The sequence below is a fragment of the Malania oleifera genome, chromosome 8 (assembly GCF_029873635.1).
Source record: "Malania oleifera isolate guangnan ecotype guangnan chromosome 8, ASM2987363v1, whole genome shotgun sequence".
In the NCBI taxonomy this organism is placed as follows: Eukaryota; Viridiplantae; Streptophyta; class Magnoliopsida; order Santalales; family Ximeniaceae; genus Malania; species Malania oleifera.
The window spans coordinates 59,412,356-59,484,444 of NC_080424.1; the positions used below are offsets into that span (position 1 = coordinate 59,412,356).

General features: G+C 39.7%; 2 protein-coding genes across 7 annotated transcripts; one reads left to right on the forward strand and one right to left on the reverse strand.

Annotated features, from left to right (window-relative positions):
- Nucleotides 1–9,710: 9,710 nt before the first annotated feature.
- LOC131162455 (beta carbonic anhydrase 5, chloroplastic-like) lies at nt 9,711–41,574 on the reverse strand. Of its 6 annotated transcripts, none has more exons than XM_058118951.1 (10): nt 41,500–41,574; nt 41,208–41,350; nt 41,024–41,094; nt 21,197–21,358; nt 21,057–21,100; nt 20,806–20,897; nt 20,662–20,715; nt 19,203–19,285; nt 18,985–19,087; nt 9,711–10,135 (listed from the first exon to the last, which is right to left on the reverse strand). In XM_058118951.1, the coding sequence occupies exons 1-10, from the start codon at nt 41,513–41,515 to the stop codon at nt 9,932–9,934; spliced, it is 972 nt and encodes a 323-aa protein (XP_057974934.1). In that variant the 5' UTR covers nt 41,516–41,574; the 3' UTR covers nt 9,711–9,931. The 6 variants fall into 6 exon arrangements, with proteins under 6 accessions (XP_057974934.1, XP_057974933.1, XP_057974932.1 ...); XM_058118950.1 differs by having other exon boundaries at nt 18,985–19,090; XM_058118949.1 differs by having other exon boundaries at nt 20,806–20,919; nt 21,057–21,105.
- Nucleotides 41,575–43,834: 2,260 nt separating this feature from the next.
- On the forward strand, nt 43,835–44,428 carry LOC131162693 (uncharacterized). Its single transcript, XM_058119300.1, has one exon. It carries the CDS (start codon nt 43,835–43,837, stop codon nt 44,426–44,428), a length of 594 nt encoding a protein of 197 aa, XP_057975283.1.
- The last annotated feature ends 27,661 nt before the right edge of the window (nt 44,429–72,089 follow it).

Genomic DNA, 72,089 nt, shown 5'->3' on the forward strand with positions numbered 1-72,089 from the left:
ATCCCTTATGAATTGTGGAACAACCATAGACCTAATATCTCCTATTTTCATGTTGTTGGTTGTAAATGCTTTGTGCTTAGGGATAATGAACATCTAGGTAAATTTGATTCTAAATCTGATGAAGGTATTTTCTTAAGCTATGCTAAAGCATATAGAGTTTTCAACAAAAGAACTTTAACTATTATTGAATCTATTCATGTTGTATTTGATGAATCTAATACATTTTCTAAGAAAGACAATAAAGATGATATTGACATTAGAAAATACTTGGACAAGTTATCTATTGAAAACAATGCAAGTGAAAATTCAGAAATAAATGATAAATCATTTGAAGATAATGACAATGAAAATGAAATTCAGGAATTGCCTAGAGATTGGAAATTCATTAGGAATCATCCTATAGATCAAATCATAGGTGAACCATCCCGTGGTGTAGCCACAAGATCTTCCTTAAACAACCTAATGAGTCATTCTGCTTTCTTGTCCCAAAAAAGAACCTAAAAATATTAAAAAAGCAATAGAGGATGAGTCTTGGGTGATGTCCAACTTAATCAATTTGAAAGAAACAAAGTGTGGTCCCTATTTCCTAGGCCAATTGATCATACAATTATTGGAACCAAATGGGTGTATAGAAATAAGAAAGATGAGAATGGGGTAGTAACTAGGAATAAGGCTAAACTAGTTGCCCAAGGTTATAATCAGGAAGAAGGAATTGATTTTGATGAAACCTATGCTCCTGTTGCTAGGATGGAAGCCATTCATACACTACTTGCTTATGCCACTTTCAAAAATTTTAAATTGTTTCAAATGGATGTTAAAAGCGTTTTTCTTAATGACTATATTAATGAAGAAGTGTATGTAGAACAACCACCCGATTTTGAAAATCATAAATATACAGATCATGTATACCAATTGTTCAAAGCCTTGTATGGATTGAAGCAAAGTCCTAGAGCTTGATATGAGAGGCTTAGTGGGTTTCTACTAGAATTTCTACTAGAAAATGAGTTTACCAGTGACAAGATTGACACTACACTTTTCATCAAATCCAAAAATGACGATATACTTATCATTCAAATTTATGTTGATGATATCATTTTTAGAGCCACAAATGATGAATTCTGTAATGAGTTTGCCAAATGCATACAAAGCGAATTTGAAATGAGCATGATGAGTGAATTTAGTTTCTTTTTAGGGCTACAAATTGAACAAGCTAAATATGGAATTTTCAAATGTCAATCTAAATATGTCAGACACTCTCTAAAGAAATTTAATATAAAAGATAGTAAAATTCTTGGTACTCCTATGAGTTCTTCCATCAAACTTGATAAAGATGAGTAAGGAATCCATGTTATTGTGAAATTGTATCATGGCATGATTGGAAGTTTTCTATATCTCACTGCTAGTTGGCCTGATATTATGTTTAATGTGTGCAAGTGTGCTAGGTTTCAGGCCGCTCCTAAGGAATCTCATCTATTAGCAATTAAATGAACCTTAGGTATCTAACTAGAACCATAAAGTTAGGCTTATGGTACCCTAAGCATACTACCTTTGAAATTGTGAGTTATACTGATGCTGACTTTGCTAGTAGTAAGGTTGATAGGAAAAGTACTAGCGGCACTTGTCACTATTTAGGACAATCTCCCGTTTCTTAGTTCTCCAAGAAACAAAACTCAGTTACCCTATCTACAGCCAATGCAGTATATATCGCCACTAGAAGTTGTTGTGCTCAAACTCTTTATATGAAACAACAACTTATGGATTTTGGGTTGGACTACGATATAGTATCAATTAAATGTGAGAATACTAGTACAATCAACATTTCAAAAAAACCTATCTCACATTCACGAACAAAACACATTGAAATTAGACATCACTACCTTCGTGATCATGTGTATAAAGGGGATGTGGCACTTAAGTTTGTATGCACAGATGAACAATGGACTGACATTTTCACTAAACCACTTCCAGAAGATAGGTTCATACAAATTAGACGTGAACTAGGTCTCATGCATAGTAGAGATGCTTCCTAGATATTTAATAGTTTGCATAAACTTAAAGTGAGCTTTCTCATAATTTCAAGGTCTAAAAATTAATATAATAATTTACTGGTATCTTTCATTAGCTTGGACTTTATGGAATTGGTTATGATTTATCTACTAGATGATGATGATTGTATTTGTGTTTATGTATTGATCATGCTGGAACTGTTTGAGTTGAGTAGTTGTGGATAAACTGCTAGATCTTAAAAACTCAAAAGAGGTCATTTTTATACAGGATTGTTTTGGAAAATGTCCTATTTTCAAATGGCATGCTGCCGAAATTTTTTTAAAAAAAAAAGCCGCAAACTTATCTTGTATACTGATGATTTATACCCATTGCCTAAGGCTATTAATTTCATAGCTCTTTTTGCTGTTGCCAAAAGGGGGAGATGGATAAGAGGCAAAAATTGGGTTGACTTGAAAATTGGGTTGAATTGAACTTAAATGGAAAATTATTTAAAGTTTTACATTATGCATATTATTAGGGGGAGCCTTCTAAGGCTATACACATTTTTTGCACGATGTATTTTTCATCATCAAAAAAGAGGAGAACGTTGACCTTATAAATCACACCCGGTTTTTGATAATGACAAATACTCAGGTATCTTATGGCTTTCAAGTGTATGTGCAGGTTCATTTTAGCAGATCAAGTAATGGCACATGAAAGCATGAAGACATGAAGATTAGTTTCATGTTGTAAATTCATTTTATGTAATATGGGTCTATAATAGTAAGTAGGATATAAGGTTTGTAATAATTACCAGCATGTCATGCATATAGGTTATACTGTAAGCTCAATAAGACCCTAGTAAGACCTTAGGACCCAACACTCATGCACAAATATCATTCATAATCAGGTGTGTAAAAAGGAATTGAATTGAACATGATAAGCATAAAATAAGTGAGGTCGGGCGACTGAACCCCTGGAGTTCAAAACCCCTCGGGCGCCCGAACTGCTGGAAAGTCAGCAGTTTGACTTGGGTTCGGGCTACCGAACCAAGAATGAATGCATTGTCCTCGGGCGACCGAACCCTTAGAAATGGCGGGCTGCTGATCCTCATAGTTCAAATTAGGTCTCGGGCGACCAAACTTAGCACCGGGCACCCGAATTGCGTGCCAATGTTTCTGACTTTGGTTTAGCCAATCGAATCCAAACTCGGGCACCCGAACTATTTAAAATAATCTTTTTAGCTGAGTCTGTTTGAGCAACCAAACTTACGTTCAACCACCCGAATCTTCTGGGGTTACTTAAGTTTTACCGAGGTTAAAAAGCCTAAAGCCAGGTTAATTTTTCTAAAACATTTTTAACCTTTTCTAATAATACCCTATAAGTCCTAAATGGTTATATTTTTACCTTGGTCTATAAATATGAGTTCATTTGTGTGGATTAAGTGTAATTAGCAAAAATCATTAAAGTGAAAAATCCTCTCTACTTCCAAAAGCTCATATTGCCCAAATACTCTCAAAATTCATTCCCTTGATACATCGTGATATTGTGAAAGCTTATTGAGTGTGCTTGTGATTACTAGATATTACTAATACTCCCACTATTCTTGTTTGATTGTTTAAGTTATTCTTGGGGAGTTTTAGATAAGTTTATCCCACTGATTTCACTATTATAAATCTTGTGTTGGGATAAACTAACAAGCTTTAGGATATTTGCATTGTTATTGCAAGTGTCATATAGCTTTATTTTTATTGTGCAAAAATATTTCCTACAAGCTGAAATATTTTCAAACTACTCTTGTGCATATTTCATTGAACTAAATCCTTTGAGTTAGTTTGAGTATTTGATTTGCATCTTTGAAACCTTGATTTGTTATTGAGATTTAATATAACTTGTTTCAAAGATATAGGTTGTTTAGAACACTCTTGAACATTTTAGTGATAATATCTTGTTGAGTGTTGTTTGCACAAATATTCACATCACTGAGCTTACATATTCTATATTGTTGATGTACTTGTGATTGATTACGTTTGGTACACTAGATGCTTTACTGAGAAGCACAATCATTGTACCTTGTCATATTGTGAAAATACTATTGTATTCCAGGCATGGCCTGAGGGAGCAGTAATCCATCCCGATAAGAATTTTCTATAAAGGTTAAAGTCAGTCCTGTGCTAATTGACTTGATATTTTAGGTGTCGCTCCACCCGTTAAGTGAGCCTTATAGTGGTAATCCTTTTACTTATTAGCCAAGGCGGGAACGTAGGCAGTTTGCCGAACCTCGATAACATTTCTAGGTGTCATCTCTTATTTACCGCTTTCTAGTGCATACTTGGTTAAATTTATTGTGCAATTTAATTTCCTTGGCATATTTATATTGATTTAATTTATCTGCATTAGATTGACCATAAGGTTGTATAATACTGGTGTTAGGAAATTAACCTAGGGCATTAATTTTTGAAAATACCAATTCACCCCCCCCCCTCTTGGGTTCACGGTAAAGCTAACACAGTCTGCTTTCATGCAAATTAGACACTAGACAATTAAATTAAAGCTAAAACTTACCTCTGACCTTCAAACTCCTCCACCTTTGATATGGATTCTGATGCCCTCTGTTTGGTTTTCTACTTTTCTAATGTTCGTTTCTATGTGTGTAAATTGCTCACCATGAGTGACCCGCTGTCTAAACGCTTTGCGTGTTTGTCTCTGTGGATTGTTCGTTTTGAATGTCTACCACCCTTGTATGAATACACGTAATTCACACGCTATTTGTATGTGTATCTCTCTCACTAAGTCACTCTCCTTTTGCTGTATCAACCGTACCCTGAATTTCTCTCATAGCACCTCTCGATTCTCTTTTTTTTTTTCTTTTATCTTTCTCCTCTTTGTCTCCCTTCTGTGATAGCCCCCTCCCCCCCCCCCCCCCCTTTTTTTTTTCTATTTAAAGGATTGGGTTTTAGCTAGACTTGCAATCTCGCAGATTTTGTTAATTAGTCCATGGAATCACTCAGATATCAATCTTGTAGATTTTTTTCCCATTAATTCACAAAATAATTCATATATCAATCTTGCATATTTTTTTCAATTAATTCATAGAATTAATCCCGCAGATATTGCAGATTTTGCAAATTCTTCCATTAATTCTCACACATCATTCAAATTTTCTTCCTTTTATTGTCTTATTTCCCTTTGATTTTGGAAGTAGGTAGCCATGGAGATGCTGTGGGATATTCTCTTGTGCGCGGGCATGCTTATTCGATTCCCCTATATTTTTGTATTTTTGTTACCCTGAGGTGTCTCTATGTATTTGTATTTTCCTATAAATTCTGATGTATTACCATGTATTTGAATTTCCCTGTATGTATATTCTATTGTATTTGTATTCCCTTGTATCTGTATTTCAGTCTATTGACGCAATAAATAGGACTTGATTTTTCAATAGTCGCCTTAGGGGACCTAATTGCAAAGGGATGATCAAAAATGCTCAACTAAAGGAATTTTTAAAAAAAAAATTCAATTAAAGGAATTTAAAACAAACGGACTCAATTAAAGGAATATAAAGCAAAGGGACTAAATAAAAGGAACCCAGAACAAAAGGACTTAAAAAAAATTCCTAGTTAAAATGCTACTTAATAGGGATTCAAAAATGAAATAGAAATGTTTTCCAATGGGCCCTTAAAAATGTTACAAAAAATGACTTCATATTGCAAAAAGGTTACACTGGACTCCATGGGTTTACTTCATGAGATGAGAAAATAAATATAGGGATCCTAGTTGAAAAAAATCAGGTTAAAATTGGGGTGTCTATAGTGATAATGACATAAGATTTGTAAATCTTAAGGTAAAAAAATTTATCTTCATTCAAATTAGATTTAGCATTCTTATCTTATGATGGTATGGGAGAAAAAGAAAAAAAGAATATTACCTTTGCCTAAATCAAGATTTTTTTTTTTCTATCAATTTTTTAGATAGTAAAATTGAATAAGCATTTAACTTGAAGGGTTTGTAAATGGAGTATTAGTAATGAAATAATAACTATTTTTTTTAGGTTGAAAAAAAAATAATTTAAATTACAAGTGCTCTATGATAGACATCTCATTTTGGTACCCTCTTGCAAATTCATTATTTTTTTTTGGGTCTCAAGGCAATTTGCCTTTGCATTAAGATCCTAGCTCCCAACAAATGGAATAATGAGAATTGTTAGAAGCTAGAAGGTTCATTTGAAGGCTGAAGAGGAGGTCCCCCTATGCAAATTATGCATAATTAAAGTATAAAACATTCGTATTATAATTTCAAATTGTATGAGAGGTAAGAGCGACATTGAACGGTAGATAGATTCGGTGTGGGAGTAGCTCAATGGACCAAGGATGAGAATGCACCCACTTTTCAAGACTGAAAAGACATGTATCTATTTCAAGATTTTAAAAATTTTACAAACTTCTTTTGAATTTCAGTTTCAAAATTTTCACTTATCTTCTTTAGGCCTGCTCTAGATCAATAATTTTTTTTTATATAAAAGGAAACCAAAAAAAAAAAATTTAGAAGGTAATTAATTTTTCATTGTATTTTTTCTTTGTTAAAAAAATGTTCTAATATGGTTAAAAAGGAAGAAAAATAAAATGTTAATAGTGTGCAAAATTAATTTTTTGTTAATTAATTTGGTATATTTTTTTTATTTTCTTTCTAACTTTCCTTCGTATCCAGACATGGAAAAGTGAAATTCTTTATATTTTTCATTTCTTATCCTAGGTTTTTTTTTTAAGCCTAAATGCACCTTTAAAGTTCAATAAAAAGACATAAACCTTCCTTAATATTTAGCAAAATGACAAATCAAGACATGATTATAAGTGTCCCAAAAGTCAAAAATGAAATTTTTTACTAGAAGAATGTTCATATAATTTTTTTCAAATCTCAAGAAAAAGTTTGTAATTTTTGAATGTTTAAGTGAAGTTTACATCTCTTCTTACAAACTCGAGAAAGATCAATTCGTCCCCAAAGAATAGTTGGAACACCAATCAACTAAGTAAAAGTAGCTACTATGTCGAATGCAATTTTGATAATTCCCATCCGCACCTAAGGGGAGGGTGACCGCATCCCGAACATCCAGTCCGAGTGTGTATAAGCTGTTACCACACTTGGATTTACCTGGGTGGCAAGACTAGGGGGAGGACGCTGCCCTAAGGATTTGGTGCAGCACCGGGGGGTCCAAAGAGCTCGTCAGTGGCTGGAGTGCCCACGTTATCAAACTATATATATATATATCTTTAAATTCAATGATTAAAAATGCATGACTTTGTCTCTTAAGAGACATTTGAGTAATTAAAATTTTAAGATTTTTATGTTGAAAGATTCAAATTTAAATCTTAAGAGGAATAGAAAAGATATTGATCGTAGACTAGATACCTTCTGGATGTCTTATGCATGCTAACTCAATATAATAATACACTATCAATCGTACCATGTAAAAGTTTTGAAGTGTACACATCCTATTGGGCAAGAGTTATTATCTCCATTTCTTGAAATCCTTTGCATCTTAGTTCTTTATGAGTACCACATCAACACCATAAACAACGTAGCCTTACAAACGGCTATAGCATTGAACATATCATCCCATCATTTGACATGCAATAACAATACTAATATAAACGAAAAATGTCTCAATATCAGTATCAAAATAAATAAAAGCAAATCTACATTAATAAGAAGGGGAAACATATCTATATTGATACCAAAATCATTTCACAAGAAATAAAGATCATCATCCCAGTTCAAGTAAAGATTTAAAGAGTATCATCTCAAGTACATGAAATCGGAATGTTAGACAATGAAAAAACATAATATCCAACAAGTAAAAGTTATCGAGATGAGAATGCTTAAATTGATGAGTGGTATAAGATTGAAAAATAAATTAAGAAATAAATATATTCCTGGTAAGTTAAGTGTAGCTACTATAGAAGATAAGATAAGGGAGGGACGACTCAGATGGTATAAACACTTGCAACGTAAGTCACATAGTGCACCTGTGAGGAAGAGTGATTTAGTTACTATGAGAGGTAGTAGAAAGGGTAAAGATAGACTTAAAATAACTTGAGAAGAGTAAGGACTTAATATCTTTGAATATATCAAAAGAAATGGTCCATGATCGCATAAATTAGCGAAAAAAAATTTCATATAACCGACCCCACCTAATGAGACTAAGGCTTGGTTTTGTTGTTGTTGTTATTGTTGTTGTTGTTGTTGTATCTCAAGTACATGAAATAAAGGTGTCATATGTTCTATAATTTTTGTTAAAATATGCATTCGATTTAAGAAATCTCTGTACCTCAAAAGTTATGGGAGCATTTCATAAAAGGAAGCATTAAGCACGGAATACTAAATATTAAATAAATATGTTTTTTAAAAAAAACTTTTAAAAAAAATTACATACAGAAAAATTAAATCATACAAAATTAGTTTCTTAACAACCATATAAATCATTACACAAAATAATAATAATAATAATAATAATAATAATAATAATAATAATAATAATCTAAAAAAAAACATCAATCTCTTTTTTTTATTAATCCACAAAAGGAAAGAACATGGCGCACCCAAATCATGTGATCCGTGGCTTCTTCTGTTTTTCAATTAACATCAACAATCCAAGCACGCATTAGCAACCATCACAGCAAAAGCTCAATCCGAAAGGGAAAAAACAAAAAGCCCAAATCATCACAACTTTGCTTCTTCTATTTTTTTTATTAACCCCAACAATCTAAACACAAATAGACAAGCCACCTACAAAAACTAGCGTCCAGTGTTCTGTGTGTGTGTGTGTGAGAGAGAGAGAGAGAGAGAGAGAGCTTGCTTCTAGATTGTGGCTTCTGCACCGATCTACTGTGTCACCAAAAAGAAAAAAGTGATGGCATCCTAGTCTGTTGGGAGAGGGGAAAAGAGAGGAGGAAAACAGTACAAGTTGTTGAATGGAATTCACCATTAATCAATGCGCCCAAACAAGACCTCTCTTAATTAAAGCCTATTTAAGAATGGACGGTTAGGACACAATTCAATACAAACAAACAACCCTTATATCAAGAATGGGAATTCAAACCCCCAGGGTGTGGTTCAGGTGATAGTGCGGGCTGCAGGAGTGTCTCTCATGAGGTCAAGTGTTCAAACTCTCCCGGACTCGTTTCCGCCCCTGAACTCCTAAATTCACCCTCCCTTTGGAGTTGTGGGATCAACTTCATGGGACGCAAAATTAGTCACGTGGACCGTAAAACGGACACGTGAATACCCGGTGCTTAATCCAAAAAAAAAAATAGGGATTCAAAAAAACCAAGAACTAATAGATCTAACATTCCTCATTTTTTGAGAATATTAGTCTATTTGATAAATTTTATTTTCTGTTTTTAAATTGTTCAAATATTTACAAAAATACCACCATAATGTCCAATTTTACAAGATTGTATAAAACATTTAGAAAACAATTAAAAAAAAAAAAAAACATATTCTCCAACTTTCTTATATAAATTTGGAAAACTAAAACCAAGAAACATTTTATAATTATTTGAAGAATTAAAAAAAAAAAAATTTATTTTCCACATGCAAACAAAGCCTAGACTCTCAAGAATTCTAAATAGCCATTACATAAGATTTTCAGGATCAAACAGAAGTGGCATATGGGATTCCCAAACTCCCATCCCTACAAATTTTTCAATATTTTTTTGCTAACCAATGACTAGCTAAAATTGTCTTAATTAATTGTAAAACATCCTCTATACATCTTTGTATTTAATGATGGATAAACAAGCAAACAAATAATGATGACTATAGCAACAAATATTTTACATTCCAGACGATTTCCATCTACACAGGAAAAGATTTTCCTACACACTTTTCTGATGTTCACATGCTGTTGTAATAGTTACATTCACATTTTGGCGAAGAAAGGGTAACAAACTCAGCACCAAAGTGCTTGATCTTTAACAATGCATCTCTCAAGTCCTTTTTCATAGCAGCTTCCCTTGAAATCAAGTGTCCACTTCTCAAATGTGCAGTTCAGGAAATCATAATATCCCCCATGAACTGATAGCATCTCTTTCCTTGCCCTGTCTTCTATCCATGGGTAGGTTAGCAGGTGCAGTAAAGAACGGTTGATTGACTCCTGTAATAGACAGAAAAATCCCACACCAACAGCCACAATGTGAAAACTATTAACAACCACTTTGATTATTGTTCCAAGGCAAACCTCCAAACATTTTGTTGCATTTGAGGTTACTGATATGTGGATTGCATCTGAAATCAAACACTACTCAAAGAAGGAACTTCGTTTTCTTGATTTCCCTTCTTTTCCATTGCATATAAAAAATCCCGGTTATTACCCATGCAATAAGAGTTTGACAGGGCAGATGGACCCTTCACTAGAGAATACTCGTTCAGGATCCTTGGTGTCACGGGTTGACACCTTTGTGAATGGACCGTACGGCACTTGCTAAAGCCCTCTTATTTAACTAGCCAGCCTAGCGTTTACCACAATTCACTAACAAAACACTTTGTCATTCAAGCAAATATAAACGGGAAAAATAAACATCTTATGAAAGCAATGGCACTTAAACAGTAAACATTGAAGCAGCGTAATTCATTATCAACACCTCCGTTAACAACGTGTGTCTAGCGAGGGAGGTAAGTAGACTAAACAAATTGACAATAGCTAGTGAGTTTTACAAGTTGATGAACACCCACTCTCCCCTAAAAAGCTTTCTATGCTATTCTCACTCTAGCACTAGGAAACATCAATATGATCGATGAGTCATACTCCCCTTTTTAGCCTAGGGAAAAACTATCTATGAAAAACAACCCTACACTAGTATTCACATGATGAAAACTCATCCCAAACGCACGAGACAAGCGGTCACAGGCAAGTATAATGCCCTGAACAAGCTCAGCTGGTGACGCTCCCCCACTTATGCGATCGACATCCTCGTAGACTTTGACACTAGGTACACTTCAACTTTGCCCATGAACGGTTGCATATCTTTCGCAAAAACCCAATTGATTTCTTCATCGCCAAGGCCTTTCCACTTCACTAAGAACTCCCGCCGCTTCTTCCTTGAGGATATGAACTCTCTGTCTACAAGGATGTCTTCAACTTCTCATCTGTCAAGTTGCACTGTCTTCAATTCTGCTCAGGTCGATTGACTTCTACTTAGATCTTCAATGTCGGCTTTGAATGGCTTGGGGCAGCTAACTTGAAACACAAAAATGCACTTTCATCCAAGTAGGAGGGTCAATTTTGTAAAAGGCCTTCCCAACTTTGACCAAGATGAGGAGTGGTCTTTCATATTTACGAGTGAGGAGTGGTCTTTCATATTTACAAAGTAGTCTCCTATCTCGTCCCCATAGTGACCTGTTCAGTTCAGGATTAAGCTTAACGAGCACCAAGTCATCTACGTTGAAGTGTTGTCGCCATCTCCCTTGATATGCGTGGTTCTTCAACCATTTGAAGCTTTCTCCAGGTAGGCTCGAGCAATCTCTCCATTTTGTATCCATTCTAGTGAAGATGTACGCTTTGGGACTCTTTCCTCTATACGGCTCGTCCACTGTGTGAGGTAATAGCAGCTTCTGGCCTATAACAAACTCAAAAAGGCTCTTGTTGGTTGCTGAGCTTTTTTAGGCAATGAAACAAAACTAAGCCACATTAAGTAGTTGCACCCAATTCTTCTAGTTGGCGTTGATGAAATGGCGCAAGTACTCTTCTAGTAGCCCATTGAATCTCTCCGTATGTCCGTCTGTTTGTGGATGGCAACTTGAAGTCAAGATGTGAACCGAGGATTCTGAAAAGTTATGTCCAAAAGCTACTGGTCAATCTTGAATCTCAGTCACTGACAATATCTTGGGGAATGCCTCAATACTTCACAATATTTTTAAAGAATAGTTGTATCATCTCCTCTGCCGAACAATAATTTGGTGCTACCGTACTTCAAAAACCTGTCTATAACCACGAGTATAGACCCTGCATCTCCCACTCTGGGCAGGTTGGTAATGAAGTCCAGTGAGACACTTTCCCACGATCTGGATGGTACTGGTAGGGACTCTAGCAGCCCTGCAATCTTCTTCCGCTCCATCTTATCTTATTGGCAGGTGAGACAAGTCTGAACATAATCGACCACATCATCACGCATGTGCGACAAACAATACCTCTGCTTCAGTAATGCCAAAGTGTGCTACCATCCTAGATGTCCGGCCCACATGGTATCATGACACTCTCTCAATAGTGTCTTCCTCAGATCTCCAACTCATGGCACAAAGAGTCGAGTACCATGGGTCATTAGCAATTCGTCTTCCATCCAGAACTGATGTGTTTTCACCTCTTCGGTCAGCTTCATGAGGTCCTGCACAGCTAGATCTTTCACTAAATTATCTTTGATGCGCTCCCACATCGTCATGGTAATGGTACTTACAGTCAAGTGTGTTACCATCTGCAAGGCTGCCAACTCGGCCTTCCTACTCAGTGCATTAGCAACTTAGTTCAGGTGCCTCACCTTGTGCTCAAATAAGAAATCAAATTATGCCAAGAATTCTTGCCACCGGCCTTGCTTGGGTGTCAACTTTGGCTATGTGAAGAAGTGGCTAACACCCAAGTAATCCATTTTCACCACAAACCTTGACCCAAGTAATGACGCCACACACGGAGACAATGTATCACCGCTAACATCTCCTTCTTTTGAGTTGTGTACTTTCGTTCCGCTTCACTAAGCTTACGGCTCTCGTACGCAACAGGATGTCCCTCCTATAACAAGACTCCTCCAAAGGCGTAGTCTGATGCATTTGTTTGCACCTTGAAGGGTTTCATGATGTCTAAAAGAGCAAGTACCAGATCTCTCATTATGGCATCCTTCAAGTCATCAAAGGCTCCTTGGCACTTCTCTGTCCAGTTCCACCCCGACCCTTCTTTAGTAGTTTTATCACAGGGGCAGTTGTCCTTAAGTACCCCTCTACGAACTTCCTGTAATAATTGGAAAGACCAAGAAAGGAACGCAGCTCCTTCACTATCGTTGGGATCTTCCTATCTTGAATCGCTCTCACCTTCTCCATATTCATGCTGATATGACCTTGCTCAATCACATGACCAAGGAATTTGATGTTCCGTTGAGCGAAAGAGCACTTCTCTTTCTTCATATACAGACTGTTCTCCTTCATCCTATAGAACACCTTCCGTCGATGCTCTTTATGTTCCTCCAGAGTAAAACTGTAGACAACAATATTATTCAGGTGCACCACGACAAACTTGTCAAGGTACTCACGAAATACCTGGTTCATCAAGGTACAGAATGTCGCAGGCGCATTCGTCAACCCAAATAGCATCACCAAGAATTCATATGCCCCATACCGCGTCACACAAGTTGTTTTCGGCTCATCCCCATCAGCAGTTCTCACCTGATCGTAGCCCGACCTCAAGTCGAGTTTAGTGAAGTACTTGGCATGACTCAGTTAATCAAACAGATCGGCAATCAACAAAATAGGATACTTGTTGCGCACTATCACCTTTTTGAGTGCACGTGATGTGAATGGTGTGATCCCAAGAGGAGGGGGTGAATTGGAAATTAAAAATTTCTCCTAAGTTCAATCCAGATCGCAGCCTAGGGTCTGTCTAAGCATTCACAATTTCCACAATAAGTCAAGTATGCTAATATTTAAAATCAATATGATATTCACGGTAGATTGAATATTAGCATACTGAAACCACATCATATCTCATTTTAATTTAAAGAAAGTATGCAAAGTGATTAAGCCATGAGTCTATACATACATATGCAACAAATCTCATTTAATTCAAATGTGTGCATGCAAATAATTATAACTGTAAATGAACAGACATATACATATGAAAATTTAAGTGCAAAAAGAAAATGACATAAGAAGAGAGAGAGACACACGTTATTTGTTATCGAGATTCGGCCAAACCAGCCTACGTCCTCGCCTTGCGCATACCCCCCAAGGATTCCACTAAGTGCTCACTTTAACTGGGTGGAGCAACGCCACTTACAATCCTCTCCTTACTAGGCGAGGAATACCCTAGGTTACATTACAGGACTGACCCCAACCTACACACCTCTCCTTACAGGACGAGGAAAGCCCCAACTCAATTATCAAGCTGAGCCAAACTGGTCTCCCTTACGGGGCGGAGACTTCCTAGTTCAATTACGGGCTAAACCCAATTGATCTCCCTTATGGGGTAGAGACTCCCCAGTTCAATTAACAGACTGAACCCAACCATTACATAAATAAAATATTTTGTACAAAATAAATGCTTCTAAATACAAGTAGAGATGTACAACGATGAAACTCTAAAACATGCACTCTATTATGATATGAATTTTAGTGCTCAGTAGAGTATGGGTGTTTTTCTCAAAATGATATTTCAACCTTTGAAAATTATGTGTATGATAAACTCAAAGGTTTTGATCCTAATAAAAATTTCTCCAAAAAAATTTTCAATGAGAAGTAGGAGAACCTAGGGTTTTGATTTTTCAAATGATTCTTGCAAGATAAAATTTTATCTATGAAAGCATAAATGCAAGAAGACTTTTCCAAGCACAAGAAAATATGAATGTAAAAATGTGTGCTTAAGTCTTTCAAAAAAAATTTCGAAGAATATTCATCAATAAAATAAACGGGAGAAATTCAAAGCTCACTCTCAAAATGATTTTTAAATATATATGAGCAAATGAGAGTAAGTGCAATGAAAGTAAAAATAAATGCTCAAACAAAAATACTCTCTTAAAAAAAAAAAATTCAAGGAATGATTAAGAGAATGAAGGAGAGTAAAAGATTTGCTCCAATAAAAGGATTTTTACAAAATAAGATGTATGGGGGGAACTTTGATTTAAAAAAAATTTGGGAGGATTTTCAAATTAATCAAAGTTGGTAATCTAACTTATGAGAGGGGTATATATAGAGTTTGGAAAAATTATGACCGTTAGGGACACGATTGATATTTTTAGATTTGTTTAATCAAAAAATAATTATGTTTACGCGCTAAAAACTGACCAACCCGAGAGGTTCGGTCGGCTGACCTTCAGCATTGGTCAACTGGCCGAAAAGCAATTCTGAGCCTTCGTAGGTTCAGTCAACCTAGGCCTAAGGTCGGTCTGCATGTTCTTGAGGGCCAGTCGACTGAGAGCATTTTGAGCTAAGGTGGCCAGTCAGCCGAGGAAAGTGGAAAAGTCAAATTCATAGTTTGGTCAACCGTGGAAACTGAGTTCAAAATTGGTTGGTCGACCGAACCAAGTCAAATATTTGACTCCTGACCTAATATGTGGTCGGTCGACTAAGAGATATAAAACATGAATTGGTCGGTCGACCTAGGCTTTTTAATTAAGCCAAAAAATCCAACGTTTTGTAAAATTAATTTAAGTCATGTTTTTGCCCCAATTTTGACCCTATAGTTATTTTAATAACCTTGTTTGATTTTAACTTTTATGAATAGGATTTTTTATGAAAAAATCAGTGCCCAAAGGTCTGCCTACGGCCTTTGATTCCCTACGGTTAGTTTATGGTGCTATCTGAGCATTCAAATCATATCATGCAAGATGTATACATTATTACAGAACAGATATGAAAACTAAAATACATATACAAATTAAATCAAATGTCTTCTTTTCCTTTGCTCTTCAAGTCTTCATGGAACATGTCAGGATGATGTGAGCTTTGAGTCCTTTCTGGCTTCCATCTTCCTCTTCTGTGTGTACATTCTGAATTGTAAACCTATTCAAAACACTAGGCACACACATTAGATCCAAGTGTTTTGTCAGCATCAAAACAGGAATCAGACTCAAAAAGTCAACAGCACGGTAGTCTACACACATCACATGCACCCATCAAGTTTCCTTTGAAACAAAACCAGTGCTCCAAACAGTGCTTTGGAAGGACAAATATATTCCGGTTCCAACAAATCATCAAGTTGTTTTCTCAACTCTGCTAGCTCTGGAGGCGCCATCTGATATGGCGCCTTAGCAAATGGTTTCACTCTTGGCAACAACTTGATCTCATGCTCCACACCCCATCGTGGAGGCAAGTTGTGAGGCAACTTATCCGGCATCATCTCCTTATACTAATCCAACACAACTTGGATGGTCATAGGCACCAACTCTTGGCCTACTTCCTCTACTACCACTGTGACAAGATGTTTGTTCACTCCTCAATCCCTTGTTAAGTTGCATGGCTGAAAGGAACTTCTCGTCTCCTTTCTTTGCAATGACTTGTACCATGTAAGGGTGATCTCCCATCAGACATAGGGAACTAGAAAAAGGCATAAACACTGCCTTAGTCTCCCTCAGGAATTTCATTCCCAAAATGACTTGGAAGTCATCTAAAGGCACTATTGTGAAATTCGCATTACCTGCCCACTACGCAAACTTCACAGTCACTTGCTTGGCTACTCCCAGAGAGTAGGTTGGGCTACAGAATTCACCGCTTTCATGCGTCATGAATCCTTCTCCAAGGATAAGTAGAGTCTCCCTACTTCTGCCTATGAAACAAAATTATGGGTAGCCCCGATATCCACCATAGCACGGGTGCTCCTCCAATTGATCCTCAAATTCACAAACATCAATCATTTCACTTGTGTTAACTTTCAGTGCTTTCACCTGCTTTTCCAATGCGTTCACTAGCCGCATTGCACCCATCCTTGGGGTATCCTCCTCTTCCTCATCACTTTCCAATGCCCGCTCTGCGGTGGAAGTTTGCAAGGCATTAAGTGATGCCTTATCAGGGCACTCAACAACTCTGTGAGGGTCTCAGCATAAATAGCATGAAATTTTATCCTTTCTAGTGGGTGTGTTGAACCCTTGAGACGATGAAACTTCTTTTGAAGTTGATGTCTTATAAATGACTCCCCCACTTTTGGGTTGGCCCTTCTTGAAAGACTTTCCGCTGTTTTCCCCTAAACCACTCTCTTCGAACGAAGCAATATTATATCACCAGCGTAGTCAGTCAAGCGTTCTGTAGCATCTTGTGATGTAGACAAGTCTTGAACTCTTTGTCTATGAAGTTTTGTTCTTACCCATGATTTCAATCCCTCAAGAAAATAGAACAGTTTGTCCTTTTCCGGCATGTCCCTAATATCCAACATCAAAGTAGAAAATTGTTTCACGTATTCCCTGATTGACCCAGTATGCTTGAGATCTCTTAGCTTCTTCCTAGCATTTAGGAAAGAATTGGGTCTTGAGCTCTCTCTTCAAGTCTGCCCAACAATCCACTACACAACGTCCATTGTCAATTTCACTGTACTTAGTATACCACCACAGTTTGGCGTCACCAATCAAGTACATAGTCGTAGTATCCACTTTCACCTACTCTAAGTCCATCCTCAAAGCGCGAAAGTACTGCTCCATATCAAACAAGAAGCTCTCCAACTCCTTGGCATCACAGGCACCCCCATATGTCCTAATTCTAGTACCTTGGTCTTGTTAAACCCTAGAGTGTTAAAGTTTCCCATAGCAAGAAACATCACATTCATATATGCAGTCAGATCAGCTACCTGAACTTGCAAGGTCTCCACAGTGTGGTGAAAGTCCTCTGAAATTTCCACCATCTAACTTTGTTGATGCTTTTGTGATCCCTCCAATTCATCAAAACATTCCATCAGTTAGGCCATCTCTACGGCCACATTGGGCATTGGTCGGCATGGTCATTTACCAAAGCTTTACAATCCCACAACGAAGGCAAGTAGCAACTAAAACCAAGCTTTAATACCAGGTGTCATGGGCTGAATATTTCACACAATGGATCGTGCAGCGCTAGCTAAAACCCTCTTGTTTAACTAGTCAGCCTAGCGTTTACCATAATTCACCAACAAAACACTTTTATTATCATTCAAGCAAATATAAGCGAAAGTAATAAGCAACCTATGAAAGCAATGGCACTTAAAGAGTAAACATTCAAGCAACGTAATTCATTTTCAACACCTCCGTTAAGAATTTGTGTCTAGTGAGGGGGGCAAGTAGGCTAAACACGTTGACGATAGCTAGTGAGTTTTACAAGTTGATGAACACTCACGCTCCCCTAAAGAGCTCTCTATGCTATTCTCACTCTAACACTAAGAAACATAAATATGACCGAGTCATAGTCCCCTTTTTAGCCTAGGAAAAAACTATCTCTGAAAAATAACCCTACAGTAGTATTTACATGATAGAAACTCATCCTGAATGAACGAAACAAGCGGTCACAGGCAAGCATAATGCCCTGAACAAGCTCAGGTTCTGACGCCTGGCATGGTCCCAAAAGTGGGATCTCGACTAGTGTAATGGCCAGATCCAAGCCATAAGCCCAACCACCAAATGGGTGTATGGCCAGCGGCAGGGATGCTAGCCAGGATTCAGCTTTCAGAATCCCTAGCAATGAGATTTCAAATCAATCGATGAAAATGTCCCACAACAATAAATCCCAGTTCGAGAAGACGTAAACATAGAATATTTCAAAGTGTTGAAACAAGACCATTTTCTCAACCTTTGCCTTATTTTTTTTCCATATAATTTTCCAAAGAAATCTTTCTTCAAATGACAAGGTCAATCAAGAAAAAAAAAATTGCAATTTACAAAAGTGAAGTTGTTTACTAGGCTATCTAAGCTATGATGTTCAAAGACTTAAAAATGGATAGTTACAAACACCAATCTTTCTATGAAATGCAGTTGAGTGAATGACTCAAATACCAACCCTGATAAAGTTTTAGCCAAGTTGGCTCAACATTTAAGCAAGCTGATTTAACTTGACCAAGTCTTGAGTAACATGACATTTGTAAAACAGTGGGAACCTGTTACTTTCAGTCCACAAAACAGAATGGAGTTGAAATGAAATAGAATAAAAAATTTAACAAAGAACATATAGAAATAGAGTGACAAATCCCATTCCATAGAACTCGACCCCATTCCATCCCTCAATACCAAATGCATGCTTAACAATTATCATGCTATGGCTTGGATATAGAATGAGAATGGAAGAAGTCAATGGTACCTTCTCGCAATGTCTGCATTGCTGGTCAAAGCTAAGATGAGCCACAGCAGCTTTTGTTCTTAACATTGCAACTTTCCCATTGGCAATCCAATTTTTCATAAAGCTACTAAGAATACAGGCCAAAGAATTGCAATGAGAAACTTGCACAAAAACCATTGAAAAACATTAAATAAGAAATAGTAACATGAGATGAAAGGAAAGGAGTCATAAAACCAAACCTAGAGTTTACGTCATCTCGAATGCTCATAAGGGTCTCAATTCCTGCACAACTGCTGTGACCAATAACTAGTATATTTTCAACCTATAGAAAGCAAAGCCAATCTCAATTTTCAACTAGAAACAAATAGGGGTGTTCAAAAACCTGCTCAATCCATCCAGCCTAAGTCAGATTGACCCAAAAAATCGGTTTCGAATGGTTTATGGGTCGGTTGGCAATTTCCTATTTTGCATAAGCCAACTCCCAACTATATGGGTCGATTGCAGGTTTAGTGTCTAAACCACCCAATTCAACCCAACTAATACATATATATAATATTATTATTTATAATAATAATGACCTACAACCACCTAGGACCTATAAAAGAGTGCATAGGATGGAACAGGGGATTGGCACATTTTGGAGTGTCTTAATTTTAAAGTTTCCAAATTTATTTTGATGTAATAATGTTTATTGATATGATATTTTTTGTCCTCTTGGAAGACAATGGACATATTTTGCATTTTATAATTTAATGTGGCTGACAGTATGCATATTAAAAAATAGACATAATATTATTTTCTTTTATTACTTTTAAAACCTTCTTCATATTGTGTTATAAATGCAAAATTGAAAATTGTCAAGTACTTATTATGTTACATCGTATCATTATATCGACAATATTTTTTGTTTTTAATGAGAAATATACTAATCTGATATATTTAACTTGAACAACACTAGTGTAAGTAGTGTTTTCAATGTAAAAAAAAATGTTATTGTTTGGCGAAACTCTCACACAAATTCCTTTATGTTTCCTTTATTTTCTACTTCACCTTTAAACAAGCTAAACCGCCAACACAATCCAACCCACCCGATAATCAAACCAACCCAAACCGCATCCTTAATGGTTTAGCTTAGGATTGGCCTTTAGCCAAACCAATAAGATCAAATCAGTTGGAATTTTGGGCCCAACCCAACTCATGAACACCCCTAGAAACAAATAGAGTCTTGTAAGATGTGAGATCAAAGCAGTTTAATAAGGATGCAGAAACAAAAGAAGAAAGAAACACCAATCCATACACAACATTCTTATTTCATGTATCCAGTCCAATTTAAAAGCATATAATCAAAATCAAATGTTTACAAGGAAAAATTCTCACACCAAAAAAAAAGAAGAAAAAAGACACAAAAACCCTATTTTCAAAACTTTCCAGCGCGTTTTAAACATCTTGTGAAATCTCTCCATTACCAACAGCTTCCCTAGGTTTCAACATTTTCCATCCTATTGGTGCTGAACTCCCCAACTTCAAATTTTCCAATTGACAGAAATTTTCCTCAGTGCAATTTTTTTAGACCACCTATTTGGAATTTCTAATGACCATGTAGAACAGGCAAAATATATAGACCCAAAGGATGTGCAAGTCTTTGCCCATTTTAGTCGAGCACAGAGAAGTATAGAGAAATGTTGAACACACACTTACTTCGAGAGTATTTACAGCAAATTCAAGGGCAGCATTTGTTTCTGACGGTCCATACTGCAGCAAGATAAACTCAACTAGTAAATTGTCAATTCAGCCATTTGCATTGTAATTTGAAATAAGGAGGATATATACAATTGTCACTACCTCAAAAGGGGGCACAAGATTCGCCACATTTCGAATCATGAAGGCTTCTCCTGGTTGGAATCCTAGGATGTTAGAGGGGCATACCCTGGAATCTGCACAAGCAATTACCATAAACTGTTTTTGAACAAATCAGATTAAACAGAATGGCCCAAATATTATTTACATGTGCAGCAGCAGAAGTCACAAAAAAACATGACAATAAACAGGCTTAGTATTGAGAGCCATTGGCAAAAATGTTGTTTGCTCATCACCTTTGGTGATTGTGCTTTGGCAAGAGTTTGATAATGCTCTGATTCTTTCCTGTTCAAAGCACTTGTTATCAAGGGGCAAGAAAAAGTAAAATTGTTCCAAAGCTAAGAAGCCTATTATTTTATTGCTAATTGGTACTTACAAGTATTTGTGCTTCTTAAAACTCAAAAATCTGTGCTCCATCTCACGAAACAAATCCAGACCATGATCATTTTTGGGCATATTCTCAAATTGAGAGCTTGTTAGTTCTTGATTGGGTCCTGGGGGATTGCTTGGGGCTACCAATCTCTTAATTGTATTTCTCCTACATATAAAGGAACCAAAAGATTTACATTATTCGGGCACTGTGAATCAAATACAATAATGTATAGTTACAAATTAGATTAAATAGTCTCAATGCCCTTCCCCTTGTGTTGAGTTGTGACTGACTCATATATGACTCATATTCAAAGAGGCGGTCCACTTGAAGTCTGTAAATAAGGAAGCATCAGAGGCTATTTACATATACTTGTAGCCAAGGGTTGAAACCCTAAGGCAGTTCTGATTGACAGTGTAGCGAAGATTTTAACTAGGGCTTCATGGACAAAAGAAACTGCCAAACGAAGTAAATTGTTGTTTTATTGTTTTCTTCTGTTTTCATTTCGATTCCTGCGTGCTTTGCATAAAAAGTCTTGAAGCGCATGTACAAATTGCATACAAGTCGTTAGAATCTAATAACAATTTCATTTCATAGTAGGTAACAAGGTAGTTTTAAATGGTAAGAACTCAGAGCTGGTTCTTTGCACAATTCAAATGACAACAATAACAAACAACAAACCAAACCTTAAGTCCCACTAGGTGAGGACGGCTGCATGAATCCTTTGCTGCCAATTTGCACAATCGTTGTCAATTTCCTCCGAAAACTTAGGGGTTATTGAATCCTTACACAGTATCTCATTCAAAGTTATTTTAGATCTACCCTATCCCTTCTACTGCCAATAACAATAACTAGTTCACTCTTCACTGGTGCACTATTTGGCCTATGTTGCAGGTGCCCAAACCATCTAAGTCGTCCTTCCTTTATCTTATCTTATACAGGTATGCCTAACCTACCACAAATATGTTTATTCCTTAATGATCTTCTAATGTTATACTAGCACCCATCTTGGCATTCTCATTTTAGGAATTTTTACTTTTTGGATATGTTGTTTCTTAGTTACCCTACATTTTGTTCCATATAGCATAGCTGGTCTTCTAACCATCCCCTATAAAACTTTCATTTTAATTTTAAGGCTATTCAACAATCGCACAACGTGCTCAAAGCACCTTTCCATTTTATCCACCCTACATTAACTCTATGTATAACATCTTCTATGTACACAAAATTCATATTAACAAAAAACACAAACTTAGCCATAAAATTCAATCTGGCTGCCATCCACTTAGCACAATAGCATGCCCCACATACAACATGATAAAACCATTGGGACAAACATCTAAATGAGTGCGTTGAATTGTGGAATGGTTAAGATTCATATTATCATCTTTTTTTTCATTTAAATGATGAAATGATTGGACCAATGAGAAAGTAGGGCACAATATTTTTCCCATACAGACATGGGGCATAGAAAGCAAGCCTTATAATGCAACCACTTTTGACAGAAGTAGCAATGTTGTTTTCCAAGAAGCTTATTAGGGGGGAAAAAGAAAGAAAATAAAACTTCAAAGGTACAATGCTGGAAAGCTGGAAGTTACAAGAGAGAGAGAGAGAGAGAGAGAGAGAGAGAGAAGGAACTAAAGAGGAGAGGTAGAAGAATCTAATCATCCATTCCTTCACTCTTTTATTCTTACTGCTTTTATATTTATAGCATTGTGTAGTACTGCAACTGTTATGGAAAAACTACAATCCCTATAAACTCTTAACTAATTACTTTAGGCTACCAACAGGAACCTAGCATCTGTCAACCAATTGCAGCAGTTGGCAACTACCCAACTAACTTCCCAAACAACTACTTTAATAAATTAAGTCCCTCTCTGTTAAAGACCCTTCTCCTCGAGGGTGAAATTCAGAAAACTGTCACTGTATGTCAGACAAATTCCCAAGTAGCTTCCTCTAATATTAATATATAAGAGGGCAGACCATGAGCTGTACATAGGTTCTGGGAACCGCCAACTGGGCTCTCCCTCCATCTTCTCTTCTTTTCACTTCTCCAACTCTAACCCTATCTGCTGTGTTTAATTCATTGAATCTTCAATTTTTTTTATAATTACAACATGGTATTGGAGCCATAAAATTATCTAAACCTGATCAATCTGAAGTAGCTACAGCCCTTCTGTTCCTATCCTTTTCTCTCCCTTGTCAACTCTTAAGGCAGGGTTTCTTATCCTTCTCAGCCATGAGCCACTCGAGTGTGTTGTGTGGCTCATAGTAGTTTGCTCATTTAAAGACAGAACCCTACTCTTCTGACATACAGCTGTTGCTTTTCTGATGCTTCCTCTGACTGCTGATCGAGTGATGATACTGTTCTGATGCTGAAATTGCTGTTTTCATGCCTACTGTGCTGCTAGCTTCCATCAGGTTGGTTATTGAGCGCCTGTTGCTGTTTCAGGTGCCTGCAGAGCCTCGTTGCAGTCTGCCCTGTTCTGTGTGCTCAAAGTATGGTTTGCTTGTTCTATGTGGTCCAAGAGTGGTCCGCACTGTTCTGTGGGGTCAAAGCCAACTTTGACAGTATGTGTAAGAGACTATACGTCTGATTCATCCTAGGCATAACTTCAGCTCTGTGAACATAGCTGCCTCTTGAAATTCTGGATAGCAGTTGTGTGTTTGTTGCCTGATTCTGCTTTGTTGCTGCGTGTTCATTCCTGATATTGGTGCGCTGATTGTAGTGTATTGTGTGTCATTCTAAGTGACTCCCTGTCTCCAGCCTACTAACATATATCACGGCTGGAAGAATCTTACTTGATGGTGCTTTCTTTCATCCTTCCTAAGCAAAGTGGGAGTTTCTCTTCCTTAAGCCCAGATGCTCGAGGGAAGTAGATGCTCCTATCAACAGAGTTAGGTCATGAGAAATACTATGTTGAAACTTTTTCTGATTGTGTTGAGAATTGTAATGCAATGGAACCCTAGCCTCCATCAACTCTAGCCGCCATCAACCCTAGCCGCCGTCAACCCCGATCTAGTCACCCCTCCCTCGCTTGGCCTCATCTTCGTCGTCAACCCTCACCTGCTGCCATCGATTTTCCCTCACCGTCGCCGTCTGCCAATCACCGTCGCCGTCGTCAAAATAGACGCCGTTAGTCCTCTCTGCTGTCAGCCCAGTCTAGTCGTCCCTCCCTAGCTTGGCCTCACCACTGCCCTCACCATTCGTCAGAGGGCGGTGTTTTGTTCGGAGTTCTAAGCTTTTTTAAAGTGTTGTTGTTACTTTCCTAGGTTGCCCATGGCGGCACCCATTCCACCGGTGACTCCCTCACCAGTGGGGACTTTTGAACCTGGAGATACCGGTAAATATACATATTCTCAAATGGTAACAAACACGTTGGTGCCTACGTTCAAAATCCCAATGCATTATCCTGTGGATATTAATGGAGAGAAGGGCTTCATTTTTACAGAGACGGAGATGACAAAGGCGGCTAAGGAATTCTGATTTGCTTTGGTCCTAAAATTTACACGCTCAAGACCCTCAATAGATGTCATCAGAATTGCAGTGGTTAAACCCTGGGGGTTATTGGAAATTCCAACGGTTAGTTTCATGGACAGTCACCATGTTCTTGTACAATTGAGATCTGAGAGGGACTTTGTGCATGCATGGGCCCGTGAAGGAAGAATAATAGATGGGTGTTCGTTTCGGTTGTTTCACTGGACGAAAGAATTTGATCTGGCAAAGGAGTCTCCTTTGACACCCCAATGGATATTCCTACCTGGCTTACCGATCCATATGTATCGCCCGGATTGTCTTCAAATACTAGCATCCAGATTTGGTCGATTTTTAGGAGTTGATAATGCGACATTGAACAGGAATAAAATGTCCGGTGCACGGATATGTGTAGAGATTGACCTTCAAAAGGAACCGGTACAGGGATTTCCCATTGTTGTTTCAAATAATAAAGTGATTTGGCAGGAGGTACGGTATGAGAAGCATGGTTTCTATTGTTCCAAATTCTGCTGTCAAGGATACAGAGGTAGTTTGCAGAGCTGGAGAAAATAAGGGCAGGAGGGATAAAGAAATTACTTGTGTGCCTAATAAAATGTGGAGAGAAAAGGAGAAATAGGAAGCAGAAGGACACACAGGCCTCCCGACGCCCATTAATGCAAATCCGAAGGCTGTGGAGTCTTGTGTGAAGAAACTAGAGCAGTCAAGGGGTGTGGAAAAGTTGCTAGTGATAATTGAAGTGCGGGAGGAAGGTGAAGTGAAAAAGGACAGTATCGTTAACGTAGAGAATGTTACACAGCAGAAGGATGGCCATACTGAGGAAGCAGGATCAAGGCATGAGAATTTTGTTCCTGATGCAAAAGATAAAAGGACCAATGAGACATAGGTGGAGGCAGCTACTTTGGTGAATGAAGAGAATTACAGGGATTTAGATGAGGACTAAGCCTTGATTTGTGCACGTGTGGAGGAGGAGATGTTGGGAGTGGATGAGAACCTAGTGGGGCAAGGTGGTGTCGGGGGGAACATGGAGGTAGTATCTGAAGTTTTAGAATTAGAGTGTGTTCAACCCCCAAAGTTAGATGGGACATCTTCGCCTACTTATGCTTCAGACCATGATACTGATAGACCTATACAACTGTTGAGTAAGAACAAACATTATGATTTTGATTCAGATTTACAGGTTTCTTGGGCAACATTGAAGGACCAGCTAGGACAAGGTGTGCGTCATTCCTCAAAATTTAATCTATGATTGACACAATGCTAGTGTGGAATGTAAGAGGTTTGGGAAATCGAGGAGGAAATTGAAAATTTTAGTTAGACATCACCGAGTTGCTATTGTAGCTATTGCTAAGCCATTCTTGGAGGATAACCAGATGTCCCAGCTAGCTAACCGGATACGGCTTCTTAACTGCTGCAGTAATGGTGATGTGGGAGGTAAGTTGTGGGTATTTTGGAAAGAAGACTTAAATTTTGAGACAGTTTGTATGAATAATCAAATGATTTCTGGCTAGCTACTTTTAGATAACAGAAAATTTTTTATTTCTTTCATTTATGCGAAGTGTACTCAAAATGAACGCAAGGAATTGTGGCAAGCTTTGGAGGATTTACAACCTGAATATCACCCTTAGATTGTGGTGGGGGATTTTAAAGTGATTAAAGAGGATGGGGAGAGGATTAAAGGTAATCCACAACCACTTGGAGCCATGGATGAGTTCAATTCTTGCTTGGATAACTGTGGACTCATGGAAATGTCTTTTAGTGGGAGGAGGTTCTCATGGTGTAATGGTCATGAAGGTCACTCTCGTAGCTGGAAAAGGCTTAATAGAGTGGTCATGAATATGAGTTTCTTTAATACTTTCCCTAATGCTCATTTGGAGTATCTAATGAGGAAGTCGTCGGATCATAGTCCTATGGTTATCAATTTTGAGAAATTGGAGATGAGGTACGGCCCATCACCTTTTCGTTTTCAAAATATGTGGTGTTCACATGATTCTTTTATTGACTGTGTGACTAAGGCGTGGGTTGAGTCGGTATATGCCCAGTGTCTTTTGAAGCTTGCAGCCAAATTGAAAAAAACAAAGATAGCTCTTAGAGCATGGAATATAAAGGTTTTTGGGCGTGTAGATCAGAATATTAAGGAACTTGAGGAACGTTTGGAGGTACTAGAAAATCAAATGCTATGTGATTCTGACCCGAGCATTGAAACGGAATTTCTTCTCACCAAGCTAGAACTGGAAATATGGGAACAAAGGGAGGAGACTAGATTCGCACAACAAGCAAAATATTCTTCGCTTAAAGAAGGGGACCAAAGTTCAAATTTTTTCATGCGGTGGTAAAGCAAAGAAGAAGAATTCTGTGATTTCTTACATGAATCTTGCGGATGGGAGTGTGTTAAACTCACCAGAGAGCATTCATCTAGCGGCAACTTCTTACTTTCAGGATTTTTTAATAGAAACAAGAACTCATGAAGTGGCCAACTTATCAACCATTCTAGAGAAGGTTATTACTAAAGAGGAAAATGAGCTTCTTTGTCAAGATCCTTCAAAGGAAGAGGTTAAAGCTGCACCTTTTTCCATTCCTAAAAAGAGTAGCCCAAGTCCTGATGGTTTCGGCTCAACTTTTTATATTTCGTGTTGGGATGTGATTAAAGAAGACTTATTAGAAGCTGCCAAGGATTTCTTTAATGGCACTAATCTACCAAGGTTTTATTCTTCTTCGGATATAGTGCTTAGTCCGAAGGTGCAAGATCCAAAAAGTTTTGATAAGTTCCGCCCCATTAGCCTTTGTTCTGTTGCTTACAAGATTTTTTCTAAGATTATTGTACAGTGCATGACTGGTTTACTTACCCGAATAATATCGCCAGTGCAAGGGGCGTTCATTCCAAGCCGAAGTATATTTGAAAATATTACTCTTGCTCAGGAGATGGTGCACTCCTTGAACAAAAATAATGTAAGTGGTAATATTATGGTGAAAATTGATATGGCAAAGGCATATGACTGGGTCGACTGGGATTTTGTGCTTCGGGTGTTAGAGGGATTTGGTTTCTCTTCAAATTTTTGTAAGTTGGTGGCTGAATGTATTCGGGCTCCTTGGTTTTCCATTATAATGAATGGCTCCTACAAAGGATTTTTCAAGCCTACCAGAGGTTTAAGGCAGGGAGACCCATTATCGTCTTATCGATTTATTGTCATGGAGGAGGTTTTATTTCGATTGCTGCAGAATAACTTTGAGGAGGGGCGTATTAGCTGTTTTTCTCACCCTTTGGGGGCTACTTTGATTTCGCATTTACTCTATGTGGATGACATTTTGATTTTTCTTAATGGGGAGAAAAGATCCATGCGGCATCTTATTAAAGTTATGGGTATCTATGAGCAGTGGTCTGGTCAAATGATTAGCAAAGAAAAATCAGCTATCTTCTTTTCAAAGAAAATTCCAATGTGACGGAGGCAGAGTCTGATAAGATTAATGAGATTTGTGGAGGGTGTTTTCCCGGTCACTTACTTAGGTGTCCCGCTTGTTTCTGGGCGTTTTACGATTAGATCCTTGGAGCCATTGGTTCAAAAAATAAAAAGTAGGTGGCAGGGTGGAAGCTAAAGCTGTTATCGAAAGGTGGTCATCTAATTCTTTTAAAGCATGATATCACTTGTATGACGACTCATTTGTTGACGGTTTTAGACATTCCGAAGGCAATCCACAAGAAGATGAATTCTATCCTCTCAACTTTCTTTTGGGGTGAGATAAATGGAAAGCCAAAATTGAAGTGGTGCTCATGGTCTAAATTGTGGAAGCCCACTAGTGAGGGTGGATTAGGTGTTCGTGATTTTGGTGAAGTTCAAAAATCTATACATATAAAATTAGCATCAAGGCTCATGACTTTAGCTAATCTTTGGACAAAATTCTTCCGTGCTAAATATGTGAAACAAGGACATATCTCCATGGTGGTTCCTAAAGACTTGAGTTCTTAGTTTGGGAAAAGGGTTCGTTTTGGTTTGATAATTGGTTGGCTAGTGGCCCGCTTTGTTTGCACTTTAACAATATTCAAAACCCTCTACTTAATATTAAAATGTGTGGGTGGATGGTGCCTGGGATAGGCAGCACTTAGTGGAGTTGGTTGGTAATGACAAAGCCGAAAAAGTCATACAGAATATTGCTTGTGGGACACCAGGTGAGCATATTCTAATTTGGAAACTCAATGATAAAGGAAGCTTCACGCCGTCAAGTGCATGGGATTTAATTAGAATCAAAGGGCCACATGTAAGGGATATGGATTGGTTGTGGCACAATCTTTTGCCGAAGAAGGTCAGCATATGTGCTTGGAAAGCTCGTTTTGACAACTTGCCGTTGGATGAGAAAGTTCAATCCTTGGGAATTGCTCTTGCTTCTCGGTATAACTGTTGCGAGCTGGAGCAAACAGAAACCTTGAATCATGTGCTTTGTTCGAGCGAGATTGCTGTGAAGGTTTGGGATTTTGCAGCTACAACCTTGGGGGTTCTTTGTACGACTGCAGTTTCTTAGATTTGTTGTGTACAACAATGGTTTACTTATGCTAAGAAATCGACTCAGAAGGGTGTAATCATTGGTATCTTGCCGAGTTTAATAACTTGGAGACTTTGGGTGCGTCGATGTACAGTCCGAATGGAAGGTGCTAAGGAATCGGCTGAAGAAGTTTGGTTGGCAATCAACGTATGGCTTAGGAGGATTTCGGAGAATATGAGATCAAGCAGATCCCTTTCCACTCAAGATAGCAAAGTTCTAAGTGCTCTTGAGATTCCAATTATCACTTCGAAGGCACTGACTCCTTGTGTTGTTAGGTGGGGGAACCCTCGGGTTGGGTCCATAAAGTTAAACAAAGATGGTAGTTGCCGTGGGAACCCAGGGACATGTGGAGGGGGTGGTGTGATTCAAGATTGCAGCGGGGCTTTCCTAGGTGCTTATTCTTCCTTCTTTGGCTATGGCACTAATAATAAAGCCGAACTTAGGGCCCTGACGGAGGGAGTGCGGAGGTGCAAAGAGATGGGTTATATGAATGTGGAGATTGAATGTGACTCTAATCTAGTGGTCGATTGGTTTAGTTCTTGGAGATGCATGATATGGTATTTGTGGGATTTTTTAGAAGAGCTTCTTGAGGCTCTTTCCATGATTAATTTCACCATTGCTCACCAATTCAGAGAAGGAAATAAGGTTGCGGACTTTTTAGCAAGTCAGGGAGAGGAAGGCGTCACAATGAGATATCTAGAGTTTGTTTCTTTACCTCGCCTAATTAGAGGCATGCTACGTCTTGACAAAATTGGTCTTCCTAATTTAAGAGTCTAATGTGTCGTTTTGTCTTCATTTCGTTTTCGTTACATTTTGTTTTTATCTGTTTGTAGCTTGATTTGTTGGAACCACGGTATTCCTCCACCATAAGTGAGGGGTTTTCTAATAAAAAAAGAAGGTGCCGCCCCCTTTTAAAAAAAAAAAACAAGAGTTAGGTCATGAGAAGCAAATATGAAAGCCCCTCTCATTTTCTCAAACTTGTTTTCAATAAAACATTCAAAGAAAATGTTTTCAAGCTTTCTTGTGATAGGCTAGTGATGAAATCCTATGTTTTCATTCAAAACGTTGTTTCTTCCAAACACATTTTCATTCAAATCAATATGCAAACATGATACAAACTCATTCTTTTCAATCATAGTCTTCTTCATTCTTCACTTTTCAAGATTTCAAAAAATTAGAATCATTGAGGCTGCCCCTTTGATAAAGAGTAAATCAAGTGCTTTAGATTTTAAAAGGCATACTTTTGTACTCTTTGACGGTGATTACCTCATTGGATGACCGAAGAGGTTTTAATTTGATTCTTTTTTTTATCTTGATCAAAGCACACATGCACACATAATAGCAGCAGATGACAATAAGGTGGTCGGTTGAGTAGTGATCCTTAAGATGGTTAGTCAACCACAATGTACTCTGAACTGATTTTTTGTTTCTCAAACTTTCGGATTTTTTCTTCGTCTTCTTAACTCCATTTCTCCAACTTTCATTCATTAATGCACCCATTGTTAAGAAAAGATATGCCTATCTCTTCTTTGTCTTCTTAACTTTCGGATTTTTTGTTTCTCAAACTTTAGGATTTTTTTCTGTCTCCTTAACTCCATTTCTCAAGCTTTCATTCATTAATTCACCCATTGTTAAGAATAGATACGCCTATCTCTATCTCATATCAAATCAAGATCAAGAAAATAAAATTGTGGCAACTCCACTTCTTGTTTTGTTTTTGTTTTTATTTTGTCTTGTTCTTTCCTTTAATTCTTCTTGTTTGTGTTGTTCACCACACCAACAATCACCCAGGTCAGATACCAATTGTTGTTCTCAACAATCAGCCCTCAGAAACCAATTGCCAATGTCAAATGTGCACAGCGGAAGACTCACACAAACTCTCACGAACAATCAATGGTACAAGCAAACACTCGATAATAAACTAAACGAACCCAGCAATCACTCAACAATGAGAGTCAATGAAAGCAACAATCAAAACACAAGACTTCACGTAGTTCGGCAATTTGCCTACGTCCACGGGAGCAACGGCTGTTTTCACTATCTCAATGAAGCTTACAAAGCCCTTGAAGCTTACACCAAGCTTAAATCAATCCAGGGTTACATAATAATGATCATATACTAATCTAATGCGTACAGAAGACCTCTAGTATATCTAAAACACTTCTATAGCGATCCCCCGGAGGAAATCCTTCCAAAAACTCTCAATCTACTGATCTTGGATTTGAAAATCCATGATGTCTACGAGTGAAACCGTCGATGGTTTAGGCCAAACCATCGACGGTTTGTAGCCGAGAAGATTGCCCTTGCAGCACTGCCTAAAACCGTCAACAGTTACACCCCAAACCATTGACGGTTTGCCCTCAAGGTTGCACCCTGCATCTCTCTCTTGGTCCCTCGCTTCACGATGCTTTCTCCCGGTACATGCGTTCCACTCAGAATATGAGCCACATGCCCAACAATCTCCACCTTGGCGAATATTCACCACCTAGGTGAAACCCAAAAGCATAATCCTGCTACTCCTCCCGAGCCAGTAGATTAGGACCCGCCTCCTATCTAACACCTAGAGACATAAATCAAAAGCATAATCCCGCTGCTCCTCCTAAGCCAATAGATTGGGACCCACCTCCCGTCCAACACCTAGAGACGTAAATCAAGTCCAAGCAATGCTTGAACTTATCTGTGGTAATAGGAACTCCACCTAACTGAACACTCAACTCCTTGAACGATCCTCTAAACCACAATGTTACCCTGGCAACCTCACTCACTGCCAAGAACACTAATCCAGTTTAACCAGCGCACCCTAAGACTGTACCCTGGACTTCCAACAATTAGGCCTTCCCACAACATACCCCGTTGCAGGCCTTCTGTCATCCAAGTCCCCTGTGTAGCCTCCATCTGCGAACCTCACAACTGATGGATCCCTATGTTGCCAACCAAAGTACCCCACTGCACTGGCGTGTTGACACGACCCGAACATCACCGTCCGTCCTTGAGTACTGAGCGATAGACTGTTTACTTAGATTCGCCAACAGTGTACCGGTGACTGATTTAGCATTAACCATGCTAAACCTCTCCAACACTTGATCCAAAAAACCACCCTGAGATAACCACAATCTCCATGTAGTTTTGTCCACACAGCCACCCTGAGATAACCCCAATCTCCCTGCAGTTATGACCACAAAGTCACCCTGAAACAATCCCAATCTCCTTGTAACTTTATCCTTGTGAATCTCCAACCCAAGAATCCTCTTGGCAGCACCCAAAACCTTCATGTCAATTTCCTTTCACAACAAAGTCCCCAACTAATCTACCTCAGTCAAAACCTTCCCAGCAAACGACATGTCACTCACATACCCACTTGCAGCCTATCTCCCACTCCCCCTCTAGGAGCACCACCAATCCCCCCGTCTGATTCTTATACAATAACTCTATCTTCTCCACCATTACACCTACCCACATTACCCTTCCCCTGGCCGTGCACTGCCTCCACTAATTGCCACCCTATTTGCCATTAGATCACCCAGCTTGAACCCATCTTTCTTATATACCAGAAAGATGCACTATCTAAACATCACACCAAGCCTAGATCCCACCTAACTAGAATTGTACATGGCTAGACCTCTAAACTCTCTCAAACTAGAGAAGTCTACCGCATAGCATATCCAAGTCTCTCCTACAACTCTCCCATCTAGTGATACCTTTGGCGATAGATTAACCGAGAAACACGTCATACTCACTAACTTCACCAAGAAGTCCCTTGCAAGCCCGGCATATCTCATGCTCTGCTCACAAAACTCCTTGAACATTAGCGTACTCAACACCCATATCTGACCAGAGGAACTCTCTCCCGGTCTAGTACTCCACCTCATCCACAAGTTACACCTGGCAAACAACTCCAACTTGTGCCGCATGAGATACCCCCAGAGCTTTCGTGATAACGTCACAAAATACCCCTGTCCAACCCATGATGTTGCCTTTACCGGTCCCCAAACATCCATAACAATGTAGTTAAGAATACCCTCTGTTTTGTGTGTGGTTGGTTTACACAAAATGGTATTATCTGACTCAGAACTCTCAGCTGCAGCTCGACCAACAATTGTGTTACCCAACAGTTCATAGACATTCCCTGCTATCCTCTATCCCTTCATCACCATCAAAGCGCCTTCACACCATCATCACCTTCAGGCTTGTAACTATACCCATTACAATCCAAAGTGCCCAATGATATCACATTCTTCCGTAGATCATGTACATGTCTTACCCCATATAACGTCCTTACCACACCATCATACATCTTAATCCTAATATCTCCCATTCCAACAACTTTACAGACCGCATCGTTTCTCATCAAAACGGAATCAGAATTCACCAATCTGTAAGTGGTGAACCAAGCCTTGTTGGACGTCAAGTGAAAAGAACATCCCAAGTCTAGGATTCAGAAACCCGTGAAGCGTTCTGAACCCAATGAAACAGAAAGCATCTCACCATCACTACTCCCTGAGTCCCCTTCTTCCACTACATTAGCAAATTTTGACAAACACTCTTGAGCTTTTGCCTCCCGCTTCTCCCACTCCGGACATTCCGATTTTATGTGCTCTAGTTTCCCGCACTTAAAACAGCGAATATCCTTCCTCCTCCTGGACTGCGATTGAGTTTTATTACCACTCAATCCGCTCCAAGACTTGCCTCTCCCACGATCCTGATTACCCTTCACCACGAGCCCTTCACCATGTGAACCCTCATCGCTGGCCTTCTTCCTCTGATGAAACCCCAGCAATGCACTCGTGATGTCCTCCAACTCCAAGGTTTCTTTCCCCCAAGTCAGTGTCGTAACCAGATTCTCGTACGTAGGCAACATAGGTAGGGAATTCAGTAGCATCAACACTTTGTCCTCCTCCTCGAACTTCACATCAACTCACCCCAAATCACTAGTGATCTGATTAAATGTGTTGATGTGTTGAGTCAATTCTGAACCCTCTGCTATCTTAAGCCAATATAATTTTTGCTTAAGTTACAGCTTGTTCATCCATAACTTGGACATGTACCAACACTTCAGCTTCAGCCAAATCGTTGCCGGCGAGTCCTCATCCATGACGTGATACAACACGTCATCGAACAGACATAACCTGATAGTGGACACAGTTTCACTTCCAGCTCCTTCCAGCTTGAGTCGTCCATGCTTTCTGGCTTCTTTCCGTATAGACCCTTCATCATCCCTTGCTGCACCAGCAAGTCCTTCACCCTCCTCTGCCACAGCCCGAAGTTCCCCATTCCATCAAAATTATCAACCTCGAACCTCGCAGAAGAGATCACAGTCATTGAGAACCAATAGCTCTTATACCACTTGTTCACCACACCAACAATCACACGATTCTAATACCAATTGTTGTTCTCAACAATCAGCCCTCAGAAACCAATTGTCAGTGTCAAATGTGCACAGCAGAAGACTCACACAAACTCTCACGAACAATCAATGGAACAAGCAAGAAAGCACTCGATGATGAACTATACGAACATAGCAATCATCAACAATGAGAATCAATGAAAGCAACAATCAAAATACAAGAATTTACATGGTTCGGCAATTTGCCTACGTCCACGGGAGCAACGACTGTTTTCACTTTCTCAATTAAGCTTACAAAGCCCTTGAAATTTACACCAAGCTTAAATCAATCTAGGGTTACATAATAATGATTATATACTAATCTAATGCGTACAGAAGAACTCCAGTATATCTAAAACACTTTTGTAGCTATCCCCCGGAGGGAATCCCTCCAAAAACTCCCAATCTACTGATCTCAAATTCAAAAATCCGTGACCTCCGCGAGCGAAACCGTCGACGGTTTGTAGCTGAGAAGATTGCCCATGCAGCACTACCTAAAACCGTCGATGGTTACACTCCAAACCGTCAATGGTTTGCCCTCAAGGCTGCACCCTGCATCTCTCTCTTGGTCCCTCGCTTCACGATGCTTTCTCCTGGTACATGCGCTCCACTCAAAATCAAGATGTATAATGGTGTAGTGAAGGCGTTATGTGATGTAAGGCACATACCGGAGTTGAGGAAGAATCTGATTTTGTTAGGCACCTTAGAGTGTAACGGGTTTCGTTACAAGTATGAAGGTGGAGTAATGAAGGTGAGCAAGGGTGTTCTTCCTGTGATAAAGAGGCTGAGAGTACCACTGTTGGGTACTATGGTTATAGGTGGAGCTTCAGCCATAAAGTCTAAGTATGACAATACCGTTTTGTGGCATATACGGTTAAGGCATATAGATGAGCGTGAAATGAAGGAACTTCGCAAGAGAAATCTTTTGAAGGGGCTCAAATCATGTAAGCTGAAATAGAGTTCAGTTCATGGAAGCCACGCACAAGACGGAGGGAATACTTGACTACATTCACTCGGATGTTTGGGGGCTGGTGAAAGTGGCATCACAAGGGAGGAATGTGTAGTTCGTGCGTTTCATTAATGATTACTCACGAAAGGTCTGGGTGTACTTCATGCGGCACAAGTCAGAGACGTTTGCCAAGTTTAAATTGTGGAAATTTGAAGTGGAAAATCACACCGGGAGAAAATTAAGTGCCTCAGGTCAAACAATGGCACTGAGTACACAAACTCGAGTTTCTAAGATTTTTGCAAGCAGCATGGCATAAGGAAACATTTTACAGTACGCAAGACACTACAACAAAATGGCGTGGCGGAAAGGATGAATAAAACCCTAGCTAAAAGGGCTCGGTGTCTTAGGTTGAATGTTGGACTCACTAAGAATTTCTAGGTCAAGGCAGTGAGTATGGGTTGTTTCTTGGTTAACAGATCACCAAGGGCATCACAAGATGGGAAAGTTGCTAAGGAGGTTTGGACAAGTAACAAGGTAAACTACTCCAACTTGAAAGTATTTGGGTGTCTAGCCTATGTGCACATTCTTGGTGAGGAGAGATCAAAGTTTGAGGCGAAGTCTAGACGGTGCATTTTTTCTGGGATATCAGAAAAGTGCGAAAGGGTTCAAGCTATGAGATCCGGCGGCAAACAAGGTGGTGATCAGTAGAGACGTGGTTTTCGATGAGAAAGTCATGTTGCGGCGTACTCAAGAAGAAAAAGAAAAATAGATACCAGAAAACTGCAGCAAAAACGAGCACATTGTGCATGTGAAGTTGGAGACTCAGGGCAGAAATGCAAAGAGTTCTCGAGAGATCAGCACGCGGTGCAGGTGGAACTGGAGACTCAGGGCAACGTAGGGAGCTCTAGCTCGGGAGACTAGCAGCATCGAAGTATAGTTATAGATAGACCCAGATGCATCGTCAGACCACCGCCCAGGTACGGTTTTGATGATCTAGTGTCTTATGCACTTATCACTCGTGGTGGGAATCCTACTATATTTCCGGAGGTTGTGCACAGTTAGGAGAAAAATAGTTGGATGGGTGCTATGATGGAGGAGATGAAACCACTGCATAAGAACCATACGTGGGATTTGGTAGAGCTTCTAGCTGGGAAGAGGACGATTGGATGCAAGTGGTGTGCAGAAAGAAAGAAACAATTTCAGAAAAAGAAAAAGAGAAGTTCAAGACTCGCTTGGTAGCAGCAAAGGGATACTCGCAGAGGAAGGGAGTTGATTATAATGAAATATTCTCCCCTGTGGTCAGACACACTTCCATTAGGGTAGTGTTAGGACTGGTGGCGCAATATGACATGCATTTGAGACAACGTTCCTCCATGGTGATTTAGAGGAGCTGATTTACATGACACAACCAAAAGGGTTTTGCCAACCTGTACAGGAGCACTTGGTTTGTAAACTAAAAAAATCACTTTATGGGCTGAAGCAATCTCCGAGGCAGTGGTACAAACGGTTTGACGCCTATATGATCCGTATCGGCTACAGGAGGTGTGACTACGATTGCTGCATCTATGCAAGGAGTCTTGGGGACGGTTCTCTCATATTTTTGTTGTTTTATGTCAACGACATGCTGATTGCTACGAGAGACATGACTGAGGTGAATCAGTTGAAGACTCTGCTGAGTAAAGAGTTCAACATGAAAGACTTGGGTGCAGCCAAGAGATTCTTGGCATGGAGATTCACAAGGACAGAGTTGCAAGGAGATTGTGGTTATCTCAGGGTGACTATGTGTAGAAGGTGTTAGAGAGGATTAGCATGTCTAATGCTAAACCGGTGAGTACACCGTTAGCGAGTCATTTAAGGCTATCTATCACCCAGTGCCCAAAGACGAACAATGAGATTCGTGACATGTCGAAGGTCCTCTATGCTAGTGCAGTGGGGTGTATGATGTATGTCATGGTGTGTATAAGGCCGGACCTGGCACATGCTATCAGTGTGATGAGTAAGAGTAAGTTCTTTTCGAATCCGGGTCAACAGCGTTCGGATGCAGTCAAGTGGATTCTTAGGTACTTTAGGAGTACAACCGAATATGGCATTATGATCAGCAAACAACAGAGTGATCCATCAATGGTAGGGTACGTGGATGCTAACTATGCAAGAGACTTGGATGACAAGAGGTCTACCACAGGATACGTATTCACCCTTGTGGGAGAACCTATTTGTTGGAAGTCTATGGTGCAGTCGCTTGTTGCCTTATCTACTACTGAGACGTAGTACATGGCACTGGCTGAGGCTACCAAGGAAGAATTGTGGCTCACAGGATTGGTCAGAGAGCTGGGTGTCCAGCAAGGTGGAGTTCGAATGCAGTGTGGTAGTCAAAGTGTCATCTACTTGGCGAAGAACCAGGTGTATCATGCAAGGACAAAGCATATTGACATGCGGTTTCAAAAAATTAGGGAACTAGTTGCTTTAGGTGAACTTCTACTTGAGAAGGTTCACACGTCTGATAATGCAGCTGATATGTTGACAAATCCTGTCACAACGAACAAGTTCAAGCATTGCTTGGACTTGATCGACGTCTCCAGGTGCTAGACGGGAAATGATCCCAATCTACTATCCCAGGTGGAGCAGCGGGTTATACTTTCATATTTCTCCCAAGTGGTGAATATTTGCCAAGATAAAGATTGTTGGAGATGTGGCTCATATTGAGTGGAACGCATGCTCCAGGAAAACATGGTGAAGCAAAGAACAAGGAAGCTGGTTGCAGGAAGAAACTGTTGATTGTTTGGTCGACGGTGATTGACAGTTTTGGCCTCGGGAGAAAATCGTCGACGGTTTTAGTCTACAGAAGGAATAGCTCTCCAGGTGCTAGACGGGAGGCGGTCCCAATCAACTATCCTAGGTGGAGCAACGGGTTATGCTTTCATATTTCTCCTAAGTGATGAATATTCGCCAAGGTGGAGATTGTTAGAGATGTGGCTCATATTGAGTGGAACGCATGCGCCAGGAAAGCATGGTGAAGCAAAGAACAAGGAAACTAGTTGCAGGTAGAAACTGTCGATTGTTTGGTCAACAGTGATCGACGGTTTTGGCCTTGGGGGAAAACCGTTGAAGGTTTCAGTCTACAGAAGGATCAGCTTTCGATAGATAACTGAAACCATCAACGGTTTCAGTCCATACCAACCGTCAACGATTTTTGCTAAAATTGTCGACGATTTTGTTCGGCGCAAATCACGGATTTTAAATCAGGAGATTAGTAGATTGGGAGATTTGGAGGATTTTCCTCCGAGATTTGCTACAGAAGTGTTTTAGTTGTATTCTAAGTCTTCTATACGCATAGGGTTAAAATATAACCATATTTTGTAACCCTTGATGTATGCTTGACAATTTGATAATGAAAATCAGCTGCTTGCTCCCGTGGACATAGGCACATTGTCGAACCACGTAAATTCTTGTGTCTTTGATTTTATTGCTTTCCATTATTCTCATTGTGATTGATTGTTCCATATATTCATCGTTGGTTGCTTGCACTGCTTGTTCCGATTCGATTTGTTGGTTTCTGCTACACATTGGCATTGGCATTCAGGCCACTTTGCACAACAAATCGTATGACCTCGTCCAAAGTGGCTGCACTTGCGAAGGAGGTCTCTATCTCATCCATCTCTTCTACCACAGCCACTTGAACCACCTCGAGAACTTCTGAGACTGCTTGGTTGAAAACCAAAATCACTCTATGAATCGAAAGCAATCCTCTCAGAGCAATGGGTTGAAGCTCTATATGCAAATGCAAGAAAAAGCACACTAAAAGAAGCCAAAGGACCCAAGAACAAACATCGGCAAAGGATGGCAATTCTGCACTAACAAGTTTCTAGGACCAGATTGCCTCAAACTCAAGTTTAAAACACACTAGAACCTGAAGAACTATCATCTGCTCCCCCTACTACGACATCTCACAAACAACGGCAACTATGGGTTGCACTATGTTAAGTTCCCCATGAATGCGCTTCATCCACGCAAAGTACTCTATAACACTCCTCTCTCTCAGTTGTAACTAAAAGTACTCTGAGGATAGATTGTACATACATGTAAGGTTACTGGAATACACAAACTCGACATAATCTCAAATCTCCTTGCAAACATCCAAATGCATGCACAATATGTGCAATTTGGGTTCCATAGAGTTCCACAAGAGGGAAACAATCTGCACCTCTCCTGAATCCATACTTCTTTCCTTTTCTCATCAAAGTACCGGCCAAGATTTGAACAAGTATTCAAACGTACCTAATCTTGTCAAATAGACATTAATAGCCATAGACCACTTGACATAATTCTTTCCCTCTAACTTTTCGGTTGTTATCTATAGCAATGATGAAGGACTCGTACTTTTGGGATTATGGACCATACTTTTGAACAAGTGTTCAGATTTACCTAATCTTGTCAGCTAGACATTAAAAGCCTTAGACCACTGAACAAATTATTTCCCTCTAACTTTTAGGATGTTATTTGTGGGATGAAGGACACATACTTTTAGGATTCATGGACTCCATCCAACACTCACAAACTAGACTAATGACAAACAAGGTGAGCGATCAAAATGACCAAAACAACCACAAGCGAGGTGAACCAATGAAACAACGATGAACAAGTCACCAACATATTGACATAACGCTAGCGCAACTCCACACAACCAACATATGAACATTGTCACTACTCCAAGAGACTCACTGCTGACCTTTAAAAATAGCGAACAACCACTAACAGATTGCCATGAGTGCATGCTCATAAAAGGTTGGATAGAACCAAAAAAAACATTACCAACAACTTGTTATTATGGTCTACAAAAGAAATCAAAGCATTCTAGAAAAAGTTGTGGTAAAACCTAGTCCAGAAATCATGCGCCAACAAGTGGGGTCGGAGCTGCCAGCAAATGGCCAGCACTTTGGGTGCGTGGAGGGGTGAAATTTGGAAGGATACTTATGATTTTGAGAAGGCCAGCCGTAGCCTGGGTGTTTTTCAATGACTGCTAAGTTTTCCGACAATCTCGTCACTGGTTTTTTCTGGCTATAGAAGTGCAGTTGATCCTCCTATACTAGCTGATTTACATATGTTGATCAGATTTAGAACTTGGTTTGGTGGTAGGGTTTAAGTTGTATTTGATCTGATACCATGTTAAGATACTACGTAAAAGGAAGACCGAATCTCTCCCTCTATTTATAATACATGGCAAGTACATTCCAATGATCATAATACCCTTACTAACTTACACTTATTAATATAACACTAACACACCAATAATGCTAAATGACCACCATTAACAGTCACAATATAGAAATGAAGAAGATAGAGAAAGGGACCAAAAAAATAAAAAATAAAAATAAAAAAGAGGGGGGAGAGGGGGGGGGGGGGAAGAGAAGAAAAGAGATGCTTTTATATGTAGAGCATTGTACAATTCAACAAATTACTAAAACACCAACTTACTTGATTGAAGGCAGCAATCCCAAATGAGTAGTCTCGTCCACTTTTGTCAAATTCTTCTGGGTATCAGATATCTGACAAAGAAGCAGCCAGACATTAATAGGAACGACGACCCACCATGAATTTGATACAATCATTGAAACGGGAAATAAAATTTTTACTAAAAGAAAAAATTGTAGAAACATACTCTGTTCAAACCTAATGAATTTCTGGGGAAACAAGCGAACGTATTATTGAGCCCCGAAAAAAGTGAGCCTGTAAAGAAGTCGCAGGAAGCAAAGGAAAGCCGAAAAGCGGCCATTGCGGACCCAAGACAACGAATCTTCAAGTCTGTAATGAAGGGAAGAGACTAGAGTTTTTCAGTCACGAAAACGGAGAGCCATTTTTAGAGGATCAATTCGCTTGTGCTAATGGAACAAAAACATTGTAAGATTATTTTGGAAAAAAAAAAACAGAGGAAAAATTGTAAGAGCGGTTACTGTTCCGAGAGATCATCGCTCCTTCCACCTTTTATTTCAGCCTTTTTGGTATGCACAAGATCCATCCTCTCCTATATCATGTCCCCTATGGATAATAATAATAATAATAATAATAATAATAATAATTTTCTTACCAAAAAAAAAATTACTCGCAAAGGTGTTAAATAAATAAACAATATTATTCCGGAATTAATAAAAGAAGATCTCTTTACAATGGTATTTATACTAGTATTTATGCTAGTACATAAAATGAAAAATACAACTGAATTAACAACTAACAAATTAACAACTAAACTAACAATCAACAAACTAACAACTCTAATACGCCCCCACAAGATAGAGATGGGGAATAAAGATTTAACATCTCCATCTTGCAGTAAAAAAAACAAACATAATGCATCAAAATCTAATTGCATTGCCAAATACAACTACAAAAATCAGCAAATTTACAGATTTTTTTTTTTTATAAGATTTCACAATCTTGGGCTTCGCGCTCTTTGAAGAAGTTGTCTTAGCCAGTGCTTTCTTTGCAACAGGCTTCGAAGCTGCAACTTTCTGTCCCGGCGAAGTCTTGGTTGAGATTCTTAATGCTTTAATTGGCTTGTCCTTTGGCTTCGTCTTTGGCTTTGCCACGACTTTTGACTTTACTGCAGGTTTTGGTTTTCAGCAGCTTTGGCCTTCTTTGTTTTGGCTGGAGCTTTCGCTTTTGTCTCTTTCGATGCCTTTGCAGATTTTGCTTTTGTGGCTACTGCCGGCTTCTTCTTTGCCACATCAATAACTACTGGCTTCACCGCCGGTGACTGAGACCAGATCGGTGGTGGCTTCACCGCCACAAGCAGCTCCTTTGTGTCATTCTTTCGAATACTTGGAGCACAATCAGCAATTTTCATAGAAGCAAAATGCCATAGAAAACTCAGGTTCCACCGTGAATCACCAACTCCTTTGTGTCATTTTTTCAAACACTTGGAGCACACACAGGTAAATCCTTTGAAATGAAACCATACTAAACAAAATTCCCAAAATTTCATAGCAGAATATGGGAGAAAGAAAAAAAATATATGTGGAAGCAAGAATCAGAAAAACAAAAAATCCGAGGAGTGATCCTAATCCTGATCCTGATCTTGATCCTGATCCTGAACGAACCCATGAATCTTGATTGCAAGAACAGTTTACTTGTTCTTTGATCGCTGGAAAAACGGATGAGATTTGCGGACTCAGCTCCAACAAACATCGTCATCCTTGGTGAGTAATGATTTTTTTTTTTTTACTCTGATATGCCCATAATAATCTAGCTAGTGAAGGCAGGTCAACACCAATCTCGCACTTTCTTCGGGTTTGACATTCTAACAAGTAATCAGCTCCGATCCAATAAAGAGGAGAAGAGATCCACGCCAACGCCCTTAATAACCGAGTAATAGGTGCACACATTTATTGCTGGAGAGCGATTCACGCCTCCGTACAATAAATGCGAGCCAACTGGCGGTCAACTCGAGCCCCTATAAGAAGGGATTTGGAGAAAAGGCAAAGGTAAGTCATTAAACACAATCATACTGTTGCATTCAGCCTCTCTAAAAGTATTCCTCTTACTTAGGCATCGAAGTGACCCCTCGGAGTACACCCCGGGTCCTCCAAGCCTTTATTTTCTTCCTCTTTCAAGTCAACGAGAGTCGAAGGAGCATCCCAACTATTTTTACCTCGCAACAGTTGGCGCCGTCTGTGGGAACTGCTTTTAGGAGGCAATATTATCTTGCTCTCAACTTTCAACATTCCAGCAATGCCGACCTCACTCAATTCTACTTCCCTCCCTACTACAAAAGAACCATCCCAATCCATCAAATCCACGCCTGCAGAATCATCCGGTGTCAGTACGGAGGAGTTCCTTGCTTTCCAGAAGGAAATGAAGGACATGCTCAACCAACTCTTATAACAAAAGGGTCAAGAAGGGCACGTCCTCCCCCAACCGCAAGAGAATCCCAGCGCAAACAGGCAAGCTAACAAACCAGTGGAGAAAGAGGATAAAACTCAACTCAACAAGAAGGTAGAAGATGCAAATAGCGTGTATGTCAACCAACAAAGATCCATGGAGCTTGAAGAAAGAATCAAGAAGATAGATCATATAGAGAAGATGATGAAAGAGGGCAGAACCAAACCCTACCACGGGGAAGCATCCCTGAGGTCTTCGAAGCCGCCATTCAATAAAGAAATCATGGAGGCTCCATTGCCAAGTAGATTCAAGATGCCCACTTTTGACAGGTACGAGGGTTTATCTAACCCAATTGATCACCTAGATAATTTTAAAATGTTGATGTAGTTGCAAGGAGCTCCAGACGCAATTATGTGTCGAGCTTTTGCGACTACCCTTAAGGGTACTGCCAAAGATTGGTACCGCACATTGCGATCCGGATCCATCGGCTCCTTCTCAGACATGGAACAACTCTTCACCGACCACTTCCTTAGCAGTAGGAGAGTTGCTAAAACAATTGGCCATCTCATGAGCATAGCGCAAGGAGAGCAGGAGACTCTTAAAGATTTTATGCATTGCTTCAACATGGCAACCCTAGAGATTCGCAACTTAGACATGGGGGTGGCATTAGCAGCCCTGACAACGGCTCTCCAGCCTAAAAGCTTCTTATACTCGCTGAGGAAAAAGTCACCGATAAACATGGGGGAACTGATGGTCCGAGCACAGAAGTACATCAATCTGGAGGAGATGATGGATACAAGAGGAAGTTGCCTAGAGCGGAAAAGGAAAAACAGTAGCAGAGAAACAGGGGATCCCTTTAGATCCACAAAAAGACACGAGGCTAGTGCGTTGCACCCGGGTCAAAAGATGAGAGGACAGCACAACAAGTTCTCCACCTACACACCCCTGAATGTACCGCTCTTAGAGTTACTGATGCAGATCAAAAAGAAGGACTACATCTCGTAGCCTGAACCTATGCGAACGCCTCTACATAAGCGAAACATGTCCAAGTTCTGCGCATTCCATAAGGATCACGGCCACGACACAGAAGAATGCATTCAGTTAAGAAAGAAATCAAAGTCCTAATAAGAAGGGGACATCTGTCAAAGTTTATCAAGAAAGAAAATCCACAAAAGGAACCACTCGAGCAGAGAAGGCATGGCCCAAAAGAGAAGGAAGAGCAGGTCATTGGGGAAATTGCGGTGATCTTCGAGGGATCCGCCAGTGGAGAAGATAGCGGGAGTGCACGCAAAAGATATGCTAAACAGGTGCTGACGATGGAGAAGGGAGAAACGAGTAGCAAACAAAACAGAAGAGATGACATCATAACCTTTGACAGCGGAGACGAAGAAGGGGTGCAGCAACCACATGATGACGCACTAGTGCTCTCCCTACTCGTGGCCAATTACATGGTCAGACGCATACTAATAGACAATGGGAGCTCGGCCAACATCATGTTCTGGTCGGTCCTGGTTGGAAAGAAGATCGGCAAGGAACGATTGAAGACCATCTCGACCCCCTTGGTAGGATTTGGGGAGACACTGTTCACCCTTTGGGTACAATCACGTTACCGGTGACAATAGGGACGACCCCGCAGCAGGTAATGACGTTGACAGAATTCCTGGTGGTCGATCGACCTTCGGTATACAATGTCATCTTGGGTCGCCCTTTCCTTAACGTAGTTCAGGCGGTGACGTCAACGTACCACCTCAAAGTCAAATTCCCTACACCACAAGGATAGGATTTGCCAAGGGAGATTGATTACGCGTCAAAACTGCGTAATTGGGCATTGTTATCTGGGCTTTACGGTTTATATTTTTAATTAAATGTCCAAAATTATTCAATATTTTAATAATGTGCCAAAATCATCATTATTGAACTTTATTGCACTATTTATGAAGTTTTGGTATTTTTTTATCGCAGGAAAATTCCAAGGAACCAAAACCGACACCTGTTCATATTTCATGCATAACTTTTCCATCCAAGCTCCGATCGATACGATTCAAATTTCTAGAGAAAGAGGAAAGGATTATCTACATCTTTAGTGTTTTGAGTTTTGTGAGATACTAATTCTAGAAGAGTCAGATTTGCAATGAACAGAGAATGAAAAAATGAAAAAAAAAAAATATATATATATATATATATATAACAATCCGGGTCGGGTCTCCCATCCGGGTCAATCCTCTCCATCTAGGTCTAGGGCAGCCCCTCCTATTTAAGCTCCCTTCTTCTCCTGTGCAGGGTGTGCCTCCGGCACCCTTCTCTCTCCCTCAAACTCTCCTCTCTTCTTCTCCTTTTCTTCTTCTTCTTCTCTTCTCTTTACTTTGATTTATTCTCGTCTTCTCGCTCTTTCTCTATTTCTATTTGTTTTCTTTTTCTTCCCCCAAGCTCTGCAAACCCGAGACTCAGTCCTCCCTTCTCTTTCAGTCCTCTTCTTCTTCCTTTAGTTAACAATTCCAGCCGTGGCAGCCCCTGTTCCAGCACCTACGACTCCATCACAGCAGCCACGGTCGAACACAGCACCAGCAGTTCCTCTGCTCAGCCTGTAGCAGACCACCACAACCCCCTGCTGCTGCCATCAACAGCAACACCACAGCAGCAGCTTCTCCCCTTCTCCTCCTCGTCCAGCTCTCCACGCACCAGTCACAGCCGCAGTAGCTTCACGGCACAGCAGAACTCCAATCACAGCCGCAGCAGCTTCACGGCACAGCAGAACACCAGCAGCTTGCAGCAGACCTCTCCATACCAGCAGCAATATCAGCAGCAGCTGCCCTCAAAAACCCCAGCAGCAGTTCCATCTCACAGGCCCCTGCTTTACTCTCTCTCTCTCTCTAGACACACTTGTTTAATTTAGTAGTGCTGTTTTTGTGTAACCATTATACTATTTAAATTTCTTTTTCCTTTTTTGGCTATTATTATTAAAGTAGTTTTTTTTTTATTGAAAGTTATTGTTGGAATTCTTGATTGGGTTATTTTTAGTTGTTTTCTTTTTATGTTACTTAAAATCTTTAGTTGAGTTTAAATATTTGTGGTTGCGTTTAACATTGTGATTTTGTTTTAAGTTTTAATTTCATTAAACAACCGGTTTTTTATTGCGCGCGTGTGTGTTTGATTGAGTTTCCATCATTGTGTTTTAATTCCATGCTCAAAGTTGCCATTTTTAATTAATGCATGTTCCGGTGTTTCCTTAAGTAGATTAGGGTTTCCGTTATTATTATTTAATTTAGTGCGTTCTAGTTTTAGGACTTTAATTTGCGTGTGTATTTAATTTGTTAAATTAGGTCTCCACAATTTTGAAAATCCCGAATCTGAACTGAGTTCAGTACATTTTTATTTTCGATTGGTCGAACGTAAATTTTGAGATTAAACACATTCCCTGAGGAGACGATCTAGCCCTTGGGCTTAATATTACACGACAGAACTCCTATACTTGGGATAGCTTCCGAGCTGCTCATTTTTCGAGTGAGTTAAGTTTTTGGCGCCGTTGCTGGGGAATGTCGGTCTTAGTCTCAAATTTGCGTTTTTCCCATCATTTTTGTTAGTTTTATGAAAAATAAAAAAAAATAGAAAACAAAAACAGAAAAAAAATTTTGAGTTTTGAAAAATGGCTGCATCTGCACCGCGCACGATAATGGATTTTTTGCAGCTTGAATATGCCACTGCATCCTCTTCCACTATTTTGCCTTCTGACGAGCTTAATTTCATGATGCAGCACGGGAGGACGTCATTGCTACCCGAGTTCAACAGGACGGAATCTGTGTGCCCATATCAGCACTTAGCGGAGTTTGAATTAACCTGCAACATGTTTTTCTCTCATGCTAAAACTGATGAATCTATTAGACTGAATTTATTTCTTGCTACTTTGCAAGATAGGGCACTGATTTGGTTTCATTCTATGAGACCTCACTTTATCACTAATTGGTCTGATATGGAGCGTGAATTTCTGCATGCGTTTTGTCCCTCACAGAAAACTCAATTTTTGCAGGAACTGATTCTTAATTTTGTGCAGCAGAATGACGAGACATTTGGGGCTTGTTGGAAATGATTCAAGGATCTGCTAAGTACTTGCCCACATCACGAGTTTGACTCATGGAGGTTAGCTGATTGTTTTTATACTGCTCTTACCCCTAATTGCAAGTGTTTTGTCCAGACTATATCTAATGGAGAGCCCGTCAGCAAGGATCCAGATCAGGTATTATCATTCTTTGATTACTTAGCTGACAATGTCCCACAGTGGAACACACGATGCACTCAGGCACCCATAACTGTACACCCTATCAGCACAATCGGTGGTGGAGATGTATACGAGCCACCAAACTTCCCAAACAACCCTCTGCCTCAATATCAGCCATAACAGATCTCTCCGAGCTATACGTCGTCAGACCTTTTCGAGGATAGCATAACACAGATGGCGAACATGCTCCAGCAATTCATGCAAACTCAAGTTGATCATAATAATGAATTGCAGGATACCATTAATGCGATAAGCACACAGTTGGATATCTTAGAAAATGACGAATTGCTCGCAGAACCTCAGCCTAGTCCTCAAGAGTACCAGCAACCACAACAACAAATGCACGATGATCTCTTTGAGACAGTAGAGGCCACCACTACTTTGAGAAGCGAGAAAGAATTTTCCCAACCTGAGATGCTCATCGTCGGACAACCAGTTGTCCCAGCACTAGAAGTCATGGCTGAACCAGAAGAGGTCAAAGAAAAATCAGAGAAAACGGGGCTAGAAACGGAGCAGTTAGTTGATGAGGAGACTGATACTCATACGGAGTACCAACCTGTGGTACCTAATACTCCAAACTCAGAAATCGTGAAATCGTCACTCCTGCCTGAATCATATGTTAAGGAGCCTAATGTGGAGGCAGACTCTTGTAGTGGTATGATGATATGTACACCCGATAAAGAGGGTGACCAGTCTGGTGAGCATATAATTTTCAAAGAACCAGGTAAAACCTTTAATGTTAATGCTTCTGAAGAACTGCAGGTAATTAGTCCGATCACTTTCTCTCAATCGTTAGTTCGTAAAGAAGTACATTTCCTGGACACAATGTTGAATAAAGACCCTTTCTTATCCACACACGAGGGTCAACCTGCATACAAATTGTTTGGTATTTTGACATGCATTAATTTATCTGAGGTTGATTTTCGTGCAGGTATGAAGACTGATCCATTGTGGCGGCTCAAATTTGGAGACCCGCCGATGCAATTTATAGACTTGTGGCCACCAAACGAAATTCCTCCTGAGCCTCCACCAGACAATTGTGATGTTTTTCTTTTCCTTTTTTTCCTTTTATTTTATCTTATTTTATTTTTTGTTAGTTTTCAGGACCATTTTCTCATAGTTCAATTTTTGTTATTTCGCCACTCAGGTACGCTTTACTTTTCCCCTGCACAGTCCTTTCTATTTCCCCTATGCTTTCACATTAAGGACAATGTTCCATTTTAGTTAGGGGGGATGAGCATTCGCATGTGACACTGTGCACGTACACGTACCTGGTTTTTAATTTAAAACAAAAAAAAATCAAAAAGATAAAAAAAAAGAAAAGAAAAGAGGAGCACTGAGGGATTACATTGCATTGTGTCATGCTTAACATTGCGTATACCTTTCACATACTTGCATATAACTTATGAATGACACACTTGAGTCAATCATGCGTAGTTTCTCTGTATATGATCTTATGACTCCATGAAGAATCGATTGGTAGTAGATTCGTGTTAATTTGACTATATAATTTCCTGTATTTACACGGCATCTCACGAGGCTGAATAAACACATTCACGTGATTCATTGCACTTAGGGTTTCCTGTGAGCACTGAGAGAGCACCCGTGGAGACTATGACACCTTGTGAGATATCCTTGAGCTATTTATCATCCTTTTGAGCATTAATATCAAATCAGAGTTCATGGAACTCAATTCTCTTTTTCTGGATGATTCCTTTGTACACTAGTCTATGTTTTGATTTGCTAGCCTAGAGGTGACACCTAGTGGGGAGATAGAAATCTAGGTCTTGTAGCCTACTCAAGATGTGAAGGCTGAGCCACCCCTAGAGATAGACTTAATTCATGGACCCCTATTTGAGCTCAATTCCCATTGATGGTATGAAGATTACAAAAGAAGTGTAATATTGTCTTTATTGCTCAAGAAAAGACAGAAAATAAAGAATGAGCAGAAAAAAAAAAAAAAAAGCAATACACATGCGCATGAAATGAAATGTCAGTGCCAGCCCAAATACATATCACAAAAAGTCAAGGACGACACATATTTTCCACGTATGAAGATGCTTCAACCGGTTAATGCCTCAGATGTATTCACGACAAGTTTGTGAGTAAGTTGATCTAGGGTGGTCTCAGTTGGATATGGCGAGTAGGTGAGAAGATGCTAGGGTGAAGGACCCGACACCTCATAGATAGGCTAGATCCTTTCCAGACTAGTCCACTCCATATACTTAGCGTTGTTCCTTTTAATATGTGGGATGTTTGATCACGACACTCCTCCTCACATATGACGAGTGAACCCATTTTCTTTGAGTATTTTTGAGGGTATACCAGTTAGGCCGAGTCAAAGCGACCGTTCTGTAGGTGTCCACTCGCGTCCTAGGTGTACTGAGTCACACACATCACACACACCTTGAGAGTTTACCTATTTATACTCAAACTTATATGATTGCATTAACTCTGAATGTGCCTCTAATTAACTTCATGTGAGTATACTGCTCTTAAATCACATATAAACGATGAAACTTGCATGAGTGACGTGCTTTGGAGTCGTGTGCATTGAATATGAACGAGCTTGTGTGAAATTCAATTATGTTCTTATATGTGAAGTGGTATAGTTATGTCGTATGTGCATTGATTTCATAATCACCGGAGTATGTAGTTGTAAACACCACCCTGAGATTCATTCACGTCATTTGCTAGAGACTAGCAAAATGTTAGTTGGGGGGTGTGGTTACGCGTCAAAACTGCGTAATTGGGCATTATTATCCGGGCTTTACAGTTTATATTTTTAATTAAATGTCCAAAATTGTCCAATATTTTAATAATGTGCCAAAATCATCATTCTTGAACTTTATTGCACTATTTATGAAGTTTTGGTATTTTTTTGTCGCAGGAAAATTCCCGGGAACCAAAACCAACACCTGTTCATATTTCATGCATAACTTTTCCGTCCAAGCTCCGATCGAGACGATTCAAATTTTTGGAGAAAGAGAAAAGGATTATCTACAACTTTAGTGTTTTAAGTTTTGTGAGATACGGGCTCCAAAAGAGTCAAATTTGCAATGAACAGAGAATGAAAAAAATGAAAAAAAATATATAACAATCCAGGTCGGGTCTCCCATCCGGCTCAATCCTCTCCATCCGAGTCTAGCGCAGCCCCTCCTATTTAAGCTCCCTTCTTCTCCTGTGCAGGGTGTGCCTCCGGCACCCTTCTCTCTCCCTCAAACTCTCCTCTCTTCTTCTCCTTTTCTTCTTCTTCTTCTCTTCTCTTTACTTTGATTTATTCTCGTCTTCTCGCTCTTTCTCTATTTCTATTTGTTTTCTTTTTCTTCCCCCAAGCTCTGCAAACCCGAGACTCAGTCCTCCCTTCTCTTTCAGTCCTCTTCTTCTTCCTTTAGTTAACAATTCCAGCCGTGGCAGCCCCTGTTCCAGCACCTACGACTCCATCACAGCAGCCACGGTCGAACACAGCACCAGCAGTTCCTCTGCTCAGCCTGTAGCAGACCACCACAACCCCCTGCTGCTACCATCAACAGCAACACCAAAGCAGCAGCTTCTCCCCTTCTCCTCCTCGTCCAGCTCTCCACGCACCAGTCACAGCCGCAGTAGCTTCACGGCACAGCAGAACTCCAATCACAGCCGCAGCAGCTTCACGGCACAGCAGAACACCAGCAGCTTGCAGCAGACCTCTCCATACCAGCAGCAATATCAGCAGCAGCTGCCCTCAAAAACCCCAGCAGCAGTTCCATCTCACAGGCCCCTGCTTTACTCTCTCTCTCTCTCTAGACACACTTGTTTAATTTAGTAGTGCTGTTTTTGTGTAACCATTATACTATTTAAATTTCTTTTTCCTTTTTTGGCTATTATTATTAAAGTAGTTTTTTTTTTTATTGAAAGTTATTGTTGGAATTCTTGATTGGGTTATTTTTAGTTGTTTTCTTTTTATGTTACTTAAAATCTTTAGTTGAGTTTAAATATTTGTGGTTGCGTTTAACATTGTGATTTTGTTTTAAGTTTTAATTTCATTAAACAACCGGTTTTTTATTGCGCGCGTGTGTGTTTGATTGAGTTTCCATCATTGTGTTTTAATTCCATGCTCAAAGTTGCCATTTTTAATTAATGCATGTTCCGGTGTTTCCTTAAGTAGATTAGGGTTTCCGTTATTATTATTTAATTTAGTGCGTTCTAGTTTTAGGACTTTAATTTGCGTGTGTATTTAATTTGTTAAATTAGGTCTCCACAATTTTGAAAATCCCGAATCTGAACTGAGTTCAGTACATTTTTATTTTCGATTGGTCGAACGTAAATTTTGAGATTAAACACATTCCCTGAGGAGACGATCTAGCCCTTGGGCTTAATATTACACGACAGAACTCCTATACTTGGGATAGCTTCCGAGCTGCTCATTTTTTGAGTGAGTTAAGTTTTTGGCGCCGTTGCTGGGGAATGTCGGTCTTAGTCTCAAATTTGCGTTTTTCCCATCATTTTTGTTAGTTTTATGAAAAATAAAAAAAAAATAGAAAACAAAAACAGAAAAAAAATTTTGAGTTTTGAAAAATGGCTGCATCTGCACCGCGCACGATAATGGATTTTTTGCAGCTTGAATATGCCACTGCATCCTCTTCCACTATTTTGCCTTCTGACGAGCTTAATTTCATGATGCAGCACGGGAGGACGTCATTGCTACCCGAGTTCAACAGGACGGAATCTGTGTGCCCATATCAGCACTTAGCGGAGTTTGAATTAACCTGCAACATGTTTTTCTCTCATGCTAAAACTGATGAATCTATTAGACTGAATTTATTTCTTGCTACTTTGCAAGATAGGGCACTGATTTGGTTTCATTCTATGAGACCTCACTTTATCACTAATTGGTCTGATATGGAGCGTGAATTTCTGCATGCGTTTTGTCCCTCACAGAAAACTCAATTTTTGCAGGAACTGATTCTTAATTTTGTGCAGCAGAATGACGAGACATTTGGGGCTTGTTGGAAATGATTCAAGGATCTGCTAAGTACTTGCCCACATCACGAGTTTGACTCATGGAGGTTAGCTGATTGTTTTTATACTGCTCTTACCCCTAATTGCAAGTGTTTTGTCCAGACTATGTCTAATGGAGAGCCCGTCAGCAAGGATCCAGATCAGGTATTATCATTCTTTGATTACTTAGCTGACAATGTCCCACAGTGGAACACACGATGCACTCAGGCACCCATAACTGTACACCCTATCAGCACAATCGGTGGTGGAGATGTATACGAGCCACCAAACTTCCCAAACAACCCTCTGCCTCAATATCAGCCATAACAGATCTCTCCGAGCTATACGTCGTCAGACCTTTTCGAGGATAGCATAACACAGATGGCGAACATGCTCCAGCAATTCATGCAAACTCAAGTTGATCATAATAATGAATTGCAGGATACCATTAATGCGATAAGCACACAGTTGGATATCTTAGAAAATGACGAATTGCTCGCAGAACCTCAGCCTAGTCCTCAAGAGTACCAGCAACCACAACAACAAATGCACGATGATCTCTTTGAGACAGTAGAGGCCACCACTACTTTGAGAAGCGAGAAAGAATTTTCCCAACCTGAGATGCTCATCGTCGGACAACCAGTTGTCCCAGCACTAGAAGTCATGGCTGAACCAGAAGAGGTCAAAGAAAAATCAGAGAAAACGGGGCTAGAAACGGAGCAGTTAGTTGATGAGGAGACTGATACTCATACGGAGTACCAACCTGTGGTACCTAATACTCCAAACTCAGAAATCGTGAAATCGTCACTCCTGCCTGAATCATATGTTAAGGAGCCTAATGTGGAGGCAGACTCTTGTAGTGGTATGATGATATGTACACCCGATAAAGAGGGTGACCAGTCTGGTGAGCATATAATTTTCAAAGAACCAGGTAAAACCTTTAATGTTAATGCTTCTGAAGAACTGCAGGTAATTAGTCCGATCACTTTCTCTCAATCGTTAGTTCGTAAAGAAGTACATTTCCTGGACACAATGTTGAATAAAGACCCTTTCTTATCCACACACGAGGGTCAACCTGCATACAAATTGTTTGGTATTTTGACATGCATTAATTTATCTGAGGTTGATTTTCGTGCAGGTATGAAGACTGATCCATTGTGGCGGCTCAAATTTGGAGACCCGCCGATGCAATTTATAGACTTGTGGCCACCAAACGAAATTCCTCCTGAGCCTCCACCAGACAATTGTGATGTTTTTCTTTTCCTTTTTTTCCTTTTATTTTATCTTATTTTATTTTTTGTTAGTTTTCAGGACCATTTTCTCATAGTTCAATTTTTGTTATTTCGCCACTCAGGTACGCTTTACTTTTCCCCTGCACAGTCCTTTCTATTTCCCCTATGCTTTCACATTAAGGACAATGTTCCATTTTAGTTAGGGGGGATGAGCATTCGCATGTGACACTGTGCACGTACACGTACCGGGTTTTTAATTTAAAACAAAAAAAAATCAAAAAGATAAAAAAAAAGAAAAGAAAAGAGGAGCACTGAGGGATTACATTGCATTGTGTCATGCTTAACATTGCGTATACCTTTCACATACTTGCATATAACTTATGAATGACACACTTGAGTCAATCATGCGTAGTTTCTCTGTATATGATCTTATGACTCCATGAAGAATCGATTGGTAGTAGATTCGTGTTAATTTGACTATATAATTTCCTGTATTTACACGGCATCTCACGAGGCTGAATAAACACATTCACGTGATTCATTGCACTTAGGGTTTCCTGTGAGCACTGAGAGAGCACCCGTGGAGACTATGACACCTTGTGAGATATCCTTGAGCTATTTATCATCCTTTTGAGCATTAATATCAAATCAGAGTTCATGGAACTCAATTCTCTTTTTCTGGATGATTCCTTTGTACACTAGTCTATGTTTTGATTTGCTAGCCTAGAGGTGACACCTAGTGGGGAGATAGAAATCTAGGTCTTGTAGCCTACTCAAGATGTGAAGGCTGAGCCACCCCTAGAGATAGACTTAATTCATGGACCCCTATTTGAGCTCAATTCCCATTGATGGTATGAAGATTACAAAAGAAGTGTAATATTGTCTTTATTGCTCAAGAAAAGACAGAAAATAAAGAATGAGCAGAAAAAAAAAAAAAAAAGCAATACACATGCGCATGAAATGAAATGTCAGTGCCAGCCCAAATACATATCACAAAAAGTCAAGGACGACACATATTTTCCACGTATGAAGATGCTTCAACCGGTTAATGCCTCAGATGTATTCACGACAAGTTTGTGAGTAAGTTGATCTAGGGTGGTCTCAGTTGGATATGGCGAGTAGGTGAGAAGATGCTAGGGTGAAGGACCCGACACCTCATAGATAGGCTAGATCCTTTCCAGACTAGTCCACTCCATATACTTAGCGTTGTTCCTTTTAATATGTGGGATGTTTGATCACGACACTCCTCCTCACATATGACGAGTGAACCCATTTTCTTTGAGTATTTTTGAGGGTATACCAGTTAGGCCGAGTCAAAGCGACCGTTCTATAGGTGTCCACTCGCGTCCTAGGTGTACTGAGTCACACACATCACACACACCTTGAGAGTTTACCTATTTATACTCAAACTTATATGATTGCATTAACTCTGAATGTGCCTCTAATTAACTTCATGTGAGTATACTGCTCTTAAATCACATATAAACGATGAAACTTGCATGAGTGACGTGCTTTGGAGTCGTGTGCATTGAATATGAACGAGCTTGTGTGAAATTCAATTATGTTCTTATATGTGAAGTGGTATAGTTATGTCGTATGTGCATTGATTTCATAATCACCGGAGTATGTAGTTGTAAACACCACCCTGAGATTCATTCACGTCATTTGCTAGAGACTAGCAAAATGTTAGTTGGGGGGTGTGGTTACGCGTCAAAACTGCGTAATTGGGCATTGTTATCCGGGCTTTACAGTTTATATTTTTAATTAAATGTCCAAAATTGTCCAATATTTTAATAATGTGCCAAAATCATCATTCTTGAACTTTATTGCACTATTTATGAAGTTTTGGTATTTTTTTGTCGCAGGAAAATTCCCGGGAACCAAAACCAACACCTGTTCGTATTTCATGCATAACTTTTCCTTCCAAGCTCCGATCGAGACGATTCAAATTTTTGGAGAAAGAGAAAAGGATTATCTACAACTTTAGTGTTTTAAGTTTTGTGAGATACAGGCTCCAAAAGAGTCAAATTTGCAATGAACAGAGAATGAAAAAAATGAAAAAAAATATATAACAATCCAGGTCGGGTCTCCCATCCGGCTCAATCCTCTCCATCCGAGTCTAGGGCAGCCCCTCCTATTTAAGCTCCCTTCTTCTCCTGTGCAGGGTGTGCCTCCGGCACCCTTCTCTCTCCCTCAAACTCTCCTCTCTTCTTCTCCTTTTCTTCTTCTTCTTCTCTTCTCTTTACTTTGATTTATTCTCGTCTTCTCGCTCTTTCTCTATTTCTATTTGTTTTCTTTTTCTTCCCCCAAGCTCTGCAAACCCGAGACTCAGTCCTCCCTTCTCTTTCAGTCCTCTTCTTCTTCCTTTAGTTAACAATTCCAGCCGTGGCAGCCCCTGTTCCAGCACCTACGACTCCATCACAGCAGCCACGGTCGAACACAGCACCAGCAGTTCCTCTGCTCAGCCTGTAGCAGACCACCACAACCCCCTGCTGCTGCCATCAACAGCAACACCACAGCAGCAGCTTCTCCCCTTCTCCTCCTCGTCCAGCTCTCCACGCACCAGTCACAGCCGCAGTAGCTTCACGGCACAGCAGAACTCCAATCACAGCCGCAGCAGCTTCACGGCACAGCAGAACACCAGCAGCTTGCAGCAGACCTCTCCATACCAGCAGCAATATCAGCAGCAGCTGCCCTCAAAAACCCCAGCAGCAGTTCCATCTCACAGGCCCCTGCTTTACTCTCTCTCTCTCTCTAGACACACTTGTTTAATTTAGTAGTGCTGTTTTTGTGTAACCATTATACTATTTAAATTTCTTTTTCCTTTTTTGGCTATTATTATTAAAGTAGTTTTTTTTTTTATTGAAAGTTATTGTTGGAATTCTTGATTGGGTTATTTTTAGTTGTTTTCTTTTTATGTTACTTAAAATCTTTAGTTGAGTTTAAATATTTGTGGTTGCGTTTAACATTGTGATTTTGTTTTAAGTTTTAATTTCATTAAACAACCGGTTTTTTATTGCGCGCGTGTGTGTTTGATTGAGTTTCCATCATTGTGTTTTAATTCCATGCTCAAAGTTGCCATTTTTAATTAATGCATGTTCCGGTGTTTCCTTAAGTAGATTAGGGTTTCCGTTATTATTATTTAATTTAGTGCGTTCTAGTTTTAGGACTTTAATTTGCGTGTGTATTTAATTTGTTAAATTAGGTCTCCACAATTTTGAAAATCCCGAATCTGAACTGAGTTCAGTACATTTTTATTTTCGATTGGTCGAACGTAAATTTTGAGATTAAACACATTCCCTGATGAGACGATCTAGCCCTTGGGCTTAATATTACACGATAGAACTCCTATACTTGGGATAGCTTCCGAGCTGCTCATTTTTCGAGTGAGTCAGAGATCAGGCAGCTGCTCGAAGTTGCTATGTAATGGCCTTGAAAGGGAAGATGGAGGCTAGAGAAACTTTAACGGTGGAAGATCTAGAAGTAAGAGGAGAGTATCCCCAAATCAGTATAGTATATGAAGATATCAAGCACATACCCCTAAAGGGCCACAAGGAGAGAAGTATACAGATCGGGAATCACTTGCCCGACACTTTGAAAGTGGAGCTGACTGAACTTTTGGATGAATTCGCTGATTTGTTCGCGTGGTCAACCGCAGACATGCCCAGTATCGATCCTGCTGTGATAGAGCACAGGTTGTAGGTCAACCCCAATCACCGACCTGTGAAATAGGAAAAAAAAAAAGGAGCTTCGTGATGGAGCGGATCATAATAATCGACGAGGAAGTAGACTACTTGGAGTGGCTGAGCAACGTGGTCCTGGTAAGGAAGCCAAATGGAAAATGGCGCACCTGCATAGACTTCACGGACTTGAACAAAGCGTGCCCGAAGGACAGCTTCCCTCTCCCTCGAATCGACCATCTAGTGGACTTGACCTCGGGGCACGATCTCCTCAGCTTAATGGATGCTTACTCAGGGTACAACCAAATCCCTATGAGTCGAGCTGACGAGGAAAAAACTTCTTTCGTCACTGAAAGGGGCTTGTATTGTTATCGGGTGATGCCCTTCGGCTTAAAAAATGCAGGGGCCATATATCAGAGGTTGGTAAACAAGATTTTTAAAGACCAGCTCGGAAAAACAATGGAAGCGTACGTGGACGATATGTTGGTGAAAATCATGGAAGTAGGGCAACATTGTAAAGATTTGAGGGAAACGTTCGAGCTCCTTCGCCGGTACCATATGAAGTTGAACCTATCAAAGTGTGTATTCGGCATTTCTGCAGGAAAATTCCTGGGCTTTATGGTGACTCATAGAGGTATAGAAGCAAATCCGGATAAAATACGGGCGCTGCTAGAAATGGAAGCTCCAAGGACTAAAAATGAGATCTTAGTTCTGACTGGGAGGATAGCCTCCCTCAACAGGTTTATCTCCTGCTCAGGGGACAAAGGCTTACCTTTCTTTAGAGCACTACGGAAGAAGGGAGGATTCGAATGGGGGGAGGAGCAGGCCAAAGCCTTCGAACAGCTTAAGCAATACCTTGGATCCCCTCCTCTCTTAACAAAAGCAAAGAATGGGGAAGACCTCTATCTATATATAGCTTCCACGAAAAATGCCGTCAGCTCGGTCCTGGTCCGGGAAGAAGGCAGGAAGCATCAGCCTGTATATTACACAAGTAAGGTGTTAAGTGGTGCCGAAAAGAACTATTGCATGGTGGAAAAAGCCGCCTTCTCCATCATCTGTGTAGCACGAAAGTTAAGGCCCTATTTTCAAGCCCACAGGGTTGTTGTGTTAACAAACCTACCAATGAGGCAAATTCTACAGCGGCCGGAGAGTTCGGGAAGGATGACGAGGTGGTCAATCAAATTAGGTGAGTTTGACATACGGTATCAACCAAGGCCCGCAGTCAAGGCTTAGGTACTTGCTAATTTTACAGCAGAAAGGCTCCCCGAGTCATCCACTAAGTCGGATGTATAGACACTGCATGTTGATGGGTCCTCTAGTGCTACTGGAGGGGGAGCTGGATTCATCCTTTCTGCCCCGAACGGCAATGAAACTCTCTTCGCACTAAAGCTCTAGTTCATAGCAACCAACAACAAGGCGGAGTACAAAGCTTTGTTAGCAGGCATGTGCCTGGCAGAAGCATTAGGGGTGGCACAAATCAAAGTATTGAGTGATTCCCAGTTGGTGGTAGAGTAGCTTAAAGGAGAATTTGAGGCTAGGGATCCAAGAATGAAGAAATATCTCTCTAAGGCCGGAGAATACACAGAGGCATTCGTTCAGTTCGATATAGAACACGTACCAAGGGCAAAGAACAAAAAGGCGACGCACTCGCAAAATTGGCCTCGGCAACCAGTTCAAAATGGAAAGACACTATCTATCTTGAACGCATAGGAAAACCCTCATACGAGGGAGACATAGTTAACTCAGTTGAGTCCGAAGTCAGCAAGGACGACTGGAGAGCGTCTCTATTCCTATACCTCCAGGACGGATCCCTACCAGAGGACAATAAGGAAGCGCTAAAGGTGAGGAGGAAAGCTGCAAGATATACGTTGATGGGCTAGGAGCTCTATAAGCGATCCCTAACACTGCCCTACCTTCGATGTCTAAGCAACGAGGAAGGGGAGTACATAATACGGGAAATCCACGAAGGAGTGTGTGGAAACCACCTTGCCAGTAGGGCCCTAGCCCACAAAGCTATGCGGCAGGGGTTTTAGTGGCCTACAATGAAGAAAGACGTGGTTGAGCTCGTCAAGAAATGCGACAGATGTCAACGATGTGCAGCTGTACCACACGTACTCTCTAACTTACTCTCCCTTTTAACCAGTCCTTGCCCCTTCACACAGTGGGGAATAGACATCCTTGGACCTCTTCCACAGGCGACAGGTCAAAGAAAGTTTTTATTAGTAGCAATAGATTATTTCACTAAGTGGGTAGAGGCTGAACCTCTAGCCCCCATAACAGAGCGGAGCATTACACGCTTCGTGTGGACATCAGTAGTTTGTCGTTACAGCATCCCCTGGGCGATAGTTACAGACCACAGGAGGCAGTTCGACAACGATCGCTTCAAAAAGTTCTGTTCGGACCTCTCTATTAAGCTCCTCTTCACGTCAGTGGCACACCCCCAGAGCAATGGACAGGTAGAGAACATGAATCGGACGATACAGCACGGACTAAAGACACGACTCGAGTCCATGCAGGGTAAATAGGCAAAGGAACTCCCTTCCTTTATATGGGCGTACCACACTACCAAGAGAGCAGCAACAGGGGAAACCCCTTTCATGCTTGTCTTTGGCGCAGAGGCGGTCATCCCAGAAGAGGTAGGGATACCCTCTTGGCGAAGGCAATACTTCAACGAGCAGACCAACAATGAGGAATTCAGGTCAGAAATAGACCTGCTGGAAGAGAGACAGGATCAGGCGAGTTTAAGAGTTGCAGCGTACTAGCAGAGGGTAGCAAAGTACTACAACAATCGCGTCAAAGTACGGAATTTCCAGCCAGGAGACTTGGTACTGAGGAAGAGGCGAAACAACCCGTCCGAGTCAAGGTGGCACAAATTAAAACCCAACTAGGAGGGCCCATACAAGGTCACAACAGAGATAAAACCAGGGACATACAAGTTGGAAGATGTAGGGGGGAAAGAAATTAACACATGGAACTCGGATATGTTGAAAAAGTACTATTCATAAAAAGTGCTTCTTACGTTGCAATAATAAAAGTACGAGTTACAATAGCTATACTATATCAATAAAGTTTGAAAAATTCATATTACGAGTCCGGTTCCTACAGACTAGTTGGCTTTACTCCCCTCTCCAACCTCCTCCTCCTCCCCTTCCTCATCCTCCTCCAATTCTTCCACGGACTCAGGACTCTTGTTGCCATAACCATGAGAGCTCACACGGTCGAGCGGAAGCTCAGGATGTTTGGTCTTGACTTGATCCCGGCACCTCCTGAATCCCATCTGGTATGCTCTGGAGGTATCAATGACGAACTAGTTGGAGTCTTTGTACTCCTTTACTGTAGTTCGGCAAGCTGTAGCAGCAGCAGCAACTTCTCGGGCAGGTAGCTCCTCCCTACGAAGGCGCTCGACCTCAGCTTGTAGAGCCCGCTCACAGACCTCGGCTTCACGCAGTTCATTCTAAGCAACAACATATTTTTCCCGGGCATCGAGGGTCTACCGATACATCTCGGCAACCTTCTCCTCTTGGGCTAGAGCCATCGTCGCCAACTATGGAAGAATACAAAATATGGAACACAGTTAACAAGACTATGTATAAGGCGAGAAGAATAAAGCCAATTAAATAATAGATACCTGGTATGAGGTGTGGCGGATCTTCGCGGAGAGAGTGTTAGGAAGAGTACACTGAGCTTGCACAAAGTCCTCAGCATGTACCGCCCGACGGAGAGCAGATGCAGAACGGGTCAGCTCGTGAAAAATCGCTTTAGTAAGAGGCTGAGGGATCGGAGGAGGAGCAGCGTTGATCTCTTCCTGATGGATACCTGAGTCACCTGTAGCGAGTGCATCCCTTTGGGAAGATTCCCCCTCGATTTCCCTTCTCTTCTTCCTACTCCTGCTCACCCTTTGCTTTCTGGCCTCCCCCATGAGAGATTCATATTTGCGGAAGTCCATATCTGCAAGGGTAGAAAGAGAAAGAGTTAGCACTAACAATAGAGATAAGGTATGAATACATACATATAGAAATTAGAGGCGAAGAGAGACTTGAAGAAACGGGGCTGATCCCCCACTAAACGAGGACGCGCTCTTGGAGCAACTCCTCATAAGGGACAATACCCTGCTCGCCAAGGGTCCGAAGTTCTTTCAGGATGGCCTGCTCGTCGGGTGAAAGCCTTAGAAGAAGGTGGCGCACCTGAACTACAAAGGAAAAGGGATGAAAGGAAAAAGTTGAGTTAGCGGATAACCTAGTGGTAACCCTGCAGAAGAAGGAGAAGAAGGGTGAGACCATTTTACCATCAAGAGGAGAAGACCAGACCAAAGAGCCCTTCTAGTTCAGCTCCCCCGAAGCAAAGAAGTAACGAGACTTCCAGTTATGTATGGAAGAGCTGCTCGGCGAAAAGAGTTTATAGCCTGGTAGAGAGTTGAAATAGTACAACTCCTTCTCAACGGAATGTGTTCGCATCTGGAAACAACTCCTGAAGAGAGGAACTATTGGCTGGTGGCCGAGGCGGAGCAGAAGGACGGCAAAACAGGTGAGCAAGAGATAGGAATTCGGAACAAGTTGGGAAGGTGCTATCTGGTAGAAATGTAGTACACAAGAGACAAAGGGGGAAAAAGGAAGCAGACCCAGATCTAAATAATCCGTATAGAGGCAGAGCTCTCCAAAACCTGGATTAAGGGCGGACTCGGAAGTAGAGGGTAACCTAACAGTAATACCCTGGGGTACAGCAAAGAAGTAACGAACATTCTATAGGTCGGAAGGAGTAGGATGACAACGGGCATTTCTCACAGTAGTAAGAACCCTCATAGGCTGTGAAGAAGACTCCATGAGGGGAAACAAAGCGTGAATAAGACAATACGTCACCAACGGATCAAATGAGCAAGCACCCAACAAAAACAAAGAAGAAAAAGATGCCCAAGCAGATCAAAACAATAAAATTCCGCACACAAACAACAAGGCCGTCTTACAAAAAAAAGATCAAACGCACAAATTTAACGCAAGAACAGCTAAGAACATGAAGAACAACAAAACAAACACATAGTAGGGAAGGGGAGCATACCTAACGGCAGATGGGAGAACCAGTGGACTGAAGAAGAGAAAAGAACGAAGGAGCCCTCTACTCGAAAGAAATGTGCAAAATGAAGGAGTCTCCTGGCCCTTATAAAGAGAGGAGGGCACGAATCCCTGAGGCGGGAATCTCCAAATCTCTCATCTCCAAAAAAAGATTGTGTCTCGAGGGGAAAAAGGACGCAGAAAATCACATTACCGATAGGAGATCTCTAACACAGGTACAGCGCAACTTCCCAAGGACAAACGGCGCCTCGGAAAGGCTACATCGCTTCGGACACAACGTCAGACAAGGAACCATAAATGAGAACGCTCCATTCGACACGTTTCCCAAGGTAGGGTGCTTTTAAAATATGCATTTATCACTTTTGTAGGAAAAGAAGTATGCGACGACGCCTCGGGAAAATGGCAAGACACCTAATAAAGGAGCGTGACTCACTAAGCATGACACACCTGGGACTGAAACGACGAGCACGACTCGTAAGGCCAAAACAGCCCAGCAGATGAGCACGACTCATCAGGCTTCTAGATTCAAACTGGCAAGCACGACTCGCAAGACCAAAATAGCCCAGCAGATGAGCACGACTCATCAGGCTTCTAGATTCAAACTGGTGAGCACGACTCGTAAAGCCAAAACAGCCCAGCAGATGAGCACGACTCATCAGGCTTCTAGATTCAGACTGGCGAGCACGACTCGTAAGGCCAAAATAGCCCATCAGATGAGTATGACTCATCAGGCTTCTAGATTCAAACTGGCGAGCACGACTCGTAAGGCCAAACTAGCCGACTAGGTCGGATAGCTCGGCCAATTTCCCTCCGTGGGACCGATCGGGCAAATTCCCTTCGTGAAGCTGGGCAGCTCAGCCAATCTCCCTCTAGGGGGGGTTTGACCAAATCCCCTTCATAAAGCAGGTCGAACAGGTCAGTATATCTACTCTCATGTTGCAGGTCGGACAACTCGGCCAAATTCCCTCCATGGGAAAGGTCAGAAAAATTCTCCCAAGGGGACAGGACGTCAAATTCCCTCCATGGGAAAGGTTGGAAAAATTCTCTCCAGGGGACAGGACGTCAAAACTTCACTCCAAGGAAAAGGTCGGACAGCTCGGTCAATTTCCCTTCGTGCAACAGCTCGGCCGAACAACTCGGCAAAAACAGCTCGGCCCGAGCAACGCTTGAAAAGCTCAGACAAAAAGCTTCACACAAACAGCTCGACCCGAGTAACTCTTCAAAGAGCTCGGACGAAGCAGCTCGGGACAAAAAGCTTGGCCCGAGCAACTCCCAAAAAGCTCAGACAAAAAGTTTTGCACAAACAATTCGGCTCGAGCAACTCTTCAAAGAGCTCCGACGAAGTAGCTCGGGACAAACAATTCGGCCGGACAGCTCGGCAAAAACAACTCGGCCCGAGCAACTCTCGAAAAGCTCAGATAAAAAGCTTCGCACAAACAGCTCGACCTGAGCAACTCTTCAAAAGGCTAGGACGAAGCAGCTTGGCACAAACAGTTTGGCGTGAACAGTTCGGCCCGAACAACTCTTCAAAGAGCTCAGACAAAGCAGCTTGGCAAAAACAGCTCGGCCCCAAACAGCTCGGCAAGATACCTCGACGAAACAGCTCAGTACGAGTAGCTGGCACGAGCAGCTCGGCCCCAAATAGCTTGGCAAGATACCTCGACAAAACAGCTCAGCACGAGCAGCTCGGGAAAACAGTTCGGTACGAGCTGCTCAACTATTCTCCCAAAAAAAAAACGAAAGAGAGGAACACGATGAAGCGTTAAACCCTTTAAGGGGAAAGATGCAGACAAAACCATTATTCAAAATTCTATCCAGAAGTTTGAAACAAAGGGGGGGACAACTGATATGCCCATAATAATCTAGCTAATGAAGGCAGGTCAATACCAATCTCGCACTTTCTCCGGGTTTGACATTCTAACGAGTAATCAGCTCCGATTCAATAAAGAGGAGGAGAGATCCACGCCAACGCCCTTAATAACCAAGTAATAGGTGCACACATTTATTGTTGGAGAGTGATTCACGCCTCCGTACAATAAATGCGAGCCAACCAGCGGTCAACTCGAGCCCCTATAAGAAGGGATTTGGAGAAAAGGCAAAGGTAAGTCATTAAACACAATCATACTATTACATTCAGCCTCTCTAAAAGTATTCCTCTTACTTAGGAATCGGAGTGACCCCCTGGAGTACACCCCGGGTTCTCCAAGCCTTTATTTTCTTCCTCTTTCAGGTCAACGAGAGTCGAAGGAGCATCCCAGCTATTTTTACCCCGCAAAATACTCGATTTGTTGTTCTGCGACTCTTCTCCATTTTGGGAGCAGGCTGTCTCCTCCTCCCTCCGATCACGACCAGTCACGACGCTTTAGATCCTAATATCTTGCTATCAGTAGAATGGATTTAGAAGCTTCTAATTCATCAACTTCACCTTCTGCAAAAGCTCTAGATGTTCAACATACTGCTCCCATTGATTCTGGGTTAGATAAGATAGCACCTGACAGACCCTCTAGGATTTCTCCTTCTGGCATATCATCGTGGGTTGGCGTACTTGTTAAGCTTGTCAAAGATCAAAACAATCAATCGAAGCTCGGTGAGCAATGCTATGAGAGGCGAACATCGACTTGCACATACGAATTGCGACGATTTGAGACAACTTTGGAGAGAAGCGAGTTGCACTCCAAGATTCAGCGATCCAGCGATGACGACGAACAGTTTGTCAATTGCCATTCACAAGCGGAGAAAGAGAAATACAGAGAGCATTAGAAAATTGCTCTGATACCATGCTAAATAAATAAACTATATTATTCCAGAATTAATAAAAGAAGATCTCTTTACAATGGTATTTATACTAGTACATAAAATGAAAAATACAACTGAATTAACTACTAACAAATTAACAACTAAACTAACAATCAACAAACTAACAACTCCAATAAAGGGCAAATTTTATATTTAATGTTTTTAATTCATTTTATTTTTATTTACCTAATAATTTAAATATCTAACTTTTAGTGTGCAGTAAAATATATTTTATGATAAATATGATCTTTAAGATGTACAAATATCACCCAATAACAATCTATACTTTAATATTAAACGATCAAATGCCTCCAAATCTGAATTCTAATTTTCTCAAATTATTAAAATTTTTAATTATAATATTTATTTCTGATTGAAAAAAAAAAAAAAGTGCATCCACAATGTTTCCCCTATTTTAAATAAACTTTTCGATGGTTTTATTCTAATACTGCATTTGCTATTTATTATTACATTTCCTTTAGATTAGTTTCCAAATTTTCAAAAAGTTTGTTGAGGTGTTTGTTAGCAAATTATATTTTTTATAGAGAGTTTTCAAAATATTAATTATTCTATTTGTTATCTCATAGATCAATTCATTGGTTATAAATATTATTAATTCATTTACTATTAATTATTAATTTATCACTAATATCAATTAAAAATTAGTTTATTTTTTAATGATTAGTAAAATTATAAATCAATTTATTAATAAAGACATAGTCATATATATATCTCTAAACAGAAAGCCCAATAATAAATTTATTTGGGAAGTTTCAAATCAAATAGTTATTATTTTATTTATGGAGAGCTTTCAAAATGCTAATTATTTATTATTCATAAATTAATTTATTTACTAACAATGATTATACAAATTATTAACTCAATTATCATTCATCATGCTAATTATAAATAGCAGATAAAAATGAAATTTTCAATTTAAATTATAAAAAAGAATAATTTAATTTTAATGGTTTCCAAAATTTTTATTCATTTATCACTAAAATATATTTTAATGCATTACCCATGAGCACTCTAAACAATAGATATATTTGCCGAAAATGGAAATTATTAGGAAATTAAAAAAAATATTTAATGATATTCTATAGTGAAAATAAATAAAAATAAATCAATAAACTCAATTATTATTAATAGTTATACAAATAATAATTTAATTGTTATTAGATGTTCCAAAAATTAAAGTATATATTTATGCCTAGGTTTTAAAGCATTAATATGAGGGTTTTCAAAACATTAATTATTTTATTTAATTTTCATAAATTAATTCATTAATTAACAACAGTTATGTAAGTATTCAATTAATGATAGTAGTAAAAAATTAAAATGACAAATTAATATTACAAAAAGATTGAAGTAAAAGAATAAATTCTGAATTTGACTTTAAAAGCTGAAGTTTGTTTATAAACTATCTTAACTTGATTCTTGAAGTTTACCAGCTAGATTTCAATATTAAAAATTGAATTTAAGTTGAATATAAATTGATTATCAATAGAATAGTAATTATAAATGCTGATTAATTACTAAAAGTAAACATTGCTTAAATAAAAATTCAACTAAATATAAAGCAAGTAAAGAAAATTTAAAATGTAATGACCTGCTATTTAACTGGTTTTTTTTTTATACTATAACATTTATAATACTCTGATACCAAACTGGATTAAACCCAACCATCAACTTAAGCAGCGTGAAGCGAAAATTAAGTAAATATATTCATATATAATTATATACAATACCAGAGTGCTAACATGTTTCCCAAAATATATATATGACTATTCCCCAAACATCCTCAACTGGTGAGGGCTATACAAAAATACTCCCAAAAATATAATCACTCTCTACTGACAGGGCAGTACTGTGACCCCTCTAACTGCGAGCCTGGTCAACTCGCCTACTTGGATCACCTGAAAATGTTAAAGTAACAGGATGAGTCAACGCTCAGTAAGACGAAATATGTTATTACTAGTGTATGGCAAATGAGTTACAATACTATGAAAATCTATTACTATATAATCATGTATTACTGAAACTGTAAAATACAATACCAGTAATATAACCATCCCCTTTCTCCTGTTGCTTAACATTTTTGTACTTTAGGTTTCTACTTAAAATACTTCTAATATATATATATATATACATTTCTGTCTTTGTAAATCTGTATAAACATAGTAATAACTGAAAACTTCCCTGTGGATAACTGTATGTCATGATTTAACCCCTCATGATAGGGTTGTGCGGCCCGTAGGTGGGATCTACCCTGACTGACCAACTAGGAATAAATCACTATATTTCATAGATCTAATTAGTCCTCCTCAACCCATATCTGATGGGGAGTCTGTCCACTCGTGGGCTCTATACGATCGACCTTTATACCACATATTATTTGAATAGGTGGTTGCACTCTATATGCTGTATGTAGCTACGGTACCGTGCTCTGTAAACTGTATGGTCCAACAGGGTCTGATACTATATAATACATCTCAATATACAACTATCTGTTTTATCATGATTCTGTAATAACTGTATAAACCATGACGCTGTGATAAATTGTATCCGAATCAACTGTAATTCAGAAATGAACTGTAAAACTGTGTGTCATGGTATTGTAACTGTATCTATATCAACTGTATTTCTGAAATAAACTATAAATTTGTATAATCATGGTATTTTGGAGATGCTGTAAAACATATTCACTATCTGTATATTCTGTATAACCTACTCTGAAAATACTGTAAAACATACTTCTGTACTATATTTATATTCTCAACCCACACAGTAATTTAAAACATATTAAATATACTTGATAAACTGTATTAATTCCTGCTGTGAATAATAATCTGGTATAAATATATATACTACACTGAAAATCATATTGAATTTACCTAGCATAGCATATTTCCCTTACCTGACTATTAAAAGCCCTTATCGTTTACCGGCCCTACCCCTGCAAGGCTTCCTACACGACACCCTGAAAATGACATTCTCCATAATAGAATATCAATATTTCTTTGCCTACATCATTTCCTACAATTTCCAGAAGGCCAAAAATTGACTAAAAGACCTTATGTTGAATTTGGGATAAAATCCAACTTCGTCCCACCGACGATCCGCTCTAGTAGTCTTGGAGAGAACTTCCCCAGGAACGTCTGGTGGCCTCAGATCGTTGATTCGGCAACTGACGAGGCCGAAATGGAAGAGAGAAGAGGGAGAGGCCATAGGAGAGAGGAGAGAGAGAGTCTGCACTGAAATTCTGCGTAAAAACTGAGTTTAAACACTATTTATACGGCGAGATTCATCGATGAGCCACGTCACCTTATCGATGAATCTTGTAGAATGTTCGTCGACGAACCTACATCCTCATCGACGAATTTCAGACTTCCCAAAAACCTCTCTCTCGATATCTTCTCGTTGACGAGACAGGACCTCGTCAACGAGATCCTGAAGAACCCTCGTCAACAAAACCCTTGTGTTCGTCGACGAGGCCTGGGAAATTTTCTTGGAATTTTCACCTCCAAAATGCAATGTTGTCGACTGACTCCATCTGTTACTGTTTCCATTTATCTCCCTCTTTATTATTTAAATACTATTATTCTTCAGGTAGTTACATAAAATCCCAATTCACCCCCCTCTTGGGAATATACCTAGATTCTTAATTGGTATCAGAGCCCTAGGTTGTAGTAAATTTTAAACTAGAAGCTACATAAAGATCCCTATGACACACCTAGGTGTATCTCCTTTTCTTGAGGGTTAATCCTCCTCTAGACCACCTATCTTCTTGTTAGCTTTGGTGCGATCCCAAGAGGCGCGGTGAATTGGAGATTTAAAAATTATGCCTAGGTTTATCTAATCCAACAATCAGTATTACGTAACCTAGTGGCAGTCTAAGCAATTTCAATCCCAAACAGATATTTAACCAATAAGCGTAAACAAACAAGTGCAGAAAATAAAGTGCAGAAAATAAACTGACACCAAATATGTTATCGGGGTTCGGCTAAAGTGCCTACGTCCCCGTCTTGGCTCATCAGCACAAGGATTCCACTATAGCTCACTTAACATGTGGAGCAGCACCAATTACAACCAGGTCAATTACCGGGATTAAACTCAACCTACACCTTACCAAGATGGTGCACTTAGCTTTCCTAACCGGGTTTAAGCCAATCCGAAACTATTCCATAGGGCTAGTCTCCCTCTTCAGGCCCACGCCTGGAATACAACGAATATGAAAATTTCATACACGGAAATATGCTTCTTCAAACAAGCAGATATGTATCACAGTATAGCTCAAATAATAATGCAAGCACAAATGATAGAAAATATGCTCAATGCTTAATGATGTGTGTTAAACAATCAATCAAGTATAGATAAGCAATCAAGATCTAGAGTGTATATCGAAGCAAACTTTGAAACACAGTATTGAATATCACAATTTCAGTTTAGGGTTTTAAAAATTGCTAGCAATATGATTCAAACAACCTCAACAATACGATCTAAAAAAACTAAGCATAAGAGATGTTTGAATGCAAACTTGAAAATAATTTTTACACACAAAAATGCGGGTTAAGGTAACTTGCAATGACAATGCAAGAACCACAAGTCTCTAAGTCTTCCCACACAAGATCTATTAAATAAAATCAATAAGAGAACTTTAAGATTTACTCTCAATAATAAAATAAATCAAAGAGCACAACAAATGAGAGTATTATGCTAATGAGAATGAAGCACAAATACTCTAAACACACTCACAACTCTTAGATAATCAAGAAAAATGAAGTTTTTAAGTGTACGGGAGTAGTATAGGCTAAAATATGATTTTGGAATTTTGAGATAATGTGGCCTTAATGATTTTGCTAATCCTTACTAATTTTTTGCAAATGAACTAGTCTATATAGGCAAGGGGCAAATTATGACCGTTGGGGACATATAGGGTATTATTAATTTTGTTTGAAAACCAATTAAGAAAATTAACCCTATTTACCCCTCTTTAATCTCAGTAAAAATAAAAAAAATAAAAAAACCCTGAGAGTTTCGGGTGCCCAACCCAAGATTCGGGTGCCTGAACAAACACAACAAGAAAAAGCAAATTTGAAGTTCGGGTGCCTGAAAATAAGTTTGGTTTGCTGAACCAAGGCAATTTACAAAAGACTGCGTTTCGGGTGCCCGGTATGAAGTTCGGTATGCTGAACTTATAAGTTCGGTCGCCTGAGGGTAAAATGAGCATAATGTTCGGGTGCTCGGGTTGGTGAAAAAGTGACTTGACACAGGTTCGGTCGACTGTGGAAGATGTGTACATTTTGGTTTGGTTTGCCGAACACAGGTCAACTTGTTGACCGGTCCATGGTTCGGTCAACCGAGACAATTTGAACTGTCGGATTCGGTCGCCCGACCACTCACAAAATTTGGTCTTTTAGTCTAATTTTTCTTCAGTTAATTCCCCTAATAAATTATGTGATATTTGGGACTTAGTGCAATATGTGTCGGAACCTAAAGTCCAACTAAGGTCATTTTGAGCATACCTACCTATCATGCATGATGCATATTATTACAAACCATATTAAGGTACAGTCCATAATTAAGTTACATCCCAAAATGAAGAAAATGAAAATAATTAAAACTGCAACACAATTTTCTTCAATCTTCTGCTTGATTACCATGCGCCATCATGATATGGCTTTTTGTTCGAATACACGCGTAAGGTGAACCTACATGCAAGTCTCAGTACAAACATTAGTACCAAATGCATTTGTCATTATCAAAACCAGGATATAACTAAATAGGTCAACAATCTCCCTCTTTTTGATGATGATAAATGATTTATGCAAAAGTGGGTACAGTCAAGAAAGGCTCCCTCTGACTATACGTATAAAGAGAATTAAAGCTCAATTTAAATTTTTTTAAAATTTATCATGTACCCAATTTTGTCTCTTCTCTCCTTTTTGGAAATAGAAAAAATGGTTAAGAAATATAGCATGAAGGCAAAAATAATCATTTGGATACAAAAGATATATTGGGAAGATTTTTGAAAAATTCGGTAGCATGCCGTTTGAAAATAGAGCATTCCCAAAATTACTTTGTACCTAAGTGACCTCTTTTGAGTTTCAACAAACAATATATAGCAAATTTCATTCAATTAACTCAAACAGTACATAAGTCAAAAGGCTAATATTATCATGCAGCACAAAAGACTTAGGACATCAACTGATACCAATTATGAGTTGTTACCACTTTATTTAATTGTCTTTTCTCCCTCAATTGATGATTATGTAAGGATGAAGATTAATTTTCATTTAGCTTTCACTCATCCTTTCAAAAAGATTTTAAAATTTAATCTATCATAATCATCTTTGATTTCTGCTTGTCAGCAAAAATATGTATGCCCACAAGATATAAAGCAAGAAGAGAGATGTGGGACTGACTTATACCACTTGTTATTACCCCTTAATGGCAAAAATATGATACCAATGGTTAAAGTTTACAAATGTAGGCATTTATACTAATTGTTAATATATTTCCACAATATATAGAATTATAGTACTAAATACATTTCATTTTCTTAGAGCCGTATGTTTTAAAGCAAAGTGGCTCCCCCTAAGATTGTGCATTTTCTTTAAACTTGTACCTTGAACACAA

Excerpts from the sequence above, each read along its gene's own strand:
- LOC131162455 (XM_058118947.1), bottom strand. The coding sequence starts at position 41,564 with ATGGATCTTGTGCATACCAAAAAGGCTGAAATAAAAG. Across the intron at positions 41,351-41,527 it reads CAAAAAGGCTGAAATAAAAG|ACTTGAAGATTCGTTGTCTT; the intron begins GTGGAAGGAGCG and ends CCTTCATTACAG. Across the intron at positions 41,095-41,207 it reads ATTCATTAGGTTTGAACAGA|ATATCTGATACCCAGAAGAA; the intron begins GTATGTTTCTAC and ends CTTCTTTGTCAG.
- LOC131162693 (XM_058119300.1), top strand. The coding sequence starts at position 43,835 with ATGTGTCGAGCTTTTGCGACTACCCTTAAGGGTACTGCCAAAGATTGG.